We start from the raw sequence: 72089 nt of genomic DNA on the forward strand, positions 1-72089 counted from the left end.
TTGCTGACTACGTGCTCATGTACGCACACATACACATATATGTACATACATACACACATCTTTACTTTTTCATTTTACCTTTGACATGTGAAAACTCTGTCACTAGTTGACATCACTCACCTGGAAGGTGTTTGGGTTCTGTGTACACAACATACGCACAGGCTGGATTAAGTCACTGAATGAATGACCTAACATTTTCTGAGAACTTTATGTTAATAAACACTTCTAACAAAATATTCCAAATCCAAATGGGCTTCTCTAAATTGGCTGTTTCACAACCAACCAACCAAGGTGAGGGGGAGCAAGGGGGAAGCAGCTAGCTGTTGGTTTTCAGTGGCACCAGACTGCCCTCTAGTGGTAAAATTAGTACCTGTGTACACATGTCAACTTGTAGTTTAAAGAACAAGTTAATGTTTCTAGTAACATCAATCACTCTAAGAATTAGCCCAAATATGTACCTAGATATTTAAACATGAAACCTGGCAAGTCATATTGGTGAAAAAGATAAATTAAGGAGGACCTGTCACACAACTTGCCAATAAAGTCATCCACATCCTCAGAAATGGTGAAATATATGAGCGGCTCTTTGGATTTAATATTCTGGATCATTTCTGTTCGTCCTTTGGTTTAAAAAAATACACGGCTTTCAAGTTCAGACACTGTTGTACAGTTTATTTATTTTTTGTCTAAAATCAACAATCTTTGCTGCATTCAACTCCTTTTTCACTTTTATCTTAATAGCCTTCTTTTTGTTTCCTCATACAGAAGATTCCTTGAAAGTGTTTTGATTGTTCTTTTAAACTTTACAAGCAGTGGTAAATCGCATCCAAAGTGGGTTTTGAATTAAAAGATAAAAATGTGACCTTGATCGTTTTGGATAGTTTTTGCTAATTTCAATTGGTATATTATGACCTTGAAAGGGTAGCTACTCTATAATATTTGGGTATATGGTTTTTAACCTTGTGCATGTGTTTTTTAAAGGCAGCTGAGACTTCCGGCCAAGATGGAAGTACAGGCAGACACGCTTCGCCTCCTCGCACAACCACAGATAAGAATTACAACGAGATCTCAAAACAAGTTAACACCAGAACCATCGGAAAATCGAGCTGTATGGAAGTCCAACAACCAAGGATTTAAAGACGACACATTCATCCAAAGAGATGGGAGTGGCGGAGAGGCAAGAAGACACAATGTGGTACAGAGAGGAGGCAACAGCAAATGGACAGTCCCACATTCACGTGTGGTGGATGAAAACTGGGAGGGACACCTTGGGAGCAAGCAATCCCTGCCTCAGGCCATACCGCAGAGCCCAGGGTTCCAGCACCAGGAATATAAATCCCCATAACATCTGGCTGTAAATACCAGTGGAGGTTGGGGTGGCAGGAGAAATCGCTAGATTTTCAGGAGACTCGGCTCGAAGGGCCCACAGGGACTTAAAACATACACAAACCCACCCAGTTGGGAAGTCACCACTAGGGCAACAGCTGGAAGGGCGCTAGTCGCACACAGGGAGTGGGTGAAGTGACTGGAAACAGGGCAAGTGCTGAGCAAAACTCCAGAAGCCAGGCAGCAGAACTGTCCCCTCTCTGAACCCTCCCCCCACGTACAGCCATAAAGCAGTGAAGTGCTCTGCCCTGGCAACAACCTACGGCTCCCCTCCAAAAAATTTACAGTTGCCTTTCTACAATAGACCACGCTACTAAGAGAGTCAAAGCAGCTCTACCTAACACACAGAAACAAATACAGGGAGGACGCCAAACTGAGGAGACAAAGAAACATGGCCCAAATAAAAGAGCAGAACAAAACCCCAGGAAAAGAACTAAAGGAAAGGAGATAACCAACCTGTCAGATGCAGAGTTCAAAACACTGGTGATCAGGATGCTCATAGAACTCAGTGATATGGCAACAAGATAATGGAAGAAATGAAGGTTACACTAAGTGAAATAAAGATCTATAGTGAACCTTTTGTGGAAGGGAGGAAGCCAGGATTCAAATCAATGATTTGGAACATAAGGAAGAAATAAGCATTCAACCAGAACAGCAAGAAGAAAAAAGAATTTTTTAAAAAATGTGGGTAGTATAAGGACACTCTGGAGCATCTCCAAACGTCCCAACATCCGAATCACAGAGGTGCCAGAGGAGAAGAGGAAGAGCAAGAAACTGAAAACTAATCTGAACAACGAAAGAAAACTTCCCTAATTTGGAGAAGGAATTAGACATACAAGTCCAGGAAACACAGAGAGTCCCAAACAAGTTGGATTCAAAGACGGCAACATCAAGACACATCATAATTAAAATGCCAAAGGTTAAAGATAAAAGAAAGAATCTTAAAAGCAGCAAGAGAAAAGCAGATAGTTATCTACAAACAAGTTCCCATTAGACTATCAGCTGATTTCTCAAAGGAAACCTTACAGGCAAAAAGGGGCTGGAAAGAAGTATTCCAAGTCATGAAAGTCAAGGACCTACATCCAGGATTACTCTATCCAGCAAAGCTATCATTTAGAATGGAAGGCAGACTTCTGGCCAAGATGGAGGAAGCACAGGTACATACTGTGCCTCCTCACACAACCAAAAGAAGAACAAATTTAAAAACAAAAAACCACCAGAACTGACAGAAAATCAAACTGAATAGGTGTCTGACAACCAAGGAATTATAGGAGAAACATTCATCCAGACTGGTAGGAGGGGTGGAGATGGGCAGCCAGGTGGGGGGAACTCATGGCAAAGCAGGGGCTACAGGGCAGGGGTGGGTGAGGTGGTAGCTTGGTGAAGCAGGTGGTCCCATATTTGCATGCAGATAAACTGGGAGGAACTGGGGAGTGAGACAGACCATGCAACCCTGGGCTCCAGTGCAGGGAAATAAAGCCTCAAACATCTGACTGAAAAAACTGTGGGTGTTGGGGCAGCGGGAAAAACTCCCAGCTTCACAGGAGAGTCCGTTGGAGAGACCCACAGGGTCTTAGAAGGTACACAAACCCATCCACACATGAATCAGCACCAGAAGGGCCCGATTTGCTTGTGGGTAACAGCAGAAGTGACTAAAAGCCAGCAGGGAGCTGAACAAGTGGTATCGTTCCCTCTTGGACCCCTACCCCACATACGGTGCCACAAGGCAGTGATGTGGGCTGCCCCACCCTGGTGAACGCCTAAGGCCCCACCCCTTACTATGGGACAGACGTGCAGTGACAAAAAATATGGCCCAAATGAAAGAAGAGATCAAAGCTCCAGAAAAAATACAACTAAGCGATGAAGAGGTAGCCAACCTATCAGATGCACAGTTCAAAACACTGGTAATCAGGATGCTCACAGAATTGGTTGAGTATGGTCACGAAATGGATGAAAAAGTACAGGCAATGAAAAGTGAAATAAAGGAAATGTACAGGGGCCAACAGTGAAGAGAAGGAAACCGGGACTCAAATTAACAGTTTGGACCAGAAGGAAGAAATAAACAGTTAACCAGAACAGAATGAAGAAACAAGATTTCAAAAAAATGAGGAGAGCCTTAGGAACCTCCAGGACAACTTTAAATATTCCAACATCTGAATCATAGGGGTGCCAGAAGGAGAAGAGGAAGAGCAAAAGGTTGAAAACTTATTTGAAAAAATAGTGGAGAACTCCCCCAATCTGGCAAAGAAAAGAGACTTCCAGGAAGTCCAGGAAGCTCAGAGAGTCCCAAAGAAGTTGGACCCAAGGAAGCACACACCAAGGCACATCATAATTACATTACCCAAGCTCAAAGAAGAGAATCTTAAGAGCAGTATTAAAGTCTAAATCAACTCTTACAATCATTGCGCAGGCCTACACAAATCTTTTAATCATCAAAACACATCACCCATGAGAGAGATTATACCCTTTCTACATATAGAGACTCAAAAAAACACTTGCAAAAGACAGAGAACCAGAATTTCCTAGTATCAAAACCAAAACTGTTCAGCTTCCTCTTATCCAAAGTGCAACTGAAAGTAAAATCGGCATCCCAAACATGTCTTGAATTAAAAAGAAAAGATTATAATTTGGCAGTATGCGTCAGAATTTTTAACATACACACCCTGTGACCAATCAGTGTCACTTCCAGGGTCTCTCTTACTTCTCCCAGTAAGGAAACTAAGATGTCTGTGCAAGGATGTTTACTAAAGCAGGGTTTGTAGGAGCAAAAATTAAAACCAACTGAATACCCATCTGGTCAGGTATGTTACGGCACAAACCCATGATGGAAAACCATGTCACCAGTTAAAAGAATGAGGTAGCTCCAGATATACAGGTAGGGAAGGATGTCTTGGGCACAATGGTAAGCAAAAAGGTGACAGAGTACGTGCAGCATGTTCTTTTATTTTAAAAAACTCTGCGTGTGCATGCGTGCGTGACGTGTGCTGTGGAGCAGAGACAGACCTGGGGGAATACATAAAGTTCCTTGGGAAGAAGTAACGGCGCTGGGGAGCGGGAGGTGGGAGGAGGGAGCAGGCATCCTCTCTCATGTTTTACCTTCAGAAGTGCATATTGTTTGAAGTTAACAATTACTTTTGCAATAAAAAGGATTCTGGAGACTAATTTTCTAAAGAATAAAGAATAGCTTATAAAAGCCCTTAAAACAAAATGCCAACTTCTCTGTCCCACTTACAAGGCAGTGGGGGCCCAGGCAGGGCAGCACTGCCACCAAGCCCTCACTCAGACGCCCACTTGGGATGCTGTAAACTACGTCACTGATTCAGACTTTTAAGGCTAGCAAGGCTTCTCGTTTCAGACTACATTACAAATGTCAAAATGAAGGCTTTTATAAGTACACATCCTATAAAATGTGTACAATACTTAAACAAATGACTAAAGCTGCATAATTTTGCTACACTTTATTCAAAATTGGCCCTACCTCCTAATTACTGGGTTGGCCAAAAAGTCCATTTAGTTTTTTCTGTAAAATAAAAGACACATTTTTCATTTTCACCAATAATTTTATTGATTTGGATATTTTGAGTATGTCAGCTATCTCCCATGTGGCATAACATTGATTGTTCTCAATTAATGTCTTGATTTGATCACTGTCAACTTCAACTGGTCTACCTGACCATGGAGCATCATCCAGCGAGAAATCTCCAGCATGAAACTTCGCAAACCACTCTTGACACATTCGGTCCGTCACAGCACCTTCTCCATGCGCTGCATAAATCGTTTGTGTTTCAGTTGCGTTTTTACCTTTCTTGAACTAATAAAGCATAATATGCTGAAAATGTTGCATATTTTCTTCCATCTTCAATATTAAAATGGCTACACAAAAATTCACCAATTTTGACAAGTTTTTTAAAAATGCATGCTGATATGACAGCTGTCACAATACAGTCTAACAAAACTGTTTCAGATGAAGTCAAAGGCAACTAAGCGCTACTGCAGCCTCTTACAGAAAAAAAACAAATGAACTCTGTGGCCAACACTGTATTTGAGAACTATGAGTCTAGTGTCCAAATGTAAATACCCATCATGCGTGGAAAAATAATCTTCAAATTTGTGCTCTGATCCAAATTTGACACATTTAAATCATAACGCAAGTCAGACACCTCATATATAACAAAACCCTACAAGTGGCATAGCAAGTTCGCTATGATACCACTTGTTAAACTCTCAAACTGAATTATAATCTTCTGAAGTTACACACACAATACACCTTTGCACAGGTAATTTTATTCTCTCCTGTGGGTGTCAACAAAGCTCGATTATAATTTAAAACATTCAGAAAGCACATATCTGAATATTGTCACATTTCTTCACATCATGATCAAGAAACTATTAAACAGTTATGTCTACTGAATACAGTGAACAAAATGGAATAAATGTTTACACCATTCCCTTGTAAACAAGGCTTTTGTGCACAATAGTAACAAATGGAATTATGCCTATCACAACATCAATGAGGAAAGACCTCTTTAAATAAACTATTCTGTTTATAAATAGACTCCGATTTTTTTTAGTACACATTTACAGACCTGATCAATAAAAAGAAACAAGACATACATTTCCCTTTAAAAAGAGAATGTTCAGAAATGGACTACGAGGGGAGAATTCACTCGGAAAAGGGGTCACAGGCAAGCGAAGGATAATAGAGTTAAAAGTACTGTCATACTTCAGCCTATTGCGGTTAGCGTACACCAACACAAGGACAGGGTGTCTGGGAGGAGCTCGTTTTTACTTGAATTCCAGCAAGTTGCAATCAATCTTGTAGTATACATAGGGGTAGTATTCCTGTTGACTCAGGTTTAAGCCTGGAATATCCATAGGCGCCTATGAAAAATTAGACAAATCATTCGATTATGTACTTACAGAAAGCAAACAAAGAAAGCATTACCATTTACCTTCCATTAACACCTACTCTGGAGTAAGTTTTTGCATTTATGCTAATTTACTCTCAGGTACACATCATCTCGATCTGCAAATGAGGAAAGGGCCCCAGAAAGGGCGACTTGCCCGAGGACACACAGACAGTGAGTAGTGAGGCCAACTTCAAGCCTGTCTGACTCCCAAGCCTGTGCGTGTACCATGATCCTACCCCTTTCTATGCACACTGTAAAAAAATTATTTTCTCTCGAGCTTGGGGTATTCAGTTTATGGGGTACAAGGTTTATAAAATATTGGATAACAATAAACCAAGTATGGTTTTAAAGATATCATATGTATGTACGTTATAGAATTTATTGGTAGGTCAAATATTTAGACCTCATATTTTATTGACAATTCCATAAAAATGCAGAAGGTCATTTCTTGCATTTTCTTCTACCAAAAAACCCTGAGTTTTCATGGGTTCTGAAGTAATGCATATGTGAGATATACCATCCTAAACTAAAGAGGAAAAATATCAACATGTTTGAAATAAAAAATATAAAATAAAAGCCCATACAATTTGGAACAACAGCAATGACAAAAAAACCCCATATACTTTGTTTATCTTTTCTGTATGAAAGATGCAAACACACACCATTTTAGAAAAACAATTTGCTTTACAATGCTCATCTGTTTAACTCATTACTTCTACCAAGTGAAAATAACTACTAATTTTCTTCTCTGCAATTATAATTTTTGTAAACAACTAATATCACTGATTGGTTCTATATTTCTGCAACTATAAACATATTATCTTGATTGCTAGCAAGATAATAATTGGCTTTTAGGAATCTCAGCTCTAACTACCATAAAACAGGGTAAACAAGGTAAATTACTTGCCATGTTTATCTAACAAGAATCTCAATAATAAAAACAAGATGAGTTATCACAACATTCACTATCCCTTTTCTACCTTTCCTAATAATTTTTTCTGAAACTCATTCCAGTTCTTATTCTACAAGGCTATCTAACAAGTACTTACATCAATAATAGCGGCCGCACTGCTATCTAGATGTTTATACAATTCATATAACACTTCTCTTAGTTTCTTCATTGTCTTCTTATTGGGCTGAAGTAGCATTGCTTGAAAGTTCACTGGCAGGCCATATCTTATAAGGAAGCAAAAATACAGTATGTGACACAAGCAAACACATAGACTTTACTTTTAAAGAAAATACTCTTCTTGAAGCATAGCTGATGAAGAGAAGGTACCTCATTTTAATGACCACCTTTACAAGTTCAACTAATATACACAGAAACTCAAACCTTCGCTGGTCCTCACTGTCCACTAGGTATTTTTCTTTAAAATTAGAGCCAACTGTCTACTAGGAATTACTTCAATTACTCTTCAATTTCTAAGGGAATCTATGAATAAAATAATGATAATATGTAAACTTAGTAAATAATTTCATGATAAACAACATGAAATTAAACCACATCTACTTTAAAAATTCAAAGTAATTTAAAAATAGTGAGCATAGCTGCAGGTGAGTCTACCCATTTCTAATGTGAGTAACAGGTACACAGGATCATAAGATATTTAGATATTAAGTATATCAAATACGAACTATTTTTGGTTAAATAGAACAATGATTTCAAGTAAGTCATTACTATACTGTACACCAAACTACATGTAAATATCTGAAAGATCTTTCTTTTAAACAAACATGGGCTAATATTTTATGATCTAGTTTTAACCTAAATAAATGTGTAAGAAAAGAATCAGAGAGTACAGCAGCACGGATCTCTTTTACTGAACCCGATGATAAGGGACATGACAAATGTGATTGTCATAACCTGTATGACACTGACAATCGCTGCTCGTGATTGGCCCTTTGGTTTCTGCAAACCAATTTCCTCTTACTGGGCTGTGTGTTACAATAATGAGGTCCAATATAAGGGCACCTACGAACTCTTCAGATCCAAGTTTCTCAATTAACTTTCCTTACCTTAAAACAGATTCAACAAAAACCCTCAATGCTTTCACATGAATCCATGCAATAAATGCTTCACTGAAATTCACTTTCAGCCACCGCACAAGTGGTCCCTATAAAGAGGGGGAAAAAAATCACCAAAAACTTGGTCTTGAAAAATGGCAATTAGGTAGGTATTAGATGAACCAATAGGCTTTATTAGACATTACTTGGTTAGGGTTAGATTTCTCCCAACTGAGATAATATGGTTTATAAAGTACTTAGAAATAACTTAAAATGAAACTGCCTTTATTTTCTTTTTCATTACAAGAGAAACACCTTTGCACTAATCACGTCTCCCCTCCCATACAATCTTCTGGTTTTCACAATTATCCTACATTCCAAAGTGGACACCAAATCCATTCCTGTTCCCCGTTTTGCCTAGAACATTATGACTCTCCAATGGTTTAAATACAAATTGCTTCAGTAAAACACTGTGGCATTTAAAAAATTTGCTTTACGAAAATGAAAATTGTTCCTGGAGAGAGAAAACTACTTAAATCACCCCTTCCACTGCAGGGGCTCTAACACCCTGCATTTTAAATGAATTTCTGGATTATGGATTTAGATGGAGTAATGAATTTTAGGTATGTATTTTAAGATAACCATTCACAAATCCAAGCTTGTTTACAGAAAATTCCTTCTGATTATTTAATAGAAAAAGTAAGTAAAATCAAATGTCTTAAATGCAAAATCGGAGTATTGCTTTCTTTTAAATCAAATAAAAGCAACACCAGTTTTTCTTCTGCTTAACACTGATAGCACTAAATATTAAGAACACATACAAATTGCTTTTTCTTGTCAGTAGAAAGCCTGTTCATTTCCTCTTTGTCTGCTTTCATCTCCTCTTCATTATACTGGAAGTCACGAACAATGAATCTAAATTTGAGGGGAAAAACCAAAATTGTCCATACCGTGTACAGGTGATTTAACAAGTTAAAAAACAAACAAAAAGCCGTCATCTTACTTGTTTTCCCTGGCTTTGTGTCTGAAGTCATCGACTGCCTTCCTGAACAATGTGACATTACAAAGGTAACTATCTTGGTCCTCCGAGAGAACACTACGGAAAAAAAGACAAATCCACTGAAAACTCTGTTTATTCGCTCTCTGTCATATTGAAGACAGAGGGCAGAAACAGTGGAGGAAGAGGACGAGCAGACCACGGCAGCCCTTCCCAAACCTGCCTCAAACACTGAAGACACAGTGTCCCTGATGTTTTTGTTACCGTAACAGCCCTACATGACATTTACTGCTTCCTAACCAGTAGTACTAAACAGGAACTCAAGTAAAGCATCCAAACTCCAAGAAGCACGCTTTTCAATCCACATCAGTGCCAGGCTGGCTCAGGCAAAACTGTCCCGTGGCTGGTTTGTTTCCAGAGTCTCCTTGCTCCCTTGCTAAGCATCCTCTTCTCTTCTGGAAACCTAACTCTCTCTTCCTGTCTCCAGCCCACCCTCTCTGCACTGCCAGAACCTCCTTCCTCAGACCTTCCCTTTCTCTCACCACAACTGACCTACACAACTGCCTAAGTAACCTCTGAGAAAACACGCTTTCATATTCACCTCGGGGCTCCACACTAGGCTTTAGAGGATCCCTGTGAGGTGAGCACTTCCACCCAGTCACAGCTCTCCTGGACATCACCGAAAAGACCTGCCACCTTCTCAGCTCCCTGGCAACCTACCTGCCTCGTTGTCAAGACACCCTCCCTGCTGTTCTTCATAAAAGTGATCTTTGCAATCTCTGCTACGAAACACAAGAAGGTTTTCTCGGCACGACAGCTAGTGAGGTTTGTCCCAGGCCTTCCTAGTTCGGCTCCTGTGCCTCATTTGGAGCTCTAGGTCCCTGAACTAACACCTCCAGGAAGCACCACCGAGTCTGTGGCACTACTTCTAACAACTGAGAAAGACAGGAGTGAACAGTGATCTGACTAATCAAACCACCTTAACAAGCAGAAGTACACAGAAAAAGGGAAAGTAGTAATTCTAGAAGCACGAATGAGAACCACCCGGCTCTGAACAGTTTTTCAACTGCAAAGCAGCAGAACAGTAGCCCACCCTCCGCTTCTTTGCCGGCTACACCGACAGGCGTTTCTGCACCCCTGCACGTAACCACACAATAGGGCGGTACTGCAAACTGCCCAACGGTTCCAGACTTTAGGTAGAATATTTTGCAGATAGATTTTATGCATTTTTAAATAAAACTGTTCCTTCCAGGGTTGAGACGGTATTTTTCAATCTGTTCTACTCAGAAGTCCACTTTCATCTTCACTCCGCCCAAGACAAGTCACTCAAGTATTGCGCCAAAAAGCAACAAGTATTACTACTTAAAAATGAGTTTTAAAAAGCACTTAGAAGAATGACTATCGCACAGCAATTAGTCAGAAGTGTTAAGTACTATGATAGCCAAAACAATCTAGCCTCAAGTCACAGAGGTCTCCGCTCAACAGCGCACAACATTCCGGACCAGCCCCCGAGCCTGCCTGCCCCCTGTGAACTGACCGTCCTCCTCACGGGGCAGGCTGCACCACTGCCCCGCTCTCAAGGACTAAATGCCAACGGCAAGTGTTCAAGTCAGTGACTCCAAATGACTTCTGAACAGGGAAACAAGTCCAACAGAGGTTTTCACTGGGAGAGGGAGGGCTGGGAACCCCCAGGTGTCAGTGAGCACCTATGGGTCGTTCAGAAGACCGGTATTGCCCACACTAAACCGTTACTGCCTGCCACTTCTCCCCTGAAACTACTAAGTGATTTTCAGCAGATGTACATTTCTAAAGTGATATTTTAAAGCCCCTCTTTTACAGTAAATCTGGGCCTACTTAACTGGTCTGCTCACCGCTCCCCTGGAACTCAGGCTTGGCACATGTACAGCTTGGGCAGACATACTATGTGCACAGACAGGGTGCTTATTCTCATCCCTCCCCTGCCTCCCAAAGGCAACCTCTTGGGCTCTAATGCCCTACATTGCACAGAGGTGCAAGACACTTTATCCGTCAGGATAAAGAGTTTCAGCAGAAAACCAGCATCAAGACCCCACCATGTTTACCATGTGAGGCGCTGGTGTGAGTGAAAGGTACGGCGCCTCTCCCAGCCCCCACTCTAAAATGCATGATGGGCACAGGTTTGTGGTTTAGGTGTCAAAAAGAAATCAACAGTTGTGAAACTACAATACCAATCATACTACTTTGTATTCTGTCAGTCTTATCAAAGCCTTAAGATAACCTCACAACTTGTACAAGGTAGGGGCTATACTCACTTTACAGACAAAGAAAATGAGGCCCAGAGAAGTTAAAAGACTTACCCCAGGTCACACAGCAAGCTGGTAGCAGAACGAGCAATAGAACTCAGATCCCTGGGTCCAGGACTCTTCCCATTATACTAAGCTACCTCCCATGGGACACAATGAAACTGGAAAAGAAAATAGTTCATGGGCCTGGCCTTACCAGTAGCACTTCCTACTATCGCCTATGCTTTCCTTCACCATGCTGCCACCTTCGAGGGTGCAAGTACACTGCCATTAACGCTGTCTCAGAGACCATCTGGTGTGGAACAGCAGAGCACAGAAAAAATGATTCGGTGTAGTGTCAGAGGACAGGACCGGGAGTGCTAGTCCGACTCTGCCACTGGTCACAGCAGAGCCATACGCCTTAAGCAACTATTTAAGTCTTCTGCATTCTGACTTCCTCGTCTGTAAGAATAACCCCCTAGACTACCTCACGGAATTGTTATAATCAGACAATGTATGCTAATCCTTAAATTATAAAGTGCTTCGTAACAGTTTTTTTATGGAAAGTATAAATTAGGTGGAACCTACGCCACTGGAAAGCGGCGGTGACGATTTGGAGAGCGACACAGAACTCCACCAGCCGCTCTGGTGCACTTCCTCCACAAGGTCAGCGAGGACTCGCCATGGGTACACAGGATACCGAATAAAGAATTTCCAGAAGGTAGCACAGTGCAGCAGAAAAAGTGTCACACCAGAGACCTGGGTTCTAGTTCTAGCCCTGCATTCATAGGACGTGTGACTCGGGGCAAACCACTTCACTTCTGTGGCCTCAACTTCTACGTCCGTAAACACGAGTGGGTGAATCAGACTGTGTGTGTCCCTTCCAGGTCTAAAACTATGATAGCTAGAATTAATGTAACTCATTTATAAGGTGAAAAAGATGGTTCCAAAACTATAAATTCCCACCAAGATATTTCCTAACCCAACATCCCAACTCTAAAAGGAATTTTCTAGGAAAGAAACGGATTTTACAAAGACCACTACTTACTTGCTAGACCTTGGAACTACCATTTCAGCTAGTGTTTCATACTGCTTCATCCAGTCGTTGTGGCTTAACCTGCAGAAAAGGTACAACAAGCGTTGGAAAAGAAAAGTCAGTCCTACCTCCTGCCACATCCAGAAAGAAAAGAAATGATGGGACAAACAGGAAATCTGGCTACAGTAAATATCCGTCAAATCTATCCAACAAAAGTATTTACATTTCCTACTGAGAATGAATTTCAAACACACTGAGTGAAGAGGTAACTACGGTTCACCACCCTTATATCCACTACCTATTGTAAAGCAGACACACCCTAGATCTGAGTTTGGAAATGAAGTAAGGCAAGGCATATTTTCTAAATTACTTTCAAACTTCAGGGTTGATATGTATTACCTCATTAAAGAAAGAGAGAGAGAGAGAGAGAGAGAGAGAGAGAGAGAGAGAAAAGAGAGAAAGAAAGGGAGGGAGAGAGGCCACACCAAAAGCACTATCACTTCCCTTCAGTGGCCGTATGAAGGCCGGACGAAAGGGTATTTGCTGAAAGCACAGAGTACCAGGAAGTGTTGAGTAAGTGCCAGTAACCCTGCTGCCACGGAACAGTTGTGCAACCACCTTCTCTAGAGGACACTGGCTTTTGGGGTTGTGGGAAGAGACAATTATGTTGTCATTTAAAATAAAGAACTATAGTATTTGTAGGCCAGGAGAGAGAATAATTCATGATTACCTTAAATAAAGTAATGCCTCGGTCCTACGTTTCAATTACAGCGTAGAGAAAACTATGAAAACTTCTGGTTTTAAACACAGATTTTATTTTATTTTTCTTTTGAGGGGGGAGGGAGAAAGAGAGGGAGGGAAACATCCGTGTGTGGTTGCCTCTCACATGCCCCCAACTGGGGACCTGGCCTGCAACCCAAGCACGTGCCCTGACTGGGAATCAATTGGAGACCTTTCGGATCACAGGCCAGAGCTCAATCCACTGAGCCACACCAGCCAGAGTCATCCTTTGCTTCTTATATGGCTTAATTCATCCTAACCAAACATAAAGATTTTTCAAAAGACAAAAACAAAAGAACAAAGAGCTTTGTATCTTGAAAAATTTAAATCTATCTTCTAAATCAAATAATTTAATGTTACTTAACTTTTTAATGAGCCAACTCTATTAAGCTGCTAAATTCAACTTGGAATTTCAATTTATAATTGATGTCTCAAGTTATAACTAAATTCTACCATCCCTGCCACATGGGTATGCTGCTTGACAGAAAAAATGACAGGTGACAGTCCCTTTACATTTAGGTTTTACAGAAAACTTCAAATTACCATATCAGTTTCGAACATTTTTCTTGTATTTTTAACAAGTAAAAACCTTTGTGATAAAAAGACATACTTGGGAACTACAACCAGTAATGTGACGAGATACTCTGAATCAAGAACAAAGTCATCCTTCTTCACAATTTCTGCTAGACTTCTAGTTAGCAAACTTCCCCTGAGGAAGAAAGAAATCATTAGGCTGATAATTATATGCTCCCACAACACAAGTAAAGAAACAGCAAGCTAATTATATCTACACACATTATACAGACATCTCAGGAGAGGCACTGGTCTAGTTAACATTCTTACTTTGTAAGTTGTCAAAACTTAGCTATTTCTCACCCCTACAACCAAAGAAATGTCAACTTATCAAAACAGGTCTCCAGTGTCTCCTCCTGTGTTTGCTCTAATTAATGTAACTGGGTCTTCTCTTGATTACATATGTAATATCTAGACTGAGAAAGTGTTATTCATTAGATTTTAATTAAAGTCTATTTCATTGTAATTATGAAATTATATCATCTAAGCACAATCCTTGGTTTTCCTCCCTCTCCCTGGGTATCATTTGATACCAGGCAATTTGGGTTAGTTAACCCAATTGTCAACTCTTTCAAATCAGTCTGCATTTGGTCTCCCAGTAATGATCCTCTCCTAATGAAAATGTCTTGCCTGCTCACACCACTGGCAGTATACGTATCAACCGACTTCTCCTCTGGGATAGAAATACTTATCAGTTAAGTGCTTAAAGCCACGTACAAGGAGATCAATCAAAAGAAATGTGTTCGGTTTAAGGAAACCTATTGTGTAAAGTCTCTAAACTGGGAAAACAAAGAATGAGTATTGCATTATAAAAGGATTCTTCTTAGAAGTCTTTCAACCAGATTATGCAATTAAACTATGATTTAAAACAATTTTAGACATTTTTTCATCAAATGCACAAAGGCATAAACCAGGGCTGAGCTCTTAAGTATCATTCGCAAGTATTAATTATGAAAGAAGTATGAAAAATCAGTCTCACATCTGTTTTGATCAGACTCAATTAATAAACTTTTCTCCATGAAGTGAAAAAATAAACAGCTGTAACTTACTAAACCCCAACAATATTTCATTCAGTGTATGCTGGAGTACTTCTCTAATTTTTTTTCTAAATCCTCACTCAAGGATATGTTTACTGATTTTAGAAAGAGAGAGGAAGGGAGGGGGAGGGAGGAGAGGAAGAGAGGGAGAGAGAAAAACATCAATGTAAGAGAGAAACATGCATCAGCTGCCTCCTGTATGCACCCCAATCAGGGATCAAACCCAAAACCGTTTTGTGTAGGGGACAGCGCTCCAACCAACGGAGCCACCCAACCAGGGCACTTCCTAATGCCTCATAGTTACAAACACTTGATATGCTCACGCATTCTTTCGTTCCAAATTCTGAAGATTCCCTTTCAGGTTATTATATGCGGATGCTCGAGATTTCAGGTCATTGTCAATCTGAGTTACTCCCTTAAAAAAAAAAAAAAAGAGGCCAGATATTCCTAATCCACATCTACTAATATAAAGTAACTGTACTTAAACATTAACTTTAAAAAAACAACTAGTAGTTCCTGATGTAAAAATATTGTTTTTTAAAATACAATTTTAAAAGGTCATTTAAAAGAAAATAACCTAATGGGGGGAAGGAGTAATGGAAAAAAATACAATAAAGATTAAATTTAAAAGAAAAAAAGAAAATAACATACTTTATTTTTAGTAACAATGGTAATTTCCAAATGAATCTTTTCTACTCAAGATAATATTTTAGTCCTCATGTATTTTAATTATTTACTGTATTACTTCTTAAACCTAAATGGAATCTAGGCCAACAGGTTTAGAGATTACTAATTAAATGGCTTTAATTCATAAGGCGGACGGATTATTCCCAAAAGGAGCTAAATTAGTGTTATTGTTCACAACTCCACTGTTACTACACAAAAAGTTTTCTCAATGTAATTTGAATTGTAGTTGAATTTATGTTATGAAAGCTGATTTTTCAAAAAGATGACTAAAACTACTAACAATTTAGGGAGAAAAGGCAAAGCAGTGGATTTCACATTTGAGCACCTTGAGTCTGGCCCATTTCGCCACCCTGACACGCTGATTTAATACTTGAAAAGTTACTTCAGCTCAGCTCTACCATTATTATTTAGCCATGTGATACTGGTAAGTCACTTCACTTCCTCTGAGCCTCATTCCTCATCTATAATAATATCAGGAAGAGGAACACTAAATCCTTGACAAGAATCGGAAGAAAATAGGCTCAGTCACAGTAAGAGCACCATTTTATAGTATTATCAAACTACTCATTTTCATTAAATTACATGATGGCTTTAGTTAAGTCCTTGATAATCTATTGTTACATTTAACTACGGAGTACACTATACAAACAAGAAATGTCTGTCCAAGTAATTTACACCATACTTTTTATTCTATAGCCAGGTCACAAAAATACTGATAACAGTTAAGTCCTTGTCTATTTGCCTCATTATAATTTCAGGTAAGACTTCTACACTGTCTCTCAAGCTCTAGACTTTGCAATAAAAAAAGGAGCTTTTAACTCAGTGAGTTCATGGGTGGGCTCCGGGATGTGTGTACTCGCTGGAACTGTTCACAAAATCATGTGGTATACAAACACAGGCACCTTTCTGGGTAGAGAAGCAATACTGAGAATGTCAGAAGGCGTCAGAGAACACGAACTTTAATGTCTAAATCAGTACTGTACATAAACATACCTAAGTGACCATTACCATCTACACGACTCATAAATCCTATTTAATAGACTCCGATTTCCTATTCTATATGATCTCAGTTACCCTTAAAATTTGCATACAATATAGAATTTTAAGGTTTCTTTTCTTAAACATTGTTGATGCAACATTAAAATTAACTACATAAATAAATAAACTACACAACTTGGATAATCTATATGTGAAAGTGCTGTTATTTTTTTAGCAAAGTTGTAGTAAGAGTACCTACTGTTTGTATCAGTCACATATAATTAAGTTGCCTTTTCAAAACCTAAAGAGTATTTCCATGGCTAACTGCTTATAAAATAAATGAAGGCACTATAAATCAATGTGTCCTATCTGTGTCATTTTTTCTCTTACCTTGGCAATTATTTCAGAAATATTTTTCAAGGACTGCTTGATTGGATATTTAGCCATGTCCCACTGAAACCTTGTTATATAAGTGACCAAGTCAACTGAAACAAGGGAATAAGTTAATCATTGAGGAGAAGCAATAGGATTTTTTGTAGTTTGCTACACAGTAAACATTCATATGTTAATGCTGAAATTGGCATTGAAAAAACTGGTAAAGATGTCATCATTTCCGAAGCATTCTGATTAAATAAATGTAGAACTATATTGAGTATGATAAATTAATCAAAATTTTCCCTGCAATCTGATTGGATCTCTTATATTAAAATACTCCCTCTAATTTGATGACTTAATAAATGGAATATGTATATACCCATGGTATGCCTCATATGTAGGAAAGAGATACAAAGATAAAGACACTGCTTCAAATTGTCTCCTCAATTAGCAGAATTTCACAAAAGTATGTCCTGTCTTTGCCAAATTACCCAAACTGAAAATAAACTTGTCTGTTAACACCATGTGATGATTGTCTCTAGGGGCCTATACTTCAACAATCTTCAAAACACAGACCCTTTCACTTTCAAATAAAAAGAAGAAAAATTTTAGAGCTGAAGAGACAGTCCATTAACTATTTTCCTGAAAGTTTAGTCATCAAGATGACTTTACCCCTGAAGCCTGATCCCATCAGACTTGGGGTCAGGGAACCCAAATGTCAAGCATGGCTAACTGGCAAAAACAATTCACATCAAAATATCTCTCCTCAACTTCTCCCCATTTAATACCAACAACTCGACAACGGAGACGGTCTTCCAAAAGCAATTGGAAACACACTGCCCCTAGATCGTCAGCCCCCTTTCCACCTACGAGGCTGGCGCCCTAGTTCATCGGACACCGAAAAGATCAGTAAAGCTGCCCTAAAATAACATACCTACCTTCTGTCTTTATGCACCAAACAAAAGTTAACAGAAACAGTAAATCAGATCAGGAGTACTCTCAAAACAAAGAGCAAGAATAAATTATATGTTTTTAATGATTATGTATTTATTGAGGATGTATTTATTTGCAAGGAGAAGAAACGAGATTAGAGAAACATGGATTTAAAATACTGTTACTTCAGAGAGTTTAGCCAAACCACTCCATGCTGCGGCCCTGGAATCCACTGTGTGTGGCCAAGTGGCCTGTAGGGGCCTAGAAATTACACTACCCCGTCCTTCGATAACAGCCCTACATAACAGCCTGCAGGGTCACAACTAAATGTAAGTTCCTGATGTAACTCTCCCGCTGCCTAGCGCCTTCCTCTTGTGGACCCTTTAGGTAAGACACTTTCCAAGCTACCAAAACCCTCCTCTTTTTGGTTTGAACTGACCTACCAGGACTTGGCCTGAGGACCCCAAAGCACTCCACCCACAGACCCTATTAAAGGCACATGTCCCAGCACTCTCAGCTGTACCCTCCCCTGCCTTGACCGCTCCACCTGCCCTACCTCCTCTAGGACCTGTGAGCAATAAACTTCTCTACTTCACTTTCCCTTGAGGTCTTTGGTTGGACAACAGCTCACCATTCCATGACACCTCCATCCCATGACCCACTGGAGCTCTATTTAACAAATGTTAATTTCACAAAGTCACATAAGTGACTTTATCATGTATTTAGTTATATATATTATAATGACATATAACTAAAGATCAGTCTACTTTAATATGAAGCAAATGCTAACACGGTATTTCCTAAGAAAACAACAAATCCAAGTACAAATGAGAACAAGGATGTCAAAGCCACCTTTATAAAACCACTATTACACAGAGCAAACTCTATGTAAACAAATATTAGGTTCCATCTACAGAAAAATCAGTACTAGACTATTGTATAGGTACGCAGGTAAAGAAATGCCACATTCAAATTTGAAGGCAGGGGACGTTACCAGTAAAAAAATAATTTTTACTCTAAGGCTTTAGCAGTTGGATGCTATTAAATTTTTAAAAGTTAGAAGAAACAACAAGTATTTAACTAAAAATATGCTCAGACATGTAACTTGGAAACACACTTGTAAATGTCAGCTAACAAGTCAATCCTGAAAGAACTAAGGTAAATCTTTGTAACACTGCGTCTGGAAGGACTTGACATCCGTATCATAAGCTCTATTATATATTATGTAATAAGATCGTCTCACATGAGCTTGGTTGCAGGTTGTAACTATCAGTATCACCAAATTCAGTAGTTACTATATTTTAATGGCCGTCTAGTATATTTAAGATCCTCATCTATATATTTAAATTCTTTTTTTTGTTTTTGTAGCTTAGTCATTCACTTTATACAAGTCAACATCAAATCATGAGACATTAGCTTACCTCCATTTGCCAAGAGATTCTCCTGAACTTTATCTTTACTATCCTCTAATACGTCAGCCATATATTGAGCCACTTTCTTAACCACCCTTAAGAGGAAAAAAACCATGTCATTTTCAGAAAGAAAACAAGACCTGAATTCCATGCTATACAATGAACATATTACATAAAGACATGAATTTGACTATATATGTTTCCATTGTGTGTATCTATAGAATATAGAACAAATGGGTCTTAACTTCTATAAATAATGTCTGAAGGACAAAATAGACCAAAATTTTTATGTAAAACTCAACTGAATAACTGCTAACTAGTCTGGGGAAAAAAGGTAGTGAGAAACAGCCTATAAACAGCCATATGGTATAAACTGAAAAACTAGTTAATGGATCTGACCGTAAGGACCAAGAACAGAGGAGGAGGCAGACAGCCAGCATTCACCAACTACAGGCTTTTCCAGCAGGCAACAGAATACAAGCAACAATAATGATGATGATGATGAGGTCCTACATCATTTATTCATTAACTATTTATGGAGCATCTACATTTGCAAGGAGCAAGCCTATACAAGAAACCTTAGTACCAAAACTTCTGAGGCATCTAGGTATCACCCTGTCAATCCTTCATTTTATAAGAAAAGACACTGAGTTACAAAAAGAGTAAGTGACTTAATCACAGAAGTCAGTCACGAAACCAGTCAGGGACAGATCTATGATGGGAAACATGGTGTCCTGACTCTGGAGTCTGGTGTTCTTTCCCTGTCCATGGGTGCCTCTAGGCCCTACGTATTCCACAGTATGTAAGACAAAAGCCACACGGCTTAAAGTTTGAGCTACCAAAATGTACAAATGACTAAATACAAAGCAATCCGTGGTAAGTGCCAGCGGAGATGATCAGATTAGAGAAATAGAGAAGCATAAAGGAAAGAGGGATCACTGCCAGCTACTGTAATCAAGAAGCATATGGCTCATGCACAGGGTAATGGAGGGTAGGAATGGTTTTGAAAGGATGACTAGACAGGAAGAAAGCACACTCTCGCCACAGGGCATCAGATGAGTCACAACCGTCATGCTGGGGCCAAGGGGCTGCTGTGCTCGGAGGGCAGGCTGGGACCAGACTGCAGGCAGCCTTCGATGTCAGTCTTTAGAAGGAAGTGTAACGAGGTCAAATCAGGGCTCCGGATTATCTGATGACTGTGAGCTCACTGGCAGGGAGGGTAAACTGGAAGCCAAATTAAGAAACTCCTGCACAATAACCAATAAGGACCAGAAAAATTGACAGAAGGGCTAAATTTGAAGACCTCAACCTAAGAAAGTGGAACAATTTCAGGAAAAAATGTATGCTATGAATCTTCGACATGTTTAACTTGGGATCTGTACATACGCTTTTGGCTATGTCTCCAAAATGTTCACCTATTCCTTCAAAGGAGACAAACTATTATTCCCATGTAAGTTAGCAAGTATCTTGTAAGCAGAACCGTTTGCTATGAACATTCAAAAATGTGCATACATTTACCTTAGAAATAGTTCAAAGTACAGAACTTTCTGGCATCACATTTATAAACTTAATGTAATACTGATTCAGAACTTTACCATCTCCCTATCCATCTCCACAAGCCTATGTCAAGGTACACCTGGTCACCTTTAAAAAAAAAAGCTCAAATGATTAGATTGCTGAAGAAGATTAAACTACGATTTGTTCCACACAGCACAATGTTTAGACTTTAAAAATTGGAACATTTAAGTCACTGAACTACCATCTGTCAATTCTACCAAGGCCTAACAACCACATGACTTTTAAATTCTTCCTATCTTTCAGGACCACTGGTAAGACAATACTGCCTAACAGTGCAGAGAAGAACAGCTGACAAACCATACAGGTGACTCAATCCTACTGACTAAATGAACTACATTGCTGCGAAAACTTTTCAGATTCCCTCCCTAGAAAAATGTGACCAAACCTTAAACTACATTCAGGACATTCCACTGACAATTTAAAGAAAGACCTACAAAGACATAAAGGTACTTAATAAGGATCCAGGTAAGTGTTAATAGTTACGTTCGCAGGAACCGCCCTTCTCAATGTTCCTGGTTGTCCTGCCCTGAAACTGTAATGAGGTAGATGAAACTGTAGGGAAGACCATAACCTCAGGAATAGCAACCACAAAGTTTCTTCAAACTCTAAATTAAAAACCTGTACTCAGGAAACCAAGAGATGACCACTTAGTCCTTTGAGAATATCATCAATAATTATTTTCACATTTGCTCTATGCAAATGCATGGATGGAATCATTAACCTCTTAAGTAATTTGTTAAGTTTTGTTCATCCTGTCTTTTCTAGTCTATGTCAAGTGCCTGGCCTGTGGAATCTCTTGCCTAATCTACTGTAGAGCTGTCTCCTGACCAGCCTCCTTGGGTCCAGTATTACAGACTATTGGCACATCTTTAGGTCTGTTTATTTCCTTACCACATGTTATTACGTTGAAAGACCGCTCTGGAGCATCTCAGCCTCTGTTAACCGAGCCCTTGCATTCTGGTGGTTCTATCAATTCAGAAAAGCCTAATGGCATAAATAGTGCACCCTTCTGCATAGGTTTCAGGAATAAATTCCCTCCTGTTCAAGCCTGTTCCCTTAAAGCTTTAGTCAAATGTACATTTCTAAGATTCTCCAAAATTCTGTATTTTACAAAATATGCCTATTTACTTAAGCCTAAGTATTTAAAAGCTCTGTATACCAAAAGTTAAGGAATTGGTTCTGCCAATTAATCAAAATGCAGAAAGTTATCAAGGATCCCATACCCATCTTCAGCTAAAATATACAATTACTAAATTTTAAAAGCTACTGAAACCGTAAGTTAGAAAAATTCTTCAAATGAAACTAAACTCTGAAAATATCACCGTCTTCAAATAAATTACATAGCGTCCCATGTTCATGGATCGAAGACTTATCAATATTATTAGGATGGCAATGCTCTTCTAATTGATCTACAGATTCAACACAATCCCCGTCCAAACTCTAGCTGACTTCTTGGTGGAAATATGATACAATGATCCTGAAATTCAAATAGAAACGGAAGGAACCAGAATAGCCAAAATAATCTTGAAAAAGAAAAACAATGTTGGAGAACTCATACTTCCTGATTTCAAAACTTACTACAAAGCTACAATAATCAAGACAATGTGGTACTAACACAAAAATAGAAATATGGAGTAGAGAAATATGAAATAGAACTGAAAGTACAGAAATAAACTCTCACATTTACGTTGAAACTGACTTTTGGCAAGGGCGCCAAGACAACTCAATGGAGAAAGAACAGTCTTTTCAACAAATGGTGCTGAAACAACTGGACGTCTACATGTAAAGGAATGAAGTTGGACTCCTATCTCACACCATATACAAAAATTAACTCAAGTTGGATCAAAGCCCTAAATGTAAAAGCTAAAACTATAAAACTCTTACAACAACAAACAGACATAAACTGCGTAACTGATGATTAAGCAAGGTTTCTTAGATATGGAATTAAAAACAAGCCACAAAACTAAATTGGACACTAAAATTAAAAATTTGTGCCTCAAAGGGGACAGTCTCAAGAAAATGAAGACAACCCACAGAATGGGAGGAAATATTTGCAATTCATCTGACATGTATCTAGAATATATAAAGAATTCTTACAACAATAAAAAGACAAATAAGCCAATGTGTAAGTGGGCACAGGGTCCAAAACTGACCTTTCTCCCAAGAAACACAAATGGCCGATAAACACCTGATAAGATGCTCAATCAACAAACACATCATTAGCCATCAGGAAAATGCAACTCAGAAACAATAAACTACTACTTCATGTCCACTGGGATGGCTACAATCAAAAAGGTGAATAGCTAACAAGTGTTGGGGGACAACTGTAACTGTAGAACAATAAGAAAAAGAATGTGGAGAAATTACAACTTCCGGACGCTGCTAGTAGAACTGTCAAATGGTGCAGCCCCTGTGCGAAACAGGCTGGCGGCTCTTCAAAATGTTAAAAGCAGAGTTACCTTATGACCCAGCAAGTCCACTCCTACGTACATACAAACCCAAGAGAAATGAAAACATTATGAACATTCAAAAACTATATACAAATATTCATAGCAGCTTTATACATATTAGCCAAAAAGTGGAAATAACCTGAATGTCCATCAACTGATGAATAAATTAATAAAATGTGGTATATCTACACAATGAGATATTATTTGGTAATACAAAGAAATTAAATATTGATACATGCTACAATGTGGAAGAACGTTGAAAACACTGTTGTTTGACTGAATTTTACAGGTGAATTAATTGTAAATTAATTTTGTCAGAATTGTGGTGGCTGAGATAATAATATTCTTGTGCACTGTAACAGTATTACTGCTTGGAACTTTAACCATTTTAGAGTTAGATAGGAGGAAACAAAAATGATTGGTCACCATCTCTCTCTTTTTCTTTTTTTTAGCCCTTATATATCATTCAACAACTACTTTCTCTCCCTTTTGTCAGTTCCCATTGTGAATTTTTCAAAAGAAGTACTGTTTCCAGGTGCCAGCCAATAAACTGTCACACAATGGAAAATGATATGCCATAACATTCACTTTAAGTTTTAATTAAATAAAAAAATTTTTTAAAGAAACCATTGTTTAAAGAAATGTTTTCCTGATGCCATTTATTTGAAGACGGTCACAAGAGACCGCATGTTGTATGATTCCAACAAAAAGTCTGGACGACGCGAATCCATAATGTCAGAGAGCAGAGCGGGCAGCTGAGGCGGGGAGCGAGTGACTGTGGTGGAGGCTGCACGACTCCGTGAATACACTAAAACCACTGCGGTGTCCATTGTAAATAGGTGGGTTGTATGATACGTACATTGTATCTCAATAAAAATGGTAATTTCACACCTCAAACAGGTATGTTATTGTATGTAAACTATACCACCACAAAGTTGATTACAAAGAAAAAAGAGGTGTCATTTCTAAAACCATTCCATAAGCACGGTACACACGTGATGAAAAACCCAGTGTCCAGGCAGCCTGATGACAGTGACCCCCGTTTTGCTCTGATCTGCGCTCATAGGTACATTACCCTTCTACGAATGCATCCAGTTTAGCCAGTTCATCCGACAAACCAACCAAGACATCCAGTGTGCCGACCTAGAGGGGCAACACAGCATTTTATAACTTAGGTTTCTTTTTACAAGACGAAACAACACTTAATTTGAAGGGCCCACAAAACTTGTCATTTTTTTATTTCATAATGTGCAAGTGTGGTTAAAAATGCTTGCCAGACATTTCAAAGCTATTTATATGTACAAGATAATCCTCTAATGCATGGTTATAACCACTGTTTAAGACATGACGATTCTGCAATGGCCGGCCCTTGCCTCTGCTTGTATTGCCCAGTGACGGTGGGTCACTTGAAGCCACGGTTTACAAAAGCAGCTCCTAAGCACAGGTCCATGACTGTGCATCAGAGGTTATGTAACTGAATTTATATGCAAAACTGTATGTGTATAAATGAGCATGTTTTGGAAGTAATGTCCATGGTCTGTGCCAGTGTCTTGAAGGAATTCCTAACTCCCAAAATACTGTTATAAAAACCAGTCAATTTAAGTATTTCTTAAATAAATGAGTGCTGTGTATAACTGTCTCACTTCTTAGTTACCCAGCAAAATAGAAATTATCATGATCTTTTCCGTTCTTTACAAAAGTTCAGTCAAATGATTATGCTGGCAGCCTGCTTCACTCTGAGACTGCTAGGTTACTGATATTTAATAAATGTTAAATTGATTAACTAGATTTAAATAATTAGGTTAAATTTTCCAAGTATGATTAAAGAGGTACAATGCTAAACCATTAGTGAGCATTATATGAATTTAACTACAGAAACATGGATTCACTGTGATATTTAAGGATATATATTACTAAGATTTTTTCCCTCCTCGAAGTCGTATTTCCGAATGTAATATATCACATCTTTGCATAAGATTTCTCATTACAATTTAAATTACAATTTAGAAAAGCACAAATGTTTAGGAAAAAATGTTATTTTGCTTTGGTAGCTCACCTTCTAAAACCTCAATTTCCTGAAAAGAACAAGACAGGTTTCTCTAGCCAATGGCTCTAGAAAGAACCTATTGCCTCACTTATACCAAAAGGTAAGCAGAAACACAACTGTCCTTCATACGCTATTTTGCACAGTGCTGTTTTACCTTTAAGTCAGGAATGTTGAACTTCGAGCTAATAGCAAGATTATTGTTCTTTGTAGTTGCTGCATGCAGTTTCTCCCATGTTTGTTGGCAGGTTTTCTCCCCAGGAGCTGATATAAGCCAGAACTCAGTCATGTTTGTTACCCAGTATTTCTTCCAAAATCAAGAGAGACTCTGAAATATAAAAATAAAACAAAAAATAAATTTAATATCACTTGTTTCTAAAGTATTTCGGAGTCACATTTCAAAACTAATCTACCACTGGCATATGATCCCAAGCAAAGTCAAATTTACTTACCTGGAAGTAAATCCATATAAATGGTAAAATGTGATTTATTTATGATAATATAAAAGAGATGATAAAGACCTAATACATGAAGTATCTAATTTTTTAAAAAATTAGAAAACATCTTAAAATGGGAATTAATTCAAGAAGATGGACTACCTAAAACACTAACCACCAATAGTTTCATTCCACGAAAGTCAGAGAGTCACAAATTTGTAAGTTTATCTTAAACTTGTAAAACATAAACCAAAGTAGGAAATAAAAAACATGCACAACTCGAATCAATGCATTTGAACAGTAACCACCAAGTAAATCTGCCACATCTGGCTTAGCAAATCCTACAAGGTTAACCAACTTGGGGTTTATTTTAATCCATATTCAACCTAAGGATTCTCTCAAATCTCTGACATATAATTAGCTGCCATAAAACATTTATAAGTTTGGGAAAAAAAAAAAACAACTTCCCAATCAGCCTTGTAGTTTTTTAAAACTGTGACCTTGGGGTGGGGGACACAACACTGTTGGATTGAGGGAGAGGAGGCCGTGGATCTCCGTTTCCAGGAGTTCCAGATCCATTAAGACACAACCAACCTTCTACAGTCGTTCTCCCTCCCACTTTCCTTCCTTCCCTCCCCTTCTCCCTCTCTCCCTCACGCCCGCACGTGCGCACATAAAAAATAAGTCCAAAGCCAACTGTGTTCAGAATATAAGTACACAAACCAAAAAGAAGTCATAAAAATGCAAATATCATTATTTCCACTTTAATATGCTGTCATTAGAACCACTGTTAGCTTTCTACTACCACTGCTTATTTATTTAGCCTGTCCTGAAACCTGAAGTCTGTCTTAGATAGAAGATAAAACTATCTTGCAAAGTTGTCTTGGTAACAAAATCAGTGAAATTTATAAAGAACTTTATAAACTTAAATCTTTAGAATGAAATTATAACCCTGGCTGGTGTGGCTCAGTGGACTGAGTGCCGGCCTGCAAACCTAAAGGTCGCCAGGTCGATTCCTGGTCAGGGCACATGCCTGGGTTGCAGGCCAGGTCCCCCTGGAGGCGTGCAAGAGGCAACCTTCTCTCCCACACTGATGTGTCTCTCCCTCTCTTTCTCCCTCCCTCCCCCCCTCTCTAAAAATAAATAAATAAAATCTAAAAGTGTATATAAAATGTAAATTATAGTTAATCATAACTTACTTTCGTAATTTCAGAAGCCCACTGCAATTAAAGTAATCCTACCTAGTCATTACACAATTGAAAGTGAACTTACCATAGATGCCATTGTATATGCTTGTGTGTTTTTTTGAACTTCAGTTAATAGAGCATCTACCAAACACCAGGTACTGCCAGTCATCCCAACACCTCTACCAGATATATACCATCCTCCCCATTTACAGATAACAAACTCAGAGAAGTTAAACTGGCATAAATTTAGACAGTGGTATTAAATAAGTGATCTCAGGAACTGTACTCTGAGATGGTTTTTCCCACAATACTGATAAAGCCGCATAAAGAGCTCCAATCAGATGGCCAACAACTAAACACAGACTTGTTAGTGATGACCAGACCAGACCAGACAAAGCACTCGGTCCAGCCAGAAAAGTAGCATGCTTAACTGGCTGGCCAAGGATGGAAGCCACTCAAAACACCAAGTTCTAAGGAGGACATCCAAAAATAAGCTTTGATTTAGAACAAAAGCAAAAACATGCTCTGGCTGGTATGGCTCAGTGGATTGAGTGTCAGCCTGTGAATCAAAGGGTCACCAGTTCCATTCCCAGTCAGGGCACATGCCTGGGATGTGGGCCGAGAGGCAACCCATCTATGTTTCTCTCCCTCTCATTCTCCCTTCTACTCTCTCTCAAAATAATTAAATAAAATCTTTAAAAAAATAAAAAATAAATTAAAAAAAGCAAAAACAAAACCCTCATTAGCCTACATGAGAAACTTCAAATGTTAAACTTCGAAGCTATCATATAAATATAATCCTACCTATACTCTTCTCCAACCTGTTTTTTCCACTCAATCTATTTTTAGAATTATTCATGGTAATACCTATCAATTCAATTCATTCATTTTAAATGCTATATGGTATTCTATGAGCCCACTAAAATTTATTATCCATTTTCCTCTGGAAGAATAGTTGTAATTTACTTTTTTGCTTTATAAACAAGTTTGCAGTGAAGAACTTTGTACTAAAGTTCAAAGTATGCTAATGTGTGCTAATGTGGTAGAGTTCTCTCAAAGATGAAGGCAACAAGTCTTTCCATGCTCCCATGCGATGTGATCGCCACTCCTGCCATCAAAAGGTGGAATCAACTTCTCCTACCCTTGAATCTGGGATAGCCCGTAACTTGCTTTGACCAACAAAACACCACACTATTATAAGTTCAGGGCCCAGGCCTCAAGAGACCTTGAAAGTTCAACTTATGTGTATTGGATGGCTGCCCTCAGACCACCATGGAAGGAAGCCAGTCTAGCCTAATGGAAGATGAGAGGCCACATGGCACAGAGACAGAACACTGTACCTGACAACCAGCAGAAACGGGCAAACATGAGTGAGGTCATCTTGAAGCTTTCAAACGAGCCTATATCCCAACTGAACGCAGTCCTATCAATGAGCACACATGAAACAAGCAGAAGAACCACCGAGACAACCCACAGAACCAGGAAAAATTGGACATTACTGTGTAAGGCACTAAATTTCAGGGTGGTCTGTTATATATGATATTAGACTGGAAAAAGTCCAACCATTGCTAATAATAACAAGAACAGTTTGCACGGTATTGATGCAACCTGGCAGCCAAGGAGAGTGGACTGGAATGCACATGCGTGAACGATGACTTCACTGGACTAGTTACTGGGGGCAGTAGGTGCCATTGAGTGAGCGTGTGCACTGTGAGGCTGTCACATTCAAAATGACTGAGTAGAGCAACGGAACTGTGTTAAGCTTGAACATGCCACCACAGAAACTATTCAGATGATTCAGAAGGCCGCAGCTATCGAAAACTGGCAATTGGCAGCTTCATCAGACAATGCACTTGCTCTTGCACCACATCTTGTGCATAATTTTGGGGTAGAACACCAAATCACCCAGGTGACTCAGCCCCTCTACCACCCAGATTTGGTGCCCTGCAACTTCTGGCTTTTCACAGAACTAAAATCACCTTTGAAAGGGAAGAGATTTCAGAATGTCGATTCAGGAAAATACAATGGGGCAGCTGATGGCGACTAGGAGAACTGTGTGAGGTCCCACAGTACCTACTTTGAAGGGGACTGAGATGTCATTGTCCTATGTACAATGCTTCTTGTATCTTGTATCTTCTTCAACAAATGCCTCTATTTTTCGTATTGCATGGCTGGGTACTTTCTGGACAGCCCTCATCCAAGAGATAACTGACAAAGACTGTATCAACCCCATTGGGCACTGCCAAACTGTTCTCAACAGCGGTCACCAACGTAAGTCCCCACGCACTGGTGTACACTGTTCATACTACGTGCTTACGGAAAGTCAAAACACACAGGAGAAAGGTGCTTCTTCAGCTTTCACTTCTTTAATAAATTACCTGGGGCAAACATGGCAAAATGTTAGTCCTGTTAAATCTGTGTGGCGGGTATGCAGATGTCAATCTGAAAAATCTGAACTGTTTTGCATACTGGAAATATTTCAAAATTAAATATCTTAAAACTTGTTATAAGAATGTCATTAATTTATGAAAAATTAAATAGAACAATGCTTAGCAAATTTGTAAAAAATACAATTTTAGTGAAATTTCAAATGGAATAGCCAGGTAATAGTCTAGATACCAAATTAATCCTCCAAGCACAATTTTTCTGTTTTAATAACCCTGGAGGATATGCTTTCTAATCTTATGGCCAAGTGTAATATACTGAACACCAACTGTTTTGATGTTTCAGGATTTTTTTTAAGAAGTCTTTTCAGGTCATTATGTTTAACACTTCCGATTGTATAGTGTTGCAAAACTCAGAGCTTGGGCTACACCTGTACTAATGGTAGAATTTATCTAAGCTGCTTTTTAAATTGATTTCCTAACGAAATGGTGTGGACGTGCACCTGCTTTCGTATCATCCTGTTCCCGTTCTCCACCACACCACTGCACCTGGGCCGTCTCACCTCAGCTGCTCCAACACTCGCCACCTTTTCTCTTTCCACCTTCTCACTTTCCTTTGGCCACTTGGCCTTGGTCGTTTCCGTATCTCTGGTCTCTGGATCTAATATTCTTGTACTTAACAAATCTGGCTTTTTTTTTAGCCAAAACACCAATCACAGAACTACCTTGAACTCTGAAGTTCTCAGTTGAATCCAATAGACTGTGTCCTTAAACATCTTTTAATAAACCAGATCTTCTAACTGATAGTAGTTTTGGAAATGAGGTTTTATTTTTATTTATACAAGTGGTCCTGTAACATCATGCAGAGTGGAGGATCCCCCAAAATAGCAAAGCATATTCCCCACAGCCCATGGTTGAGGGATGGGAGAAGGGGATGGGGGAAGGAAGATACTTTTCATAACAATGGCAAGTTGATAGCTGTGCTACCACCCTGGGCAAAAGGCATATATGACTTTCAGAATGTGTAATGACTTGTGAGGTGGTGGTGCGGGGAGGGTGGTGTAGAGGACCCTTATACAGCAGGGAGATAGAGGCTCCCGTGTCATGGGGTACTCTTGCCCTGACTAAACACGGCAGCCAAAAGATCGTAAAAGTTATGGGGGAACTGGCAAAAGTAGCATATTGTAGGAGAGGCCAGATATGAGGACACATAGGAAGCTCTGGGTCAGCATTAGGGTGGGCTGCAAGGGAGGGAGCTGGTCCGCCACGAGGGCTGAGAGAGTAGGTACCGGCCATGAGGAGGGGAACAGTGAGGAAGGAGCCATGATGTAGGGTGATTTGGCATGAGCGCTGAGAGAGGAAGCAAGTGGCTACGCAGTCTGTAGTCAGGATTCTGCCATGCAGCCTGGGGTAGTGAGGAAGGCAGCCATGCAGGCTGAGGAAAGGGTGTAAGGAGAGAGCTGATGGCGCCATGTGGGAATCTGTCTAACCACGCGTGGATTAGTGGGAGATGCCTGGAATGCTGAACTGTGTCCAGGAATGCTGAGACTGTAGACTTCTAGTTCTCTGAAGGACGTACAGAGAAGCCACTTTCTTGGGACATGTGCCTTCCTGGACTCCTACATGGAGACTGAATACAACACACCCCAGATCCTGAAGGAGAGAGCTGCTGCGAGAGGATGGCGGCTCTGAAGCCTACAGGCGCAGATTCCAGAGGAGACGGAGAACTGTGGGCACAGCCAGCTTAAGAACAAATAAGGAGATGGGGAAATTCTGGGCAGGTTTTGGCTTATAGCCTGATGGGGAGCAAGGGAAGTGCTGGGTCTCAAGGGAGAACAGGGGTCCGAGCAGGAGGGCTCTCAGGCCCCGAGGATGGGATCCTGTAAATGAAAACCTGTTTCCCTGAACACTAGTTGTTGGGTGGTGCATCAAGGTGCCACAGGAACAAGCCCTGGTTTGTTCAGTTACAGTTCTGTTAAACCAAGTACAGTTAATGACACATTTTTATACCTCCTCTCTCTCAAAAAATGGCAGGTGATGACATGAATTGTTAAGTCCTTCCTGATACTGTTAAATTATCTAAACTGAAGCTGTAATAATATGCATTATCACAGTAGATGTCACTATCATACCATTTAGAGTTCTAGAAAAATCTCTCTTATCCAATAGGTTTCCAAAGGATTTCAAGAAATTAGAAAAAAGGTTCTACGTCCCTATTATAAATACCTGCCCTATCCTACATCACCGAGCTGTTATCAGGATCAAGTAAAATGATATATCATAATAATTCTAAACAAAACTGGGGTCTAGAAAAGTTTAGGAAAATTACATAATGTTCTCTAAGTCCATCTTTTAAATGGAGCCTCTCGGGAGCCTGTTTGGAGATAAGGGGGAAAAGATGTCTTCCATGTTTCGTACTGCTGTATACACTTCTCACTCACTATCTTAATTCTCGTGCCAGCCCGACAACCCATCTACGTAGTAATACTCAGCGAGGTTAGTCATTTACCTAGGTCACACAACTGGCAGACAGGGTTCGAATCTCACTGTATTTGACTATAAAGGCCATGTTCTTTCTATTGTGTCGCGCCAGGAGAAAATGTTCTGCACCCAAGCCCACCTAGGCTCTCCTATTTGAAGAGAGAGCCACACGCAGCCTCACACCTTTTCCACTCCGTGTCTGACTACAGGCTCGGAGTACCCTGTAGGCCGAGAGAATTCTGCTACCAGACAGACTGCCTTTCCGTTTTGTTTTCTTTTCTAAAACAGTATCATCCAGCCTCCAAAACTGTCCTGTCTCTTAGAACAAACAATGATTCCTCCAAACAGAAAAGCATTTTTTAAAAAATTAGATATTCCAGAGACCTGGCACAAACAGCACAAACTGTGGAATCTCTCGTAGCTAACACCCTAACTCTACCCTACCCACTTCTAGTTTCCTATCTGTAAAGTGGAATATTACAAATATCCTCACAGAACTGTTAGAAGTAACAAATAAAATGATGTACCTAGATCTCCTCTTCTCCATTAGACCTCCCTTCCCGACATTGACTGTATTAGCTGCTGCCCCAACCTACCCTGCCTCCAAAGGCTGTTCCCAGTATCCCAGATGGGACATATCTTACAAATGCCACTATTATGCATTTATCACACTATCCTCCCTCTTTTTTACTAACGTACTTGCCTCTTCACCACACTGGGAAATCCTGAGGGGCCACAATCATATTGTCTCTGAAGCCCTAAAACCCAGCATACACAATTAATGACGACCTGTTTTATGAATCAGAAATGTAATTATAACAGTGACTCAATTAATCAAAATATCTAATTAGAGAAAAAATAAGGACCAAAAAATGTATGTAATCATTTTTATTTAGAGGCTTTCAGAAGACAAATTCTAATTTAGTTTATAAATTAAAAATTGGTTAAGCTGCAGATTACTAAGCCTTTGTCTTTGTTATTTAAGGGTGAACTCAGTCAAAATATGAGAGGGCTTGAGAAAACAACTTATCTGTACTTTACAAAGCCATGGCCTCAGTTCTTTCATCCCCTAGTCAAAGCAAACTATAAAAAGAGCCCACAGGAAAGACAAGCTTACTTAAACTCAAGTACCTAAGGATAAATGTAAGCACTGCCCATGAGGGCGGCATCAATGAGTCTTCTGCAAAACTGCTGTTTTCTTTGTCTTTAAACAATGTCCACTGTTACCTGTCATCTATGCAAGTCACGTAAAAAAATTCTCCTTGAAATTTAAGAACAATTTAAGCTCAGTTTCAAACAAAATTTATCTTTGCAGATGAATATACAGTGTGCACGCATTTTTGGTCAGAAAATGAAATCCATGTTGCTTCCCCTTCTTCTCTCTGTTGCATGGAAACAGAGGGTCAAAACTGGTGCCCACTGGTTATCTCACCAAGAAACTGGGCACCTCCCTCCGTCCCCTCTAACTGCTTCAAATGACTTCTGTTTTTATTCTTCATATTTTGGAAGTCAGGCAAAAATACAGGCAAATCGTATGTTAAACAAAAGAGAATACTATTGAAAAGGTGTACCAATTAAATGTTGGAGTTCCTCAAGATTCAGATCTAGGTCTAAGACCTCTGTTATATGTGCATCTGAATGTGAGTGTATATATTATAGTTTCTCTCTTGAAAACCTTATCTATACTCCAGGCGATTTCCAGCCTAGATGCTGAACACTCTCCCAAATTTGCATCTCTAGCCCAAGGCCCTGCACTGCTTCCAGAGCTATACCCAGCGAGTCTCCACAACTGACTGCAGGACACCTCCAACTGGGTGTCTCAAAAGCACCAAAAACCCAACATCTCTAGTCAAACTCATAATTTCTTCTCCCAAACCTAGCCGTACTCCAGTGTTTCCTGAGTTAGCACAGGTGTCAATTAGAACTGTCAAACGTCATCAAGACAGCAGGCTATACTTATTTGGCACTTCCTGTCTACTGGTACCATGTGGAGTGTTATCAGCAGCAGTCCATTCTGTTTATCGCTTAGCATTCCATTACAGGAATGTACTATTTTGCTTATCTATTCATCCACTTATGGAAATTGGATTGCTACTGGTTTGGGACCATTAACAAGGGTGCTGTGAAAAATTTTTTTTTCATTTCTTTCAGATAAACATCTAGAAGTGGAATTTCTGAGTTGACTGATTAGCATATATTTAACTTTATAAGAAACTGCCAAACTGTTCTCCCAAGTAGCTGTAACATTTTATATTCCCACTAGCAAGGTATGCAAGATCCAGTTGTTCCACATGCTGTCCAATACTTAGTTCTGTGAAGTCTTCAATTTTTTCTTTTATAATACAGGGTGGGGCAAAAGTAGGTTTACATTTGTGAGCACAAAAATCAGTGTTTATTCTTGTATTATTATTTATTAATTACTATATTATTTTCCATGTGAACAACTATAAACCTACTTTTGCCCAATTCTGTATATACTTTCTGTGGCTTAAGAAAAACATGCCTCCTAGGAACTAACCTCAAAAGATACAGACTCCGACCTTCAGGCATCCCAGCTCCGGCAGATTTGCTGAACTTCCAGAATGACAAAGACCAGAATGACGCACCCTAGACCAGCAACTGAGCAGTTTGGAGGTCCCTGAGGACCTTACCATAATGGACTCTGTGGTGTGCAGGTGAAGAACTTTTCAACTCCCTCCCCTTGATTTCTCTGTTCTGCTTCTGCTCTCCCCCCTCAGAAAAGCCTCTGCCTGCACTGAGATGTCAAGATGAGCTGAGACAAGAGTCTCCCCTCTTCCCAGATTGCTGGCATCTGAATAAACCTTTGTCACCAGCAAAAAAAAAAAGTGCCAAAGTCAGAGGATTTATCTTGCTTGGACTTCACTGAACTTCTTTCATCTGTGTTTACTTTTCATCAAATTTGGAAAAACTTCATCCATTATTTTCTCCAAGTTTTTTTCTGCTTCCCTTTCCCTTCTTTTGAGACAGAAATTACACATTAAACCACCTGATATTATCCCATAGGTCAATGAGACTCTATACATTTTTTGTTGTTGTTTTATTCTCTGCACTTCAGTTTGGATGTTCTCTTGCTGTATATTTTAGTTTGCTGACCTTTTCTTTAGAATAATCTAATATTCACCTCGTAAAGTAAATTTTTCACTTTAAATATACTTTTCAGCTTTATACGTTCCATTTTTTAAACCTTCCTTTTCTTTTCTCATTATGTTCACGTTCTCTGTTACATCACTGAGCATATGTGTAATTCACAATGTTACAAAGTCTATCACTGGATTTTGTTGGCTTCCTTCTTTAAGAATGCTGTACTTTGTTCTGACAGGTAGTCAAGTCACTTGAGAAGTAGCCTGATCCATTCAAGGCTGGTTTTTAAACTTTGTTTGGATGGTCTCAGGCTGCACTCTAGGGCTCATTTAGCTCTAAGGTCTGCCCTTTTGGGGATTCTACTGAATGCTGCAGGTATTCAAGCATGCGAATGCCTCTCAGCTCCATGAGCCCTGGAAATTATTTAGTTTAAAGCTCTCTAGTGACTTTTTGCTAGCTCTTCTCCAGAGACCCCACACAGATTCCTGTCTAGCTCCCTCCTCTTCGCCAATCTGACCCGCGAATTCCAGGCAGATAAGCCTTCCCCAACTCCAGTGTCCTCAACTCAGCAAGACAACACGCTTGGCTTGGTTTCCCTTCCTAAACTGTGGTCCAGACACTGACTTCGGGCAGAAGGCCGGAGGGATTATAGCATTCACGTCATTTGTTTCTTATCTCTCAGGTCCTATACTACCTGTCACCCAACATCTGGAAGCAGTTTTTTCATGTATTTTGTTCAGTTTTCTATTTTTTTATGGTGGGAAAGCAAATATGTTACCAGTTATTCCATCACAGCCAGAAATTAAAGTCTTACCTAGTTTTGTTGTATGAGCTACTCGTTTTTGGTTTTGCTATCAAATTGCTGTTTGTTTCTATGTTGGGATTCAGCCACAACATCCCAGTCCCTTTCAGCCCCCTATTTTAACATTTAGTAGAAAACAGGAGTAACAACAACAGAAATGAAAAATGTAACAAGTCTAGGCTGAAAGAATGTAGTAATACTGTGTGAAGACAAGGCACAACAATGAACGAGATCTGTTCTGGTAATAAGAAGAAAATAACGTTCTCTCTCTTTAAAAATAAATAGATGCAGCTTGAATAAATGTCCCACGCATGCACGTGTGTCATTGATTTGTAGATATACAGCAAGCTATCATGATAAAATATAAATTCATTTTAAAGCATTAATAAAGATATAATTTGTCATCATTAATATGTCCTTAATCTAAAATTTTATCACGAGAGCCTAAAAAAGTGTTGTGATTAAAATGGGGTGGGGGCACAATTTCTGACAGGCAGTTGGTTAATATTTATCAAGAGCCACAGCCCTGGCTGGTGTGGCTCAGTGGATTGAGTGCCAGCCTGTGAACCGGTGGAAGGGGGGGTTGCTGGTTTGATTCCCAGTCAGGGCACACGTCTGGGTTGCAGGCCAGGTCTCCAGTTGGGGGTGTGTGAGAGGCAACTGATCAATGTATCACTCGTACACAGATGTTTCTCTCCCTTCCCCATCTCTAAAAATAAATAAATAAAATCTTTAAAAAAAATTTTTAAAGAGCCATAAATATGTGCCCACACTTTGGCCCAGTTTTTTCCAACTTTAAGAAAGGAAACAAGGATAAGTATAGGCATTAACATTAAATCTTAAAAAACTGTTAAGGATTATCTCCTGGGAGTGGATTATGTTTGTTTACATTCTTTCCGTATATTTGTTTCTTAATTTTAAATAGTAAATTACTACATGTAAGCACACACACACACACACACACACACACAAAACTCCACAAAATACCCACTTAAAAACAAGAGGGTAGGGTAGTATCCTCACACTTGAAAAGCCTGAGAAGTTTAGAAACCACTCATTAAATGCCACGGTTGAAAGAAGTCTGGTGATAATACAGAACGGAAGGGCAAGGCTGGTCAGAAGCAGCTGTGTCTGAAAGACGAGATCAAGGCTGGTACCAGCCCTTTCATCTCACAGGGAATTACAGCCCAAGAAACCCCAATGCCGACTTCCGGGAGCACGCTGTAACGGCCAGGGCACTGCCCTGAGAATGGGAAGACGTGGAATCTAATCTCAGTTCTGCCTATCACTGGCTGCATAAACTTCATTTGTACAGTGAAACTGGATGATGATATCCAGGATCTTCATCTGCCCCTAAATACCACGAATCTATACTGGGTGAGACCCAAGACCTTTTTTTTTTCCTTCTTATTAAGCACCTCAGGTAATTTAGATGATAAGTCAGGTTTCAGAACCACTGTACTAACATAGGCATTTCTGTGATTATAGTAATTATATAATGAATGTTGCAAGAAATGGGAAATATTTTTTAATAAGATGGCTAAATGTCGTATCATCATCAAGAGTCACACACATTTGTCAGCCCTATGATACAGAAATTATTTTTGTTCTATGGAGTTTGGAAACCTTAAATATACCAACTGACTTGTTGCATGCTGTCTATGGAAGATTACAAACCTAACAAAAAAGTGAAAAACAGTATGATTTATAAAATCAAGTACGGGACAAAACAAAATCTGGGTAAACTCTTTCATTGCTCAAGAAGTGCACAATTTTATTTAATTTATGGAGGACAGAATACAGAGTGTTTTAAATGTCAGAAAATGTCTTGTAGTTTCTGGCAAGGCTGCATAATCGGTGGACACGGTGAGGCGGGCACTGTACAATGATCACTGAAAGTAATCATCAGACCCTTCTGAGTTCCCAGACTTCCTCTCCGCCACAGGCAACGCAGCAGCCGCCCAGGGAGCAACCAATTCCTTCCATGCCACGGGACTCCCTGAATCTACACTCACGGCTCCCAAAATATTACTTCCCTTTTCTTTCAGACTGGTATTTTAGAATAGTGACTGGACCACAATATCGTGTTTCATTAGATCCTACTACGCAAGGGTGTCCAACCTGCGGCCCATGGACTCACAGGTAGCCCAGGATGACTGTGAATGCACCCCAACACAAAATCGTAAATTTACTTAAAACACTGAGATTTGTTTGTGATTATGTGTCACGATGTATTTAATGCGTGGCCCAAGACAACTCTTCTTCCAGTGTGGCACAGCGATGCCAAAAGGTTGGACACCCCTGCTTTAGAAGGTGCTGACATCTCTAACACAATGTATTCTAACCTGACATTCATCAAGTAAGACTAAAAACATGTTAGTTTTCCTCCGTTCATCACTGTAGTAAGCTTGAGATTCTGGTTACTGGTAATGACAATCACTTATTGAATACACACTATGTAACAAGCACTTTAATTATGCTAAGCAATTTTGTACTTAATTCCTTCAAAGATGTTATCACCACTCCCACTTGCAGAGAGAAAAGCTAATGAAAAAATTACTTGCCTAAAGTCACACAGCCAGCAACAACATACATTTTACACGCTAGTTTATTAAACTCCTCTTAACTTCCATACTCCCAACATCTAGGAGAGTGCCTGTCGCTAACAGGCCCTCAGATATCTACCTGTCCAGCAAATAAATGATGACCACACATGGGGTTTTGCAACCAAATGGAACCTCTCTCCTCCAGGAGTCTGGCAATGGAGCATTTTAGGTTGTCCCAATGTGAGGGTCACTATCAGCATTTAGTGAAGGGGGGATAGAAAAGGGACTGTCCGAATGCCAATAGCACCCACTGAGAAACTCTAACCTACAGGCACATTCATAAAGAAAACCTTTCATGGTAAAGTTAATCCATCTGTTAATCAGCTTAATTGACAAGTAACTCATATTTATTAATAGCTTGTTTAAATATCCTAAAAGACGTATCAATTTCTTTTTACCTAACACCATTTTTGCATTTACCTGGCATTTTATTTTGAAATACACATGCCTATCATTTTAAATATAGAGCCAATGCTCCATCTTTTATTCTCTGATGGAACCACAGCACCTCTCCTCCACAGCCCACCTGACTCCTTTTAGCAGATTTACACAATGATGCAACATTTGAAGAAGATTTGCCACTGGAAAATCATTTTGCTTCCTCATCAAGAATACAGTTTGAGCCCTGGCTGGTGTGGCTCGGTGGACTGAGTGCCGGCCAGTGAATCAAAGGATCGCTGACTTGATTCCCAGTCTAGGGCACACGCCTGGGTTGTGGGCCAGGTCCCCAGTGGGCGGTGTGAGAAAGGCAACCACACATTGATGTTTCTCTCCCTCTCTTTCTCCCTCCGTTCCCCACTCCATTCCCCTCTCTAAAAAATAAGTAAATAAAATCTTTAAAAAAAAAAAAGAATACAGTTTGAAATTTCTACTTCCAAGGGTCACTCACGTTAACATGAAATTTTAGACTGCCCTGGTTCATTGCCTAAGGCTCATGCAATGAAAAACTATCTTTCCAAAGGCATTATGCTAATGGTTTCTATGTCTTAAAAACATCAGTGAAGTAGGAATGCAATATGAATTAATTTACAACTAAAACTGTATAAAAATCCACATCCAAAGAGTGAAAAAGATTTACTCTTGCAGACAGATCAGAATACAGACAACAACAAAATTTAATTAGGAGGTACCTAGTTCACAACTGTAGTTATCCCCAAGCAGATTCAAGTTCAAAAGGAAGACTGACTGTTCAGGGACTGGTGGACTATAAGGAGATCCTTTTGCAAAGGTTTATTCTGGCATTCCTGTTTTGTTCTTTTGCTAATGGAATTGTTTCATGAGCTGGGGGGGGGGGGAGTGGGAATCAGAGAATCAGTCTTTTGAAGCCCGAAAGTTCCTTTTTAGGTTGTAAAAACTAATGCAAATGAGGCTCCTAAAGACTACCATGCCAACCAATAAAAATGAGCATTTCCTGCACAGTTTTAAAAGCAGAATTACTCTGACCACCCAGCTTTCAGCATTTTCTTTAGTCAGACCCCAAGTACTGTTTGTTTTTTTTTTTTTGATTTTATCTATCTATCTATCTATCTAGTCCCTGCAAGACATACCGTAAGATAAAAAGGTCCAGGAATTCTGAGACACAACCCTGAGGCTCAGTCTTCAGCACAATCTGAGACCAGGTTATTTCGCAAAGAACCGACTGACAACCTGAGCACTTTCAGATCTGTTGTTCATTATCACCTCCAACTGAACAGCATTACCCAGGCTTCCAGAAGCAGGTTTTTAAAGCACTGACCACCAGCTGCCAAGTCCCTTGAAGCTGTCCGACTAGAAAAAGTTCACCCAAAGTTCTGAATCAAAGATTACAGTGCATTTCAAGAAACTTACCATTCTCTCTAGATGCGACTGTGTTATGCACTGTGTAGGTAATCAGCAGGAACCATACACCCGCTACCCAGACTTAGACAAATCACTTTATCTATTTCCTAGTTCCAAAGTCCTAGATAGAGTCCTATTTATACAATGAATAGCATTTTCATCTACTTCCCTCAAAGACCTGTGCAAATAAATATGAAGGGTAACCAAGTCCTCCCTGTGATTATTGTTCAATGAAAGATATTCTGGAGTAGATGACATTACCGAAAGATAAATTTGGAAAGCCAAAATGGATTTCTGCAAGGAAGTCTTCATCAACCCCAAATGGCCCAGCCTCCCTGCATACTTCAGGACTGCTTAGGGGTAGCTCTAACCCTCAGGGAAGAGTGCAAATAGAATCATTCTTCCGCTTTCCCAAATCCTTAGCCTCTAAAAGTATAGTTAAACATTCTCTTTAATTCCTTGGAGAAGAGATAAAGTATTTTGCCTACCAATCTTTCAGGAAAGTTTCAACTGCTTTGCCATCTCTTGGTAAAGTTACAATGTCCTCTTGAGGTCATCTCTCTTCATTTAGTACTCTTGCATCCTCCACATTCTCGACAAAATTTTCTCTTCAAATCCGCATCTGACTCACTTCACTGTCTATTATCTTCTCTGGTTTCCCTCTGTTTTTAAGAATAAAAGCCCCGCTGGCCCTAACCCCAGGCTTCCCCGGCCTCCCGCCTGTCTTACAGGGCTCCCTCCAGTTTCAGCCATGCTAGCCCTCCTGCAACGTCTTTACTCCTCCTCACAGCTCAGGACTGCAACATACGCTGTTCCCTCAGCCTGGAATGACTTCACTTACATCTTCACTTGCTTTTCAGATGTCGGTTCGAAAGTCACAGCCTCCAAAAAGCCTTCTTTGAACCTTCTATAAAGGCCATGTCCTTTATAAATTCTTTCACATCACTGTTACTTCTTCAAAGCAAGTAACAGACTTACACAATTATTTATTAAAATCCCATCTCCTCCACTTGCCTGTAAGTTCTATGACAGACCCTGTGTTTTCTAAACCCTAGCACCAGCACAGTACCTGGTATACAGCTCAACAGGTATTAGCTGAGTAAGTCAGTCAGTCGTTCAAGTCTTCATTACCTGACACCAACTTCACTTCCCACTTCTCCGTAATGCAAATCCACCATAGAATTATAGACTTTTGACTCCCCTAGAAGCACTTTCCCCCTCATCTTCAGGCCTTCAAACCCTGCGGCTTTCCCTGCCTAGAAAGTTCTCCCCACTTCTCTCTACCTGTTGAAATCCCACTGGCTTGCTAAGACCTAACCAGTTATCTTTCCTCCAAGGTATTTCGTGATAGTGCCAGTTCCTACAGTTGTGCCTGCTCCACAATTCCAAAGCTCTTAGCATCCTTTTTGATAATTACATGTAACCTCATAGCACTTCAATGTGTCATGTGTGTGACTTACCTGCCCTCGGGTAAGTCACTGGTGCAAGCTCCTGGGGCTGAACTGTTTACATCCCACTCCTCCACTCCCAGAGCATTGCTAAGTACTGAGCGCTCACTGAAATGTTTTCCCCCTGACATACCACATTTTACCTCTAAAAAGAATATTAGCTTCCCCTAACTCCTGTTTGTGATTCAATTTGCCGCATGTGACTCTCCCCTCAAGTTTCTTTTCAGGGTTTTCTTGCCTGCCCTTCCCCCATTTTAATAAATGGTTTGAGTTCTCTGGATTCTTGTTTTTCCCCTGCCTACAAGGACCCTGCGTCCTCTGTGAGGGACCTCTACACGGAGGGGCTCCCAGTCCCTTTAAACTGCCATCCGCCTACACCCTGTAAAAGGCACCTGCGCTCAATATGATCTCACACATCAGCCCAGGTCCTCATTTGGGCCACTCTGCCACCTTCATCCCCATCAATCAAGGGGGCGTGGATCCTCTGTGACCACCCCCAACCTCATCCAAAAAAAAACCCGTCCCAGATCCGCAGTGTTTCTCCTTTCTGCCTCTGCCACTGAGTAGCCCTTTTCGCTCTTCCCCTCCTTCCTCTTCCTAAGACACATAACCTGGGCCCAAGGTTACGAAGAACCTGTGCTGAGAAACCAGTCACAGCCACCCAGCAAGTTCCAACGCCACAGCCTCGGCCCCCGCGCCGCCCCCATCCTTCCCAGCCAGTGACCGCAGCGCCAGCTTCGGCCTGGCCAGGACGCCCATCCAGGTAGCCATCGCTCACTAACCCAGGAAGGTGTCAAACGAGGAACTGGCAGCAGATGACAGGTACGGAGGCGGGCAGCCTGGCGGACGTTAACGGCTCAGCGCTCCATCCCTCCCAGACCTAAGCTCCGGCCTCAAGGCTTCCTCGTCCTCAGCGCCCAAGGAGCAAGTCACGTGCCAGCAGGAGCAGTCAGCTGACCGCGGCGCGCGCCGCTCCGCCTACGCGCGCGCTACTGCGCAGCCTCAGCATCTCCCGCGACCTCCGAAGGAGGGCGGGGCTGGAACGAGGGGGGAAGCTTGGAGACCCGGGAGTCGGCAGGCGCCCGCTTCCGTAGTGGGTGGGGCTTCCCGCTCTGCCCCGGTTTGGGCGGAGTGTCGTTCGCCCCCTAGAAACATCACCGCTACCATCCCTAACATCGCACTCCTATGGGCTTCTGCTGATTAGGACCTCTGTACACAGGATCCTGCCCTCGGGGTTTTCTTCAGACAGCCCCGTTTTCTGAGCAATGTCCTTACTGGTTCACTTCAGCTGATTCACATTTTCCTTCCAGCCCACTTGAAGTTAATTCCGTAAATGTTCACGGAGAGTTTATTGTGCACTAGGCATTGAGCTAATTTTTTTTAGGATTATCTACCGGAGCGAATCACTCTTTGAGCATGTTATCTAGTTCGGGAGTACGTGTAGTGTGTGATAAACATAAATAGTTGAAACCACATCAGAATGAGAAACCAAGGAGGGTTTCAGGTCGAAGGCAGGGACAGGGGGAAGCACATCCTCTGGGGGGGAGTGGGGAGAGCGGTGGGCAGGGGAGGCAGCATGCCGCTCTTCCAAACCTTGTATAGTTCATTGGCGTGGGAAGATAGATGGCATTCTAATTTAGAATATAGTTTCAGAACTGGTGGAGAACTTTGTGATATTCTAATTTAGTTCTTTAAGTTTAGAGTATGAGAAAAGCGAAGAACCGTAGGTCACAGCGGTTGTCTCACCAGGGAATGAATAGACATCTGGTTTTAAATCCTGGCTCCACTACTGATTTAGCTGTGTGATCTTAGGCCTCTAGACTTCAAATTCTTCAGCTGTGAAATGGTGGTAATGATACATACCTTATACCTAGAGGTATTGTGAGGATTGAATGAAGTCTGTGTTTAGCACAGTGCCTGGCACATAGGAAACGCCCAGTAAATGGTTCCCATTATTACTGTGTAATAGAGAACCCAGGCTTTCTGACCTATCCTATGCTTTTTCTGCTGTTGTGTTCCTGCAGAAATTCACCACAGAATTTCTTGGAGCCTCCGTGTTAGGTTGGACAGAAAGTAACAACCAACCAAACTATTCCCAACCTGACACTTCACCATTTCTGGATGAAGTTCAGGCAATTCCAACAACCAGTTGTACAACACAGCTTTGGAAACTTGTCAGAGGGTATTCTAAAGATTTTGTGTAGCATCACAAAATGGGCCTAAAGGCAATATTTTGTTAGATCTGTACTGTCCAATAAAACTTTCCTCGATGATGGAAATGTTACTCTGTGCTGTCCATGTGGTACCCACCAGCCTTACGTAGCTACTGAGCCCTTGAAACATGGTTAGTGTAACTGAAGTATTGGATTTTAAAGTTTATTTCACTTTTATTACTGGCAAATTATTTGGACAGTGCAGTTTTAGGGTCTACATTTGAAACCTTTTGCTTTCTTTATGCTTCTGTATGGGCCTGAAACAGAATTCTCATCTCAGTTTGTTAATTTTTCAAGTCAAGTGCATCCACTATCCACTTCTGACCTGACATCCTCCAATGTTTTAAACACCATGTTACACCCGAGAGGCAGTATAATGCAGTGCTCAGAAAATGTCAGCTCTAAGTATTACTTGACCTCCCATATCTCATGTAAAAACCTAGCAAACATGTTGAGTATCAGCAGGACATGATTGCTTCCTAGTGACTTCTAATAGTAAGACAATGTGTTTTGTAAAGAGAAAGGAAGCTCGCTTTACTATATGCGTATGTGAGAGCATACTATGTATCTAAGTATGTATAAAAGGCATGCCACGCCTTTTCCTCCATTTCCAACTATCTAAATACTCTCCATATAGAAGCACCTTTTAAGCTCAAGGCACTGAAAAAATGCATAGATAAGGTTTATTTTTCCAAAGGAAAAAGATGAATCTTTTAATTAAACAAAGGCAAGTATTTAAAATAGCACAATAGGAATCAAGATCATTTTTCAACCCCCTACAATATCAAAAAAATCTTGAAAGTTGGTAGTGGTATTCCCCTTAGGAAAGGAAATGTCCTTGTACAGGGAAATACCTAGATAAACTAGTAGAGTGGAAGATACACTGGGAGCTTGGGTAATTGGAGACACAGAAACCAAAGACAAAACTAAGCTAGTTTCCAACAGAGATGGGAAAGGAACAGGAGTGGGGTGGGGGGAGTGGGTTGAAGGCAGGAGTGGAAGCATAGGCCAGTGAAGGAAAAGAGAAGGGAAAGAAGAAAGCAACACAATAAAAGGCTTATAGAAATAGGAGTGTTTAGAACTCCACTAGAGATTTGCTTCAATTGCTACGATGTAAATCCTTCGCCATCCACCTCAAACTTTAATAAAGTCTAAGATCATATGCTTTATATGCTTCTTTGGTAGAAGTATATGCTATCCAGGTTACGTAATATAAAGATCTCAAAGTGATAACAACAATCAATAAGACCCCAACACGCAAATGAGCAACAAGTATGAACAGTTAAGAAAAGAAGTGTCACTGCCTAAACCATATGGGAAAATAGTCAGTCTTACTAGTGCTCAAAAATATAAGACAATGCAAATATAATAATTTATTAAAAATAAATATAAATAAGGGCTTATATTAACAAATATAGAAATATTTACATAATAGCCAGTGCAGGTGAAGGTATGATAAGATAGAGTCTTGCACTGTTGAGAAACTGTACGATAAGTTGACACAACTTTTGCGGTCATCAATTCAAGAGTATGAATGAGAAGCCTTAAAAAGGCTCATTCCATTTGATCCACATTAGGGTAAAAATAATGGAAAAGACAGGAAAAGATGTATGCAAAATATGTTCATTACATCCTACTATCTGTTTTTATCATCAACAACATTTATTAGACTTAGTTGAAGAACTAAGCCCCTGATGGAAATGAAGTGTTGAAAATGGTTTGAGGTTTATATCTTGAATTTTTAGAGTTTAATGATGAGGGTTAATAAATGGAAGACCTTGGTTCTCAACCAGAGGACAATTAGCAATGTCTGGAGACATTTTTCTTGTCACAGCCTGTGGGAAAGGGATGCTGCTGGTATCTAGTGAGGAGAAACCAGGGATGCTGCTGAACATCCTACGATGCACAGGACAGCCCCACAACAAAGAATGACGCGATTCAAACTGTCAATAGTGCTGCGGCTCAGAACCCTAGTACTAGACAGACGATATTCTCAGATTCCCAAATTCTTGATCAACAGCAAGAGTATATAATACTCTGTTTTGCGGCTATAAAATTGAAACAGCATCTACCTGTATTGTTGTAAGAGTTCAGTGGAATCATGTAATAATAAATTATGGTCATATTGCCACCTTGAAGCGTTAGCTAGGCTCACTCACTAGCTCAGAGATGTGTGGCTCTATGCCAATCTTACAGTGAATTCCTGACCTGTCACAATCACAGATTTCTGCCCATCACGTCCCTTGCTTGAGATGGCTGTGACAGGTGTTTTCAGGTGACTTATTTCTGGCCAGTGAAGCATGACAGACCTGCTTCTGTTGGGAGGCTTCTGTGAAGTTTCTTCACTCCTAGGGGAGAGCTACAGGAAGAGGTGGTCTCTCCTTTCTTCCAAATAGTTGTAGTTCAGTTGTGATATCTGGAACTGCAGCAGCCGTCTTGCTACTTCCCTGAGGAGTAAGCTTCCAATGGGGAGAACAGAGAGGAGAAATGAAAAAAACTTGGATCCTTCATGACTACTCAACCAACTGCAACATCTACCCTACCTCAGGACTTCCAGTGTGTGGTTAACACCAGTTTGAGTCTGTTTCTGAATTTGCAGCCAAAGTATCCTAACTGATGATTCAGGGTAGTTCAAGATGATGTTGATAAGAACTTGACATGTTAAATGATACACTTGCAGTATTCAAAGATGGTGCTGCTCACCATGACGGAGATTTATTTGTGAGGCTATGAGTAAAAGTATCAATGCAGGACCTACAATCTTTACTCCACAGAGCCTTCCTCTTTCTCCTAAGCCCCTATAACCCCGGCCTGTGTGCCATTCAGAGAAGCAAGAAAGTCACGAGAAGGTGAGTGGCCCCACAAATGTCTAGTGGCCACCACTGTTGTCTTCCTTTCCGACCACCCACCCCCACCCCCTGGCTTCCATCTGTCTCCTCTCTGGGCACATCTGACACCTGCTTACGTTGTCGCTTCTCTTTCTACACGTCAAACCTGTCCTTCCTCTCCTTCAATGGCTCCCTTTCTCCTCTACACATGAAAGATGAGTTTTTCCAAAGAATGGCTTCTCCTCTCCGTTCCTTCTACTAGAAGCTAAACTGTTCACGCATCCCATGTTTGAACTGCTTAGTGGACAGTTTCACCCAGATGTTCCACTCTAATCAAAATCAGTGTGTTCAAAGTCAGACCCACCAATTTGTATCTGAAAAACATCTTCTTTTTTAGGAACTCATACTATAATTTTTTCAAGATGAAGACCTCAAACTGCTCTTTGATTTTTCCATATTCCTCTTAATTTTCACCCTTCTTCAGCTCCTAACAAGTCCGTTTCCACAATTTCTCACACACACCCCTACCTTTCTGTTCTTGCAGTCACTCTCCTGGCTCAGGCTCAGACTTTATCACTTTAAACCTGGAACACTGCGATGTCTCTAAAATGAATTCCTTTCCATGCCCCTCCCTTCACCACCAGATCCAGAACAGTCGGAAACCTCCAGTGAGCTCCTACTGCCTTTAAATTCATGTCCAAACTCCTTGGCCTAGAAAGGCTCCAAAATTAGACCCACAGATATCTTTTTGGCATGGCTGCAAATATGCCTCTATACAAACTGTAATTCAAAAAAGCTGGTTACTCCTCATTACCCACATACTCCTCATGGTTCCCTTCCTTCAGCCTTGGCTTCATATTAGACTGCTCTTTGCCTCCTCCCTGTTTCCATCTATCAAATCTGAATCTCTTTGTCAAGGTCCAAGTAAGAGTCTGCAATTGTCCTGATCACTGCATATGGAAGTTTATCATAGCAGTAATAATCATGATTTAAAACAAGAGCTACCATTCAGTGAGTGCTTACTCCATGCCAACCAGTGTACAATCCCGTTTTTGCCAAATATGGGTGATAAAAACCCACCTAATGGAGTGATTGTGAGTGGCCAATGGGCTAATGCTCTTGTGGAGCTGAGCCCAGACCCTGGTACATGTGGGAAGTGCCCAATAAAAAAATGGCTGAATTGTTGCTAATTATGTTGCCAGTGGAAGTGGTGTTGCAAGACAAAGCATTTTCAGGGACCCAGAAAAGAGGATGAGGTCTGGTGGTAAGATTTATTGAGGAAGCAAAATCAAAAGGATGGCCCTCCAGTGTCCCCTCTCTGTCCATCATGCCGTGGCACATCAGGGCCAGAAACAGTCAATGTCCAGGGATCCCATGCCATATCAAAGCTTAGTCCTGTGCAGCCCCATAGTCTGCTGTGGATCCCGGTAGCTGCTAGATCTGCATGGTCATGTGCTGCTGAGCCAGAGAGAATGCATGAAAGAATGGCCCAAGTAAGGGTGGGGGAGAGGGAAAGGGAGCAGGAGAGAGAGAGCTTCTTTGTTCCCCTGGGTTTTAACCAGGAGTTTTTTTCAAAATGACCAATCCACTTCCCAAGTTTTGTGGGCTTTTGATGGGCCCACCTCCCAACCAATCTCTTCTTTCCCCAGGCTAGACTGACAGGCCTTTATGGTCAAGCACCTCCCCCTGTACCTCCCCCCCACACCCCCCAACAATCTGGCACCAATAAGGGAGGAGGGGAGGCAGGAGTTTTAACCCCTCTGGCAGAGATGCTCTGATCCTCTGGGGTGTGAAGCTGTGACTTCCTGGTGAGACAAATATACTCCTTGTTCCCAGTTTATTAAGCTCAATGTCTAATTCCCTTCACCCTCTTTCTTATTAATAATTAATTAGTTAGTTAACTCTCTACAGTAACAATTATGCCATCAAAAAGCCACCATGAGGTTTTGCTACCAGTCAAAATGACATGTCTTAGCCACTTGAGAAAGAACAAGCACCAAGGGAGTAGCTGGAAGGCCACACAGAGGTTGGGAAAGGAGAGACCCAGTTCCAGTCCCTCACAGTATTCCTGGCATGACTTTCAGAGCCTTAGGCAAATAAAGTGTTGATGGAAGAAATGTCCAAACCTTTAGAGAAATTTTTAGTTTATTTGAGCCAAACTAATGACAATTGCCGGGAGACAAAATCTCAATGGAGTGAGAAGATACTCTGGAGAATGGCAACTTTACTGCTTAATTTATACATTAGAATCAAAGGAGGAGATAAAAGGGATGTTATATGAAACTTCATTGGTGGTAAATTAGGGAGGCAGGAGAAAGCAAAGTGGGGAAATCTCTGCAACTGTATAAAAAGTAAAATGGAGAGACAACTCTGGCTGGTGTGGCTCAGTGGATTGAGTGCCGGCCTGCAAACCAGAAGGTCACCGGTTCCATTCCCAGTCAGGCGCACGCCTGGGTTGCAGGCCAGGTGCCCAGCTGGGGGTGTGTGAGAGACAACAGATCAATGTGTCTCTCGCACATTGATGTTTCTCTCCCTCTCTTTCTGCCTCCTTTCCCTTCTATCTAAAACTGAATAAATAAAATCTTTTTAAAAAACAGAAAGACAAATACTTCTTTTACATTGATGGGTATAGGATAGTTAACAATGAACATTTACAGCACAGAAAGATGGTATTTGGGCAACAAGATAACCATGAGGGGTTCTGTGGTCTCTGCTCTGGTGGGAGATTGTGCCCTGAGGGGTCTGGGAAAAAAAAGAAGGATTGCTCTGTCATTGCAAAGGTATATTATGTAGATGCAAAAAGGCAATAGAGAGGCTCAGTGCAGGTGAAGATTGACGCTCATCAAGGAAGCTACAGGCCCAGGACATGACTGCCCCATGGCCTTCCTTTAGTTAGGAATTCTTATGTTCAGACCATCTACATGGTTACTTACTTTCAGTCTGAGTTTGTAAGGCCACCATACAGGCCTCCCCTGAGCTTGTCAGGTTTACCACGTGGCCCCTTTTTTGTCCACACATCTTTGTTCCAAATCATATATATTGTCTGGTGATAAGCTTGTCCTTTACATTTCTATTACATGTGTGTCTTGCATATGCATCCCTTCACTTCCTTGTTCCAGGCACCAAAATGCAGAACTCAGGCAGCATCAGAGGAGGCAAAAAAAAGAGGTTCTTTCCGATGCGATCAGAGGTACAAAATCATGTGGGAGGCTAAAGAGAAAGCTCCTTCTTGGAGGACAGAGGCTCTTCATACATTTTCATTACATTTAAAATTAACAACAAGGTTTCCCCATCCTGCTGAATCTGTTCTTGCAGTTTCTCAAGCTAAAACGCAACCTAAGAGACCGTTACTACTTAGGAATGTTAAATACATATGTGGCTTCCATGCTAAATCTGTGACAATCCTTCTACACATTTCAATGCTGGGAAATTAGCAATTTAAATCTCTCTTTGAAACATGCTGTGGATTTACTCCTCAGAACTTAAAAAAAAGAAAACCCACTTCATTCAATTATACTAAGGTTAGGACATTGTGTTTACATAGCAAGTTTATTTTAATAAGCAAGTAGTCATTCTTTATAAAAGTAAGACGGGAAGTGTAGTTTAGAACACAGACCTCCTATGAAAGATTCATCTAGTTCAAGGAAATCCCAGACCTAGAGCTTTGAAAAATAGGGCACCATACATTTGTGAGTGTCAGAGGATTTAAAATTTCTGGAGGGTACAAGACCCAGTTGCCCCAGTTGGAGGCTGGATTATAACCTGCAAGGTCACAATCTCCATTCCTTGGGAATTCAGGCACAAATTAGCATGTCAAGGACAGCCCAGTTGTTCCCTGGAAAATGACAGCATTTTCTTCTATCCAAACATTCTTATATAGGTGAGACCCCTTACTCACGTTTTATCCCCAAATCAGCCGGGGTGCTTGTTAAAAATACAAATGCCCACGCACAACCCGGGGCCTACGAATCTGTATTTTTAACAAACACGCGAGTGGTGGCTGACTCATCCTTAATTTCCAATCACTTTGCAGAAAGGACGTTGGTGTTTGTTTGTTGTGTTGTGTTAACAGACCCTCTCTGCCTTCTCATTTTGAAGCAGGACCTGCCAGGGAGCTAAAGATCCTCCAGGTGTGGTGACCACACCCACCCAGCTCTGCTCCCAGCAGGTCTTTCTCTTCTCTCTCCTCCTTGAGACTTCACCTTTTCTGTTGTTCCCTTTCTCCACAGGAGCATGACTGTGCACAGGGAGCCCATCTGATGACGTTAAAGGAAAACAGTACCTTTTTATTCACATGAGCTTTTGTTAAAATGTGGCTTTCAATGCCTTAATTGTTATTTTTTCCCCCATGGGCCTATCTTCAGAAAACTGGTTTTAAATGCATAAAGTAAAATAAAAAGAAAACTATATCAAAGTACTGCTCACATAATACATTTAAAATGTGATGTAATAATACATGTTCTTTTTTAGTAATACATTAGAAAACAAGATTTAGAGGCAAATCTAATACTTTTCTTAAAACAGCAACTGTAATGCTATACAAAAGCATCTATGATTTCTATTGGTGACAAAGTCTTAGGTAGTGCTAAGGTTTGTGAACTACATTCATAATTAAAATTTCAGTTAGATGAGAGTGACAAGATATAACTTTTTCCTCACTCAAGTTCATGAACTCCCTGAATTCAAGGTCCTTGGACCTTGGGACTAGGTTAAGAAATCTGGCCTTAATCAAATGGATTGATTAATTGGGGGAATTCCAGTCATTGCAGCTGGCCAGTGCAGGCTCTTCCTAGGCAAATAGGGTGAAGTGGGTTTTTTAGCCACAAGCTCTGACAGTTTACATAGCGGTTAGTAAGGGATTACATCCGCTTGGAAGCTTCTCCCTCTGGGATGTTTACCTGTGCTGTGTCCCCATCCAGTTTCGCCTATTCCAACTAAGCCCGCAGGCCTTCCCACCCCAGCCCATCCTCCTCTGGAATCTTCCGCTGCTGCCTAGGACCTTGCCTGACCAGGCGCCCTTTCCCCTCCTCATTTCAGGCTTGATGCCCCAGGTTGTACCTGTTCCACTCGCTCCCTATAGCTTCGTCTAATACCTCCCACCATGCCCCCTGCAAAGCTCCTGTTGTTGACTCTGGGAACTTACCTCATTGTGTTCACCAGTCTGTCAACACGTGTTTACAGAGCCCTTCGATGGTCAAGCCCCAGGAGGGATACAGGAAAATACTGCTCCTCGTGCCCCGCTGATCAGCCAGGTTTGGAAATAAACTTTTTCACTCTGTAGTCACAGGCATCAGTGATAAACACTTGGGCAGGTTATCTGACTGCAGCCTCAGTACAGAACAAGGCACTGAGCTGGCCTCTTCCCTAATTGCGTACAAGCCCCAACCCATACCCAATAAACACAGGCACTTAGCATCCTTGAGAGTGAGATGACTTCCCATGTTTACACAGGGGGGACTTGGATAAAAGAGGCTCCATAACGTGTCTCACATCAAACAGCAAATCAGTCGTGGATCCAGGATTTGACCCCAGGCTCTCTGATGCTCAGCTGTATACAGTATGTGCTCAGGAAAGAGTGGTTTTTGTTAGGGGGGGGGTTGTTATTTTAGAGTTGGTTTTCCATTTGGATTCCCTGGAAGCAGATTCTGAGACACAGAAAATTCATATGAAAATGATGTAGTAAGGATGAAAGGGTCAGGCCAGTTCCCAGCCCGCCAGACTGCTCATGACCCAGTCAGGCCAGTTTTCCAACCCGCTGGGCTGCTCATGACTCAGTTATCCAAGTCAATTGATAGCCTGCGGCTTAATCGAAACTCCCTCCCACCCTGCACAGCAGACACCTGGCGCCAGCCACAATGGCCGGTGGTCAGACTGACCCTCCTGTACCTGGGAACAGCCTGGCCCTTTACCTAACTCATCGTCCCCGGCTCACATCCTGGAACCCTGAGGCACCAGCCTGGAAGAACAAGAGACTAACCCCTCCCCTTTCCCCCACAAACCCTGCACTTTTTCTTTAAAAAACCCCATTCCTGCCTCCCCTGCCACTGCGGTCGGTCTAGACTCAGCCCGCCTATAAGCGCAGCATCCAATAAAGGCACTTGGATCAGATCATCCAGTTCCTCCTGCCTCTGCTTCTTGAGCATTTCTAACAAGGGAGTGTTCTCTGGAAAACCACAAGGAGAATAAGGAAGTGGGGCAGGAAAGAAAAGGGGACCAAGTAAGGGGATGACACCAAGCAGAGGTGACTTGGGAGGAGGTAGAGCCCATCTCAGGGTTGTCCCATCGGAGGAAAGGTTTTCAAACACACCCTACCTGCCAGTCATTGATTAGAGGCAGCTCTTGGGGCATGTGGAAGAGGCGACAGCACCAGGGAAACCTGGCTCCCTGAAGAGCACAGGTAAAGTGGGCTGTGACCGAGAACATGTGGCTGGCGGTGGAAGGCACACACACAGCCAGTGCATACTGACAGCGTTGCTAAGGGGATCTTGAAAATGCAGCCGGTAGAAAACAAAGTATAGCTCCGATTTTGCTATGTTTCATATGCATATGGATACCAACATACCGCTGAAGAGAGAGCAACCTGAAGAGAGTAACAAGCGTGTTCTTCCAGTCAGGTGGCCTAGGCGTTACTCCCAGTTGTGAAGGCATCATGACCTCGGAGAGGTCATTCAGTCCCCGTGGCTCTCCCCCAGCTTCCCCTCAGGACCACGTGCAACCTCAAACAACACTGAAGATGCAGGGTAAACACTTTTTTGGTGGACTTAAATTATTTTATTATTTTAGCATCATGGGAATTCGTGTTGTGACTAACATCCAAGCTCCCTTTCCCGCTGGGTCTCTAACAGCAAGACTTCCTCTCATTTTCCATGTTTCTGTTATTCTTCGAGGGGAGTTTGCTTTTGTGCAGGTGAGTCAGCTCTTCAGAGGGAACCCATGACGGTCATGTGAGCTGTGTTTAATTTTGTGCAGTTTAATTGTACATTAGTCAGGGTTTACTAGATGACTCTGCTTTTCCAATGGCACTACAAAGGAAAAAGCATTTAAGATGGTTTCTAAAAAGTTTAAAAGAGGGAAATATAAGTGACTCATCTCTTTTTGAGTGTCCATATTGTGATGAAGAAATAGCTAAGAGTGTTATTTCTTTCAAATATGTGTGACTAGATGACTTGTTTCCCAGTCTCAGAATGAGATTTATGCTATTAGACTTGTATTTGTAATTTGATGGTACTCTATATAATTGGTTGGCAACCGGAATGAACTTTTGTAATGCTGTTATTTGCAGCAGAGTTGGGTGTGAAGAATGTGACCCCATGGATGTGGCAGACACAGAGATGTGCCCTCCAGGTGTCCCTACAAGGACAGATGTGCTGCCCAGCAACAGGGAGTATGGTCAGCAGACAGCTGCTTGAGCTAGCTGCTGCATCTGGGGTAAAGCCCTTTCCAGAAGAGCCTGAATTCAATGACAGAGGGAGGCGGGGATATAAAGGCATAGCCATTCTGGCCTAAGTGAGGAAACTGACAGGCAACGGGGGCTTGAGATTTTCCTGCTGGGTGGCTGAAGGCTTTGTTGGGCCAACATCATAGTTAATTTCTTCCTCCGTGCAACCCCGCTTAGTTAGAGAAAACTCCTGCAACTGCAGGTGCTGGAAGTGGTTGGAGACAGCGGGAAATAACCTGAATGTGTGGAAGTGGGCCACACTCCACCAGGCTGGTCTTGGGAACCCTTGGTGGTAGGTGGAGCCCTGATGCCACTAGCATAAGTGGCCATTCGATTGTTCAGTTGTCCACGGGGCTGAGTTAGGTATGTGTGCCAGAAGGAGCAAATGCACTAGCGTTTTTATTCTGTGACAGTGAAGATGTTATCATTAGAAGAAAGCTGACAGCCCCCTAAATACAAGATATTCAGTAGCCCAGATTGCAGAGATCACTCTAAGTTGTGAATGATAATGCTGTATATTTGTACAATGTACACAGTGCTTTTATAATTACAGGATTACTTGTTCCAAACAGCTGTCCATGCATTGGGCAGATATTTGTATTCTCTCCTTTTTTTCTTTTTTAAAGATTTTATTTATTTTTAGGGAGAGGGGAAGGGAAGAAGAAAGAAAGGGAGGGAAACATCGATCAGTTGCTTCCTGCACACCCACAACCAGGGACCTGGCCTGCAACCGAGGCATGTGCCCTGACTGGGAATCGAACTGGTGACCTTGTGGTTCGTGGGCTGGTGCCCAACCCACTGAGCCACACCAATCAGGGCTGTATTCTCTCTTTAGAGAAAAAACGTTAAGATGGACTGCAAGCTATCTAGGTACAAATCCCAGAGAAAATTTCTCACTGTGCTCAAGGAGAAAATATAGGGTTATTCATTCAAGACTTTTAATAGTGAAAAATTGAAACAACCTAAATGCTCCTCAGTAAGGGAATAGATAAATAAAATATGATATATTTATAAATTAGAATACCATACAGTTAGTTAAAACAAGTGACATAAAAGAGAACGTATAAATACATATCAAATTTCAATATAAACCTCCAAACATAATATCAAGTCATTGACTAGAAAGTTTTAGGGTATATATGCAGGAATACCTCATTTTATTGCATTTCACTTTTATTGTACTTTGCGGATATTTTGCTTTTTATAAATTGGAGATTTATGGCAACCCTGTGTCAAGCAAGTCTATCGGTGTCATTTTTTTTTAAAGATTTTATTGCTTTACCTTTAGAGAGAGGGGAAGGGAAGGAGAAATAGAGGGAGAGAAACACCAATGTGTGGCTGCCTCCCATGCGCCTCCCACTGGGGACCTGGCCCACAGCCCAGGCATGTGCCCTGACTGGGAATTAAACCGGTGACCCTTGGTTTACAGGCCCGTGCTCAATCCACTGAGCTACACCAGCCAGGGCTATCGGTGTCATTTTTCCAATAGCATTTCCTCACTTCATGTCTCTATATCACATTTCTTGCACTGTTTCAAACTTTTTCATCATTATTATATTTGTTATGGTGCTCTCTAATCAGTGATCTTTGATGGTGCTATTATAATTGTCTTGGGGCACTATGAACCACCCCATGTAATCGATAAACGTTGTGTGTTCTGATTGCTGCACTGACCCGCCATTCCCATCTCTGCCTTCTGCTCAGGCCTCCCCATTCCCTGAGACACAACACTATTGAAATGAGGCCAATTAATAACCCTACAGTGGCCTCTAAATGTTCAAGAATAAGGAAGAGTCTCACATTTCTCACTTTAAATCAAAAGCTACAAATGATTAAGCTGAGTGAGGAAGGCATGTCAAAAGCAAAAATAGGCCGAAAGCTAGGGCTCTTGTGCCAGTTAGGGAATGCAAATGACAGTCCTTGAAGAAAATAAATAAAATAAATAAAATTCACGTGACTCACTTTATTGCGGTTTTTGCGTTATTGCAGCGGTCTGACACTACAACATCTCCGAGATCTGCCTGTCCTGTATCATTTAGTTAAATGTTGAAATAAAGTAAAAACAATAATAACGTTAATACGCATGTAGAACTTTTAGAGTATTTTTAAATAGACTGATTAGACACACAATACACTCCTTTCAAGGATTCAGGTAGTAGAGAATAAAAGCAGGAAAGATTCTTTGCTTTGCTGTACGTTTTCTTGGATTTAAACTGTTTAGGCTGCATTGAGAGCCACAAAGCTCCCATTGAATCATGCTTGGTAAGTAAGCACAGCCTTGATTTTTTTTAGCTTCCAGCCCTTTTCAGAAACCCACAGCCCTTATTTCCTTTTCTCCAGGGCTAAACCACCTCTTCCCACATTCAGATTTCTGCTTCTGGAATACAATACGTTCTCTGTAAAAGTCTGAGAGAAAGGAATGCCCCTCACAACCTAACCCTCCTATCCCCTCAGCCCTTCTCAGACCACAACACAATTAGATTTGGTCCTGGGGTTGAGTCCCATGGCAGGGAGCAGTAAGACAGCCTTCCCCTGTGAACTTGGGCAGTTTTAGGGACTCTCTGGCTGCCACCCCCAGACTGTATGAAGAGAACAGCTGGGTGGAGACCCACCAAATCTTTCTTATAGAAAGGAATTTAGTCAGAATGGGAGGTTCATTGAAAACCAGCCTAGTGAGTGAGAAGCGTGCGTGGTCGTGGCTGTCCACAGCGCCCATCATCTGGGTTGCTGCGCGTATTCCTCCTGTTCAGTGTGGGCTGAGCATTGAAGTCAGAGAGGAACAAGAAGTTACAAAAATTTCATCTTTTCCAGTCTGGACAAGGCAAGGAAAATCTGTCTCAATGTCCCCTTGAGAAAGCCCTCCCTTGTTGCATAAACTGCTGAGGCATGCCGCATTGTAGGAGTACCCAGAATGCCTTCCAAATTCTCCAAGGTTTGGCTCAATCTGATTTATCATTCCCAAATTCCACTTCGTAGCATGTAGCTCTTGCAGCTTTTATTTTATTTTACCCCCATTGTAAACCAAGTGCTGTTGAGTTACCTCTCTGTTCTCATAGGTTGAAATTTTTAAGGTACCTGAGATCTTTCCAGCTATGAGTTTGCAACCTAGGAAACAAAGAGAGAGAAGAAATATTATGTCAAAATATTTTACATAGTGAAACTCAAAAAGAGATTATTTGAGGTTTTTAAGACAGTAATGTATTCCTTATACCAACTTCAATCAAAGGGATCACAGAGAGCAGAGAAAGGTGTTTCATTATTTAGAGTAAAGATCAACTTTATTTCACGAAACTGGGACATTTGAGAATTAAATAGGACAAGATTTGCAGAGCGCTGGGTAGTTGGCCTGGCTCATAGCAGGCGCCTGATAAACTCTGCTACCCTTCTGTCTTGTGTGCATTCATAGTAATGCTTCAGTGCATTTTAGGAAGATGCAAGCTCTCTCTAATTATTTTTATTTGTAATTTATTTGTACACAGCCCTTCTCACAGGTTCTGTACAAATAAATTACCTGGGGATTTTGTTAAATTGCAGATTCTGACTCAGCAGGTTTGGGGTGAGACCTGATAGTCCGAATTCCTAACCAGCTCCCTGGTGTTGCTGACATTGCTGGAATGACATCAGTGCTAGGAGTATCAAGGTCCTACCTGATGGATTGAAATTATCATTCTTACTCATTTCTACCCCTACATTGTGAGTACAATTATCCCTTGGTATCCTCGGGGGATTGGCTCCAGTACCCCCAGCAGATATCAGAATTTTAGGATGTTCAAGTCCCTTATATGAATAGCATGTATTTGCATATAACCTACACACATCCTATTGTATACTTTAAACCATCTCTAGATTACATATAATACCTAATACAATGTAAATGCTATGTAAATAGTGGGTATACTGTATTGTTTAGGGAATAATAACAAGAAAGAAATATCTGTATGTGTTCAGTGAGGATAGAATCATCATAGACCTAATCACATAGGACAAGTCAGCAACAATGTAACATTTTCTTCCAAATATCCTCCATCAGCAGCTGGTTGAACCCTCAGATGCAGAACCCATCGATATGGAGGGCCACCATATGTTGTTTGTTTCATGGGGTGCACCTTCCTCAACCCCCAATAATCTGTTCAGATCCTTGATAACTTTCAAGGTATAGTTTAAGCCCCACTCTTCTTTTTTAAAGGTTTTATTTATTTATTTTTAGAGAGAGGGGACGGGAGGGAGAAGGAGAGGGATTTTGGACTTCTGACTTCCAGAGCGGTGGGCCGGAGGAGAGCAGCACAGGACCCAGGTGGAATGCATGCTCTAGAGAAGCACTCGGAGTGCCGTGGGCCAGCTGGCACCGAGGGACTGTGTCGGTCTGTCTGGCAGGTGCAGTATGTAAAGAGTAATTAAAAGCATTTCTACTGTAATTAATTCAGAACTGCATTTTGTTCACTAATACTTTCAAATGTTTTGCCAGACAGATGGTGAGTTTTTCGAGAGCATCAACGTGTTCTTTTGCTGGCTTTGCACCTTAGAGATAACATTTGAAGTTAGCAACGGATTGTTTTATTTATAATTAAAAAACAGTCTATGTGGAATTTTTGAGGCTTAGTCTTTAGATTGGTATATTTAAGATTTGTTTTCCCTCTCAAGAAAATCAAATTCCCTATTATGCTAAAAACCTTGTACATAGGAACCATGAGATGGAGAAAACATGACGAAGGTTTTGGAGTCCTACTGGCTTGCTTCCTGCTGTTACCAACTCTGTGGCCTTGGACCCGTTAAAGTAACCTCTTTCAACTTAGCTCTTGCTTATGTACAATGGCAATTAGAATAGTAGCCACCTAATGGTCTCACTGGGAGCAATAAAGTACACACATAAAAAATAGGATATACAAATATCCTACACAGGATATACAAATAAGTGGTAGTAATTCTTCCCACTGTGTTGATGATGGAGGCAATGCTCCGGAATGACGCGAGGGAGTGAAAGGACACTGATAACAACAGTGTAAACCATCAGACCTCTCATATTTTAAAGCTGGAGGTCTCTCCAAGACCATTTAGAATAAAGGCTGGTGAACTGTGGCCCACAGGCCACATTGGCCTTCTCCCCACTTCCATGGATAAGTTTTTATTGGCACACAGCCATGCCCATTCTTTACCTATTATCTATGGCTGCTTTGGCACCACAGTGGCGGAGCTGAGTAGTTATGACTGTATGTGGCCTGCGGAGTCTAAAGTACTATTGGGCCTTTTCAGAAAAAGTTGTTCCAATACCTAATTTTACAGATAAGGAAAAGGCCCAAATAAGTGTAGTAACCTTGTCCACAGTCACGTGGCAAGATATGGACAGACCCAGGACCAAGGGGAGTCAGATGTCTTGACTCCCCTTCAAAGCCTGAATGAGGCAGAGGAAATAACAGTTCTCTGAGTTCAGCTCAAAATGGGGCCACCGGTGGAGTTTGGCTCTGATGGAGGCTTCTAGGAAAAAGACTGCCAAGGGCTTCGTCTAGATGCTGCTGGTTAGTTCACACCTGCACGTCCTGACAGGTGCAACTTGTAGACCTGCCCTGCAAGAAATGCTAAAAGGGTCCTTCAAGTGAGAAGGAATGGATACTAGACAGTAACTTGAAGCCATATGAGGAAATAAGGGGATGCAGGTAAATGAAACTACAAAGTATATATTATATTTTTATAATATAGTTATATGATATACACTTCTATTATATACTATAACTATACTGTAATGTAATATATATTAAATATTAGATAATACATTATTATATATTATGCCTCACATATCATATATACGATACATTGTATGTGTTTATATCACACATATGTGTTACATGTAATATAATAAATTACATAGTATGCCTCTATATTATATAATATGTTTATATAATGTATTAGTATGATATGCCATGTTTTATTATATAATGTAGTATACATTTATATTATATAATGTATTGTATAACATGTTTATATTATTATGTTTATATATGTTTATAATATACTATGTTTATATTATATAATATACACACTTATATACTATCTTTATATTATGTTTTTATATATTTTCAGTTTGTAACTCACTTTTCTCCAATATGATTTAAATGACAGCAAACTCACAGTTATTAACAACCACACCTAAAACCAAAACAAAAGAAAACTAAGCAAACAACTAGAACAGAAACAGAACCACAGAAATGGAGATCACATGGAGGGTTATCAATAGGGGATTGGGAGGGGGAGAGAGATAATAATGTATTATCTAATATTTAATATATATTACATTACAGTATAGTTATAGTATATAATATAAGAAAGGTACAGAGAATAAATAGCATAAATGATAGGTGGAAAATAGACAGGGGGAGGGTAAGAATAGTGTAGGAAATGTAGAAGCCAAAGAACTTAGAAGTATGACCCATGGACATGAACTATAGGGGGGGAATGTGGGAGGGAGGGGGTGGGCAGGATGGAGTTGAGTGAAGGGGCGGAAATGGGACAACTGTAATAGCATAATCAATAAATATATCAAAAAATAAAAAAATAAAATACAAAGGCATACACAATAATTAAAGATCTATGTTAATGAACATAGAATGTATAAAGATGTAATTATGATGACAACAACATAAAAGGGAGATGGAATTATTTAAAAGCAGATTTTTTTTACACAATTGAAGCTAGAGTGGTAATCATTCAAAACAGCTTGTTATACGTTTAAGAATTGAATGCCGTCTCTAGGGTAACCACTAAGAATACAACTAAAAAACGCAGAAGAATAAGTAAGAAAGGAATCAAAACCACACACTACGGAAAAGGTCAAACACAGAAGAAGGCAGTGATGGCGGAAGTGAGGAGCACTGGTTTCCTTCCCAGGTTCTTCTCTTGGTGTAAATGTTGTGTCATATTAAGACTGCCAAATAATATAAAATGGGGGGAAAGTAAAATGAAATGCTGCCTATATAAGATTATTTTGAAATGCTTCTCAAGAAACTGAGTGTCACAAACAGAACTCACTGTCCTTCCTCTTTGCCTTTCAATAGTTTCCTGCTTTCCGTAACTTCTCCTTTCAGTGTGCTCCGGGGCTGCTGGCTTCTCACAAGTTGTTCTGCAGAGCAACACTGGCTGTGATCGAATTCATTTCTTTAGGTTTTATTATGCTGTTCGACAGATTTTTGAGTTACCCTTTTTGTATTAATTTTGACCATGGTCTTATGTGGACTTTATGTAAAATATTCAAAATACCTGAAGATGATCAGACAGTGAGCAAATGAGGAGAAACTGCCTTGTTATGTCAGGATATAATAACTAATGTTAACATTTGAAATGATCAAGTCCTTTGAAATAAAATTGGGTGCTAGCAAAACAAGATTTGGAAGCTAGGACTCTTTTTGCAGATGACAGAAAACCTAACGTAGGTTAAGCCAACAAGAAAGGCTGTTGATTCAAGGAACTGAGAAGTCCGACTTCAGGCCTCAAACTGTGCGGTCGGGACGTCTATGTTTCTCCAGCTCTTGGCTCTTCTGCTTCTATGTTGGCTCTTTCCTGAGACAGACGTTCCCTTGATGATAAGATGGCGGCAGCACTGCCAACCACATCTTCCAGGTTTGGGTAGAAAGGCAGAGTCTCTTCCTGACACGGCAGAAGTCCTGGGGTTCACTCTGATTGCACCGGCCTTGGGTCCTGGGGGATGTGAGGCACTGGTGTCCCAGAGTCTGGGTCAGAGCCCCACTCAGAGCACATGGGCAGTGAGTGGGGTGATGCTGGCTCCCCTAAAGGAACTGAGAGTGCCGTAGCCAACGGAAGGGGCATGGATGCTGGGTGGCCTCGACACTCGTCCTCACGTAGAATGTCCACACCTTCTTCACTCAGATGCTCCAGGAGGGAGAGATTGGTCAAGAAGTGAATCAGAGACCCAGGATGTTAGAGGTGGCTGCATCCAAAGAAACTGAATCCAGCGAAGTTAGTGACTTCCACAAGGTTATGATTTCTTTGTAGCATGGACTGGGGGGTGGGGTGAGGAGAAGCCCAGGCACTCTGGACCCCTCATGCAGATAGTCCACTCAGTAATCCTAAGAGAAGGGATTAATTAGTATCTTAGGACAAAAGTATTTCTCAGGAATAGGCAAAAATCATAACATATTTCCTCTACTTCTCCATATACCCAATAAGATATTAAAATAGGTGTCTGTATATTTATACATATGTCCATACAGAGAGATACATTGTGTACAGTATGTAGATATATGTATAGACATAGATCAATATGTATATATATGAATACCGGGGGAAGTAGGTTTACAGTTGTGAGTACATGAAACACAGAATTTATTCTTGTGTTATTTTCCATATGAACAACTGTAAACCTACTTTTGCCCCACTGTGTACACACACACACACACACACACACACACGGCAAGAGAGAGAGACTTATTGCATTTTAGACTCATGCCTGACTAACACAAAAAAAGCGGTTTTTCCCCCTTTCAAATGCAGAGTTACAGGATAATTATTGTTCAACACCAGGGAGAAGAATTTGATCATTTCAAAGCTCCCCCACGGTTTGTGGTATTTTTAATGATTTTTCTAAAGCTTATGTGCAAATATCCGAGTAAATATACAAAGTAAATATTCTTCTTAAGTCATTGCTATTGTTGCTGGGGCTGGAAGCCAGGCCCTTGCATCTGCCCCGCTTCCCACAAGTGTCAGTAAAGTACCAAAGGAACAGAGGGGGGACTCTGTGCTCTGTGAAACATCTGGCAAGCCTGGGTGGTGTTTGGCGACAGAGCCAGACACGTGGCCGGGTGCTGCATAACACCAGAGACTAATCTAGGCACAGCTCAAGTGAGGCCGTTACACAGGGAACAAAAGGCCGTGAACCGAGGACATGAACATGGGGTTCTCACACTTGCTACAGAGCAGTGTTTTTTCCTTGTGATTTAGGGACACAAATAAATCTAATCAAATGTTGGTATTAGACCCAACATTTGACACGTTTTCCCCTCTACGTGCAAGTGATCCCACCAAAATAAGCCTTATTAAGGCCCTCTTTAGTAAGCAGGCTGCTCATCTGACCTTTTCCCTGCGGCCACTGGTGTTGACTACAGTTCTGAGGCGTGGTTCACACGCTAGATATCGAAAGGGGCTCTCTGACTTACGGCTTGATAGATGTCTGTAATAAGATGAACTTGGTACAGCCACTTTGGAAGTCAGTTTGGCAATTTCTTACAAATTAAACATACTCTAAGCATATGTTCCAGCAATTGTGCTCCTTGGTTCTTATGCAAGAGTTGAAAATTTACATCCACACAAAAGCCTGCACAAAGATGTTTCTGGCAGCTTCCTTCACAATTGCCAAAACTTGAAAGTAGACAAGATGCCCTTCTGTAGGTGAATGATAAATAAGCCATCCAGACCATGCAATATTATTCAGCACTAAAAAAAAAATGAGCTACAAGCCACAAAAAGATATACAAACTTAAATACATAATATTAATACCAAGTGAAAGAAGCCAATCTGAAAAGGTTACATATGTATGCTTCTACTCCACGACATTCTGGAAAAGGCAAAATTAGGGAGACAGTAAAAAGATCAGTGGTTTCCCAGCTGGGAGGGATGAATAAGAAGAACAAAGAAGATTTTTATAGTAGTGAAACTATAGCATTTAGGATATAATACTGATCATACCATAATGATGGATACACATCGCTATACATCCTTCCGAGCCCATAGAACATGCAACAGCAAGAGTGAACCCTAAGATAAACTATGGACTTTAGGTGACTGTAACATGTCAGCATAGGTTCATGAATTGTTACAGACGTACGACTCTGGTGGGGAATGTTGATAATGGGGGAGGTTATACAGGTGTGGGGGAACGGGGAATATGGGAAATCTCTGAATGTTTTCCTCAATTTTTCTGTCAACCTAAAACCACTCTAAAGAAATAAAGTCTTAACAATACAAATGAATTAATAAATAAATAAGTGAGCTCTCTGCAATAGCTGCCAGTTAAGCTACTTATATTTCTTCATTTGTTCATTCTAAAAATATTTGTGAGTGCTTCCTACATTCTAGGCACTGAGCTACTGAGCCAAGGGCAGAAAGCAACACTGCAAGTAGTACACAGAGTTTTTTCTGTAAACCCAGCCTTCCTCTCTGCTGAACTGGTAAAAATCCTTAGACAGTCTCATCCAGAAGTCTCCCTATGTGGTTCGACACAGCTCCTTTCCTGTTCTGTTGTTCAGTAAACTTTTTCTGCCTCACTCTGCTCAGGAGTTTGTGCTGTTGGTGGTAATCAATCCCAATGACAGGAAATTCTAAATTTCTCCATTTGTACATGCACAAGTTCATCTTCTAAGTTCAGTCATCATTTTGTCAATAATATTCATGCATATTGGTTATGGCAGAAATCCACGTAATGATGGAATTTAAGAAGCTTCCTCTCTTTCAATATATATTTTTCAGTGTCCCGTCAGCCCCTTTGCCTGGAAACTCTGCTCGCCCTGCCCTTCTGCACTTCAATGGAGTATTGAGAGGTGTTTCACAATCGCTCCCTTGCTGAAGGAAGTAGAAAGCTTCCAAGTTGAGAACAAACTTCAGGTAGTTTAATTACTTGGAAGAGTTTCCTCTATTCCTCAGAAGTTCTCGAACTCCCCGTTCAACACCATTAGAAACTTCCTCTGAAGTTGGCATTCCTCTTAACTCCCCCAAATTACTATGATCTCTTTCACAGCTGCTACCTGAATTAAGGGATTGCTAATACTGAATTCCTGTTTGGTGCGCTGAACGGGGAGTGCATGGTCCTGGGCAGCGGGCAATCGAGTGAAGGTCCACGTGTCTCATCATGAGCTTCCCATGAATCACTATAGGACCTGAAGCTGAGCCCCCTGACTTCCCTGACCTGCTCAATTGGGCAGACTGTTCAAATCCCAGCTCAAGCCCACTTGCTTGATCGCTATGGTCTATAATGGACCATTTCTTTTCCTTTCTGCATTTTTAAGAAAATGTTTTATTTTCAATAGTGATACTTAAGGTCAAGGGCACAATCTTGAAAACTGCAAAATGTTGACAATTTTGGATGGCAGATTTGGACAATCTGAGCCAAATGATTTTCAGTCCCTGTTCTAGCAAATTATCTGAAGGCTGCTGCTTCTTTTATTAAGTAAAAAAAATTTTAATTTATTTTTTAGAGAGAGGAGAAGGGAGGGAGAAAGAGAGGGAGAGAAACACCAATGTATGAGAGATACAGAGATCAGTTGCCTCTCACACCCCCCCCCCCACCTGGGGACTTGGCCCGCAACCCAGGCATATGCCCTGTGTGGGAATCAAACAGGTGCTCAGCCCACGGAGCCACTCCAGCCAGGGCAGGAAGCATTCTTCTTCCGAAATTCCCTGTTCGTCCTTACTAGGACTGGATCAGGTCGGCTTGCCAAAATTGACTGGGTTATTTACTTACTTAATAGAAGAAAACTGCTCAAACTAGTTATCCAGTAGATATCATTATTCTCTGTTCTCATCTCAAGATCCCCGATGCCACCAGACGTGGTGTCCATTGGTGGAGGAATGGATGAGTAAAGTGAGTGGGCTGCATACCGTGGCATCTTGTGCTGCAGATAAAAGCAACAAGTGAGACGAATAGACAACAACAATCTCAGCTCTTTAAAGCATAGCGCTGGGGTGTCTGGTGGCCGCGGAGCCCCATCGCCCACCAGCATGGTGCTTGGACCTGGACGCCATGTTGCAGTGTGCTGGTTTGGGTGAATTACCAGAAAACCCCGTGGAGATGTACTGAAAAGCTCAAGTCTTTATTTAGATTCTCTACAAAAAGTAGGGTTCTCCTGCCTGTGTCTGTGACACGTATACAAAATAGTTTTTAAAAAGTTTTGGTCAGATCATGAATGGTTGATTAAAAACTTTCCCAATAAGAGGAAAAATGTGGAATAGTAATTTAAGGAACTCAATAAAAACTTATATTTTTATTTCAAATAAATAAATAAATAAATAAAACATAGTGCTGGATAAGAACAATATAGTAAGAAAAAAACTATAGCACATACACACAAAACAATATGCTTTATTTTATAAAATAAGAGTATACATTTTTAATTTTTTAAAAGATTTTATTTATTTTTAGACAGAAGGGAAGGGAGGAAAAAAGAGAGGGAAAGAGGACATCAATGTGTGCTTACCTCTCACACGCCACCCACTGAGGACCTGACCTGAAACCCAGGTATGTGCCATGACTGGGAATCGAACCAGCAACCCTTCAGTTCATAGGCCAGCACTTAATCCACTGAGCAACACCATCCAGGGCAAGGGTATTTATTTTTAATTGACTTGTAGAGAGAGAGAGAGAAACATCGATTTGTTGCTCTACTTAATTATGAATTCATTGGTTGATTCTTGTATTCGCCCTGATTGGGGAGTCGAACCCACAACCTTGGCATATCAGACAACACTCTAACCAACTGTGCTACCCAGCTAGATAAGGATAAGGGTATATTTATCATCAGATAAGGGTATATTTAAAAAGATACAACGCACACATGAGAGTGGATACTTAAGGTGAGGAGTGGGGATTAGGAATGAAGGGAGAAAAAAAATCAAATCAAACAAGAGAAGCCCCACCTCCCTCCCCTGTTTCCACCTCCCTCTTGCTATTGTCCATGTGTCTTTTATAATTGTTCCTGCAAACCCTTCACCCTTTTCCCCTGGAATTCCCTTCCCCTCTCCCCTCTAGTCACTGTCAGCCTGCTCCCAATTTCATTGTCTTTGCTTATATTTTGCTTGCTTGTTCATTTTGTTAATTAGGTTCCTGTTAAAGGTGAGATCATATGGTATTTGTCTTTTACCGCCTGGCTTATTTCGCTTAGCATAATGCTCTCTAGTTCCATCCATGCTGTCGCAAAGGGTAGGAGCTCCCTCTTTCTTTCTGTCATCTGTTATGTTATGATACGAAATACAAAAGACATTTAATCTTTATTTGCTTTTAATTGACAAGTATCATTATTTATATCCTTCTAATTTTTTAATTTTTTTAATTGTTTTATTGAGAAGATGAATTTTTTAAGACCTCAAAAAAAGGCACAAATAAATAATAGTTTCAGAAACATCATCCTGTAAATTAGCACTTCCTGTAAGTTTCCATGGAATATGAACATTCTGAAAGATATATATTCCCTCAAAGCAGATTCTATGATCTAGCACATTTGGAAAACGTAAGTTAAATAAAGCTAATCAGGTTTATTCACTTCAGGTGTTCTCAGAGCCTATCACAGCCTATCCTTAGACCTCAGCCAAGGTGATGATAGGCGGCCTTCCCCAAACTTCTTTGCTCTTCAAAGGCTTTATGCCAAATGCTGTTTTGCAGAACACAGAGCAGGAAATGATGCTCTAAACACTTACCCCAGTTACTTTCTTCCCTCGGGACCTTTTTATAATCCACTCCAGCCTGTGCTCCAGGTCTCATCTCTTCCATGAAGCCCTCTCTGCAAGCCACAATAATCTTTATTCTGATTGTACTGATGCAACTCTCTGGCCTTTCTCCAAAGGACAATAAGCAGTAAGATCAAAACACTTTACTATTGCTGCAAAATACTTATTACTGCCGCAGTAAAAGCAGAACACAGTAGGCAGACTTTACTGTTGCTTCTGCATAGACTGTTTTTTAAGGATGAGTGTGACATGATTTTTAATCTACATCCTAGCTTTTGGTTAAGTTGACTCGAATAAATTACTTGGAGGGTCCTTTCAGCCAATCATTTCACAGTATCTAATCAATTGAGGTTAAAGTAATTTTTACTGTCTGCCTCTCTGACTAGGAGGTGAGGGTGGATGGTTCATAGTTATAAAGCATCACAACAGCCACAGAAAACAGCTTTCTTGGCAATGTTTTGATGCTTCGATAAATTTAAGCAAAAGCGAGAAGGTGAAGCAAGGAAAATGACAGGCTTTCAAATACAGCTTTGGGTCAATTGGTTTCTTAGCCTTGCCTAACCCTGTTCATTACTAGTATTCTATGATGGAGATGGTGATGATGATAACGGTGATGATGATGATGATGGAGAAGGAAAAGAAGACTATGGAGGTGATGGTAGCTACCTTATAAAGCCCATATTTCAGGGCAGATACTATACTAAGCCCCTCCTCTACCCTCACAGGTTTAACAAGAGTGTTCACCAAAACGCCCCTCTGACCAACAATGCCTTTCCCCACCTACCCCCCTAATAGACCTAAAATTTCCACTTTAACATACCAGTTCCTAGAGTCCCTCCTACATCTTTAAACATGCCACCAGTATCACACTGGTGATACCTTATATAAATGTGTTTATTATAGACTCAAAGTACCCAACAGAAAACCTTGGTAAAATATTAAGCTCTGCTATGGTGGGAGGGGATGCTCTCCAGAAGAACAGAGACAGCTGAAACAAGGCATTGCATTTTTTCTCCTAGTTTTCACTTTATTAAATACTTGACATTTGCTAAGATCCCACCATTTATAAACAACCCTTTCAAGGTCCAGGGGTTTTTAAAGATCCATGTAGATTGCAGTGCTTGCTCTTAGCACTTACCAGGGAGACAACCTCTAACAAACACTGGTACAACGCTTCGCTGGAGGCTGAGGATTGTGTACGTAAAGTACGCAGCCCGAGACTTAGCCCAGAGGACTTATTTTCTTCCCCCTGTTCTTCTGTGGGAGTCAAAGACAGCTGCACAGAGAAGCCTGCTGTCTTGGAGGATGTGTAGGCAGAGTGGGAGGCAACAGCGATGTGCTGGTGAATGTTTAACAACCGGCACTGCAGGAGGTAGAAAAAGAACAAGTGCGGCATTTGTCATTTCCATGGTGTAAATTCTCCTACTGCGGCAGATTTCAAGCTATCACCAAGACGTCACGGATCAGAGTTAGGACTAGATGTGCACGAGCTGGAAACGGCCCGCTCCAGCACACCACTGGAGGGACCCGATGAAAGGAGCAGCCCATGCAAAGGCATAGGCGTCTGAAAATGTCTGGTGATTGCTGGGCTCCTGGCCTGCAGAGTGAGACGGGCTGGAGACGAGAAGGAATGGAGAGGCGTGCTTAGTCTGAACCCGGTAATCCACTAGGAGAAGACAGGTGTCCCGGGGCTGGAAGAAGCAGGTCATGAAAGAAGAATTTGGGAAGCAGTTGGGAAGAGAATGCAAAAGACATTGAATGTTTGCAGTTTTCTCTTTTATGCAATTGATAGTGTTCCAAACCATCAGGTTGTAGAGGAACGACTCCAGTGGCAGTGTGGAGGAATGATCGAAGGACAGGGAGACGGGAGCAGGGCGGCTGGTTAATAAGTTTTCAAAATGGTTTTGAAAAGAGATCTAAACTACCAGTGTTTAGTATCTTTGGGCCACAACTCAGCCCTTTCAGTCCTACTCGTGCATTTTCTACCTCAGTGGGTTCTTTAACGCAGGTCTCTGGAAAACAACAAAATAATAAAAATAAATTTAAAAGCACTATTAAATACACCCTATACAATATAGCACTTCTCTTTATCAAACACAAATGTGTATGTGTACATTTTTATATACAGTGACTTCTTTTATGAATATCTGTTCCTGCACAACAGGGAATAGCTTATCTGCTTCTGCTAATCTTCTTATTGCTCATTCTTATTGCCTCTTCCCGAGTATCACACTGGTCCCATTAAGTTCTCAGATTGGTTCTGTATTTGCTTGACGTTCAGTTACACAAGTGCTCACACCCCCTTCAACACCAGGAAAGTTTGTTTCTGCAGCTGCAGCGCTCCTGCTGCTCAGGAAGCTGAGCCAGATTTCCTTGGCATTAAGTGTTGGACCTGAACTCCACATCTACCCTGGAGACGGCACACTTTCTCAGGCCTCTGGGCCTAAGCCACACTTCTGGCCATCTGCCTGATAATGGATGGCTGTGGGTCAGTATCAGCTGACTGGGTGGACAGCATCCTGCAGAGTTTTAGTACCCTGGTCAATAGTGGTCCATAAGATGGTCAGGTAACTGCAGTCTTGGTGGTTTTGCCACAGGTTTGTGATGCATTTACCCCCATGGGTGGGCCTGCGCTTTATAAAGGGAGGTATGAGTGTGACAATGTTTGCAGAATCCCATACCAACTTTCTCTTGCATGCTTTTATTTTTTCCTGTTTTTCTTTTCCTTCTGTATCTGGCATCAGAACTAAGCATTTGCTCCCAAAGGCTGGGACAGCATTGGCTGGCTCCTTTAACTCTTGTACCACCAGCAGGTGGGGTAGCAGCAACAGCAGCAGGAGAGCGGGGAGGTGAGCTGAGCGAGGGTGGAAAAGTCCACTGCAGCTTCTCACACCCCCTCAATCTAACCTCGAAGCCAAGAAGGCAAGTCTGCTCACTTCTTCCCAAACATGCTGATATTATCCCAACCCACGTCTCCAGCGACACTGGAATGCCATGGTTAAGAGTGTGGGCTTGAGTCTGATCACCTGATTCAAACCTTGCTTGATCACCTGCTAGCATGTTGACCTCAAGTGGGCCTGCCAGATTTGGCAAAAAAAAAACAAAAACAAAAACAAATGCAAACAGGACACCTATTTAAATTCACCAGATAAACGATAAATAATTTTTAGTGTTAAGTATGTCCCATGCAATATTTATACTGACCTATTCTTTGTTATTTATCAAATTTGACTGAGTGTCCTGTATTTTATCTGTCAATTTTAGATAGGCAAGTTACTTAATTTCTGTGTCCAAGTTTCCTTATCAAGAACTTGAGGATAATAATAATGGGTTTCCCTACCAGAAAGGGTTGTCTTGAGGATTGAACAAGATAATATATGTAAAATGTTAGAAACCTGCCTCCTGGCACACGCTAATCCGTGTTATGTGGATATGCAATAGAGTATGGTGAAGTACGTGGACTTGGGAGTCATTTAGACCAGGTTCAAGATGACCTTGAGCAAGTTATTTAACTCCTCTGTGCCTCAGTCTCATCATTTACTGAATGGAGACAGTCATAGGTCTACCCAAATGTTGTTGAGGAGAATAAATAAGACAATGTATGGAAATCATTTAGTGCAATGCCTGGCTCAAAGTAAATGTGACAAACAGTATTCTGTGTCGTAAACAGTCATAAGAACACCCTTCTCACCTCACCTCCCTGCCCCCTGCTCCCATGAGCCAGCTTTGCTGTGCAGCTCCTCCAACCTATTCCAGTGGACACTGGTGTCTCCTCCTTCCAATTTCTGCAGGCCTTGTTGATTTCACCAGCAACTGAGCTCTCGACTGTATTCCGCCATGCACCGTGTGCTACTTGTCCCATTAGCCTTAGCTCATTGGCCCAATCCTAGGGGCCTTTTCCTCCAGCTCCCCCCTTTGGGGCTGGGCACAACTTTCAGTACATAACTGTTGATCGATCAACTTTTTAGTGCCATTGTCATGGACCTGAGGACCAAGGGAGAGAGTTGAGCCTGCATATCCAATGACCTACTTTGTGAAATCAACAGGCAGGGAGGGAGAGTGTCAGTGCAGAGCTGCTGGGGCATGTGGAACCCAGAGGAAGGATACGAAGCGTGGGGGCTGCCGTTGTCCCGATTGTGGCCAAGCAAGGTGTTAAGGTGCTTGCCTCCTCCAAGTGTCTTTCTAGGTCTGCATCACTGGCCAGTTCCTTCTCTCCAATCCTGCTGGTGGGTTTGAGACACGGAGGTGGTCAGCACATTGTTACTGAATAGATCAAGGGTAATGCACAGAAAACACAGCCTTAGACCTTACCAAGGCACAAAACCAAAGTTTTCAGTACATCCCAAACAGAACAACAATAGTGAAATCCTCTATACCAGTGCTTCTCAACATGGACTGCATATTCCAATCACCTGAGGAACTTTAAAAATACCTGATTCTGACTTTGTTGGTCTGGATGGGGG

At 41.0% G+C, this 72089-nt stretch overlaps 1 protein-coding gene across 1 annotated transcript; it reads right to left on the reverse strand.

Moving 5' to 3' along the window:
• Positions 1-644: 644 nt before the first annotated feature.
• On the reverse strand, positions 645-42696 carry ATP6V1C1 (ATPase H+ transporting V1 subunit C1). Its single transcript, XM_024572166.3, has 13 exons — positions 42489-42696; positions 25599-25769; positions 24473-24540; positions 19379-19464; positions 17040-17134; positions 15308-15399; positions 13985-14083; positions 12607-12675; positions 9304-9396; positions 9122-9215; positions 8313-8410; positions 7346-7472; positions 645-6267 (listed from the first exon to the last, which is right to left on the reverse strand). Exons 2-13 carry the CDS (start codon positions 25728-25730, stop codon positions 6172-6174), a joined length of 1149 nt encoding a protein of 382 aa, XP_024427934.1. The 5' UTR covers positions 25731-25769; positions 42489-42696; the 3' UTR covers positions 645-6171.
• Positions 42697-72089: the final 29393 nt, after the last annotated feature.

This window comes from Desmodus rotundus, chromosome 8 (genome assembly GCF_022682495.2).
Source record: "Desmodus rotundus isolate HL8 chromosome 8, HLdesRot8A.1, whole genome shotgun sequence".
In the NCBI taxonomy this organism is placed as follows: Eukaryota; Metazoa; Chordata; class Mammalia; order Chiroptera; family Phyllostomidae; genus Desmodus; species Desmodus rotundus.

Excerpts from the sequence above, each read along its gene's own strand:
- ATP6V1C1 (XM_024572166.3), bottom strand. The coding sequence starts at position 25,730 with ATGACTGAGTTCTGGCTTATATCAGCTCCTGGGGAGAAAACCTGCCAA. Across the intron at positions 12,676-13,984 it reads TTACTGGTTGTAGTTCCCAA|GTTAAGCCACAACGACTGGA; the intron begins GTATGTCTTTTT and ends CCTTTTCTGCAG. Across the intron at positions 7,473-8,312 it reads TTTGTTGAATCTGTTTTAAG|ATATGGCCTGCCAGTGAACT; the intron begins GTAAGGAAAGTT and ends CTTCCTTATAAG.